Source organism: Urtica dioica, chromosome 9 (assembly GCF_054948205.1).
Source record: "Urtica dioica subsp. dioica isolate 48M chromosome 9, U.dioica_male_clone48M_v1_H2, whole genome shotgun sequence".
Lineage (NCBI taxonomy): Eukaryota > Viridiplantae > Streptophyta > Magnoliopsida > Rosales > Urticaceae > Urtica > Urtica dioica.
The window spans coordinates 23,163,055-23,233,621 of NC_142764.1; the positions used below are offsets into that span (position 1 = coordinate 23,163,055).

General features: G+C 37.2%; 7 protein-coding genes across 12 annotated transcripts in view; 5 read left to right on the forward strand and 2 right to left on the reverse strand.

The window, feature by feature from the left end:
- The first annotated feature begins 583 nt into the window (after window positions 1-583).
- Window positions 584-1,739, forward strand: ERF12 (ERF domain protein 12). Its single transcript, XM_089627226.1, has one exon. The coding sequence runs from the start codon at window positions 1,016-1,018 to the stop codon at window positions 1,475-1,477; it is 462 nt and encodes a 153-aa protein (XP_089483352.1). The 5' UTR covers window positions 584-1,015; the 3' UTR covers window positions 1,478-1,739.
- An 8,326-nt stretch (window positions 1,740-10,065) lies between these two features.
- Window positions 10,066-15,950, reverse strand: RLP4 (receptor like protein 4). The gene is made up of 9 exons (XM_089625865.1): window positions 15,687-15,950; window positions 14,241-15,281; window positions 13,935-14,082; window positions 13,697-13,768; window positions 13,402-13,473; window positions 11,445-11,516; window positions 11,272-11,349; window positions 10,627-10,808; window positions 10,066-10,540 (listed from the first exon to the last, which is right to left on the reverse strand). Exons 1-9 carry the CDS (start codon window positions 15,754-15,756, stop codon window positions 10,419-10,421), a joined length of 1,857 nt encoding a protein of 618 aa, XP_089481991.1. The 5' UTR covers window positions 15,757-15,950; the 3' UTR covers window positions 10,066-10,418.
- A 7,532-nt stretch (window positions 15,951-23,482) lies between these two features.
- Window positions 23,483-31,887, forward strand: FES1 (Zinc finger C-x8-C-x5-C-x3-H type family protein). Of its 5 annotated transcripts, none has more exons than XM_089625571.1 (6): window positions 23,483-23,890; window positions 23,967-24,139; window positions 24,221-25,170; window positions 25,282-25,417; window positions 25,525-25,597; window positions 31,437-31,887. In XM_089625571.1, exons 1-4 carry the CDS (start codon window positions 23,625-23,627, stop codon window positions 25,312-25,314), a joined length of 1,422 nt encoding a protein of 473 aa, XP_089481697.1. In that variant the 5' UTR covers window positions 23,483-23,624; the 3' UTR covers window positions 25,315-25,417; window positions 25,525-25,597; window positions 31,437-31,887. The 5 variants fall into 5 exon arrangements, with proteins under 5 accessions (XP_089481697.1, XP_089481698.1, XP_089481696.1 ...); XM_089625572.1 differs by having other exon boundaries at window positions 31,443-31,887; XM_089625570.1 differs by having other exon boundaries at window positions 25,282-25,597.
- Window positions 31,888-45,593: 13,706 nt separating this feature from the next.
- DYL1 (dormancy-associated protein-like 1) lies at window positions 45,594-46,652 on the forward strand. Of its 2 annotated transcripts, none has more exons than XM_089625594.1 (3): window positions 45,594-45,836; window positions 45,919-46,123; window positions 46,324-46,652. In XM_089625594.1, the coding sequence occupies exons 1-3, from the start codon at window positions 45,722-45,724 to the stop codon at window positions 46,358-46,360; spliced, it is 357 nt and encodes a 118-aa protein (XP_089481720.1). In that variant the 5' UTR covers window positions 45,594-45,721; the 3' UTR covers window positions 46,361-46,652. The 2 variants fall into 2 exon arrangements, with proteins under 2 accessions (XP_089481720.1, XP_089481721.1); XM_089625595.1 differs by having other exon boundaries at window positions 45,611-45,836; window positions 45,928-46,123.
- A 7,159-nt stretch (window positions 46,653-53,811) lies between these two features.
- Window positions 53,812-58,969, reverse strand: LOC149385924 (putative E3 ubiquitin-protein ligase RING1a). Its single transcript, XM_089627240.1, has 10 exons — window positions 58,670-58,969; window positions 58,473-58,527; window positions 57,264-57,322; window positions 56,173-56,254; window positions 55,951-56,071; window positions 55,805-55,846; window positions 55,176-55,691; window positions 54,639-54,746; window positions 54,345-54,551; window positions 53,812-54,262 (listed from the first exon to the last, which is right to left on the reverse strand). The coding sequence occupies exons 1-10, from the start codon at window positions 58,779-58,781 to the stop codon at window positions 54,212-54,214; spliced, it is 1,353 nt and encodes a 450-aa protein (XP_089483366.1). The 5' UTR covers window positions 58,782-58,969; the 3' UTR covers window positions 53,812-54,211.
- Window positions 58,970-63,993: 5,024 nt separating this feature from the next.
- On the forward strand, window positions 63,994-68,300 carry DEG15 (protease-like protein). The gene is made up of 14 exons (XM_089627172.1): window positions 63,994-64,164; window positions 64,243-64,289; window positions 64,388-64,562; window positions 64,640-64,693; window positions 64,776-64,838; window positions 65,071-65,208; window positions 65,296-65,382; window positions 65,525-65,628; window positions 65,969-66,054; window positions 66,149-66,243; window positions 66,343-66,877; window positions 67,138-67,336; window positions 67,634-67,725; window positions 67,879-68,300. Exons 1-14 carry the CDS (start codon window positions 64,099-64,101, stop codon window positions 68,127-68,129), a joined length of 1,992 nt encoding a protein of 663 aa, XP_089483298.1. The 5' UTR covers window positions 63,994-64,098; the 3' UTR covers window positions 68,130-68,300.
- Window positions 68,301-70,351: 2,051 nt separating this feature from the next.
- MBAC1 (Mitochondrial substrate carrier family protein) overlaps window positions 70,352-70,567 on the forward strand; it is a 2,270-nt gene continuing 2,054 nt past the window's right edge. Inside the window, exon 1 of the mRNA XM_089625979.1 lies at window positions 70,352-70,567. This exon is cut by the window's right edge and continues 79 nt beyond it. Coding sequence (XP_089482105.1) covers window positions 70,554-70,567 — 14 coding nt within the window. The 5' untranslated portion in view covers window positions 70,352-70,553.

Genomic DNA, 70,567 nt, shown 5'->3' on the forward strand with positions numbered 1-70,567 from the left:
TATTATACTGTTTTAGTTTTACCTTTCTGTTCAAAACAACTTTGGACCACTGTTTTTCCCTTCTTTCACCTCTCATAAATTATTTTAAAACTCAGCTGCCAAATTTCACTGCCCGATTTGAACAGTACATCTTATACACACCGATTTTTAAATAAAATACTCGGAAATGATGAATGGGCCAAATTGAGGAAGGCCCAAACAACGAGTCCCGAGAAAAATGAGGGCCCAGCCCAAGTATGGGTGTGTCTCCCGCATCTGAGACAGCAGCTTCGTACTATCCACGTGGGGGCTGCTCTGACAATCTCCTTTTCTCCCCACAATACACACACTCCCATCCAATCCACTCTTCCTTCGACACGTGTCCTTACCCACCCGCTTCCACTTTCTAACACCCTCACATAAACACGGATATTTTTATTCGCCGTATTTCTCTAGTCCACAGAAAAATATGTTAAACTGGCATTTAAATTGTTGAATACAACAAATTTATTACCTTAAAAATCAACCCAAAGAAAAAGCCTGTGCCTCGTTAATCAAGGCATTTCACTTCATCATTCACGTCATTAAATGCTTGTTTATTAGTAAAACAAATTTATTTTCTTCTTCCTAGAGAGTAGAGACACAACAAACCACCATTCATACATCACTGTAATAAAACTAATTATTACACGTAATCCACGTCATAAATCAGGAGAGCCAATAGGGCTGACGTCACCCAAACGGCGCGGAGAGTAGTCAAGTTTATTAATTTCCCTCTTTCCTTTTTATTTCGACTAAATTAATACCCAATATCTGAGCACACGTCTTATCAGGCGGCGGCTCTGTTTCCGCTGGAGTTTATCCCACGTGTACAACCCTCGTCCACCGTCCGATCAAGCCCGCCCAGATCCAACGCTCCTTATCTCTCCATGTTCATATAAAAAGAACCCCCACGCCCGTGCCGTCTAAGCCGACGATTACGGGTGACTCGGTGGGACCCTCTTTTTTCGTAGAGAGAGAAAGTGTTGAGAGAGAAATGGGTTCGGTGAGCAGAGAAGGACACTACCGGGGAGTGAGAAAGCGGCCGTGGGGTCGTTACGCGGCGGAGATCAGAGACCCCTGGAAGAAGACACGTGTCTGGCTCGGAACGTTCGACACTCCCGAAGAAGCCGCGCTGGCCTATGACGGCGCGGCGAGGTCCCTCCGCGGCGCCAAGGCCAAGACCAACTTCCCTCCTCCGATCTCCTCCTCCGCCGGACTCTCTCTCGATCTCAACCTTCCGATTTCCTCCTCCGCCGTCGCGCCGCTCCGGCACTGGAATTCTCCCTCCGGCCGCCTCGTCATCGGTGACTTCCTCCGCCTGAACGATCCTCCGCCGCAAGCCTCCTCCTCCTCCGCCGTCGGCCAGATGGAGTCCTCCGCCACGGCGACTTACCTCGGACTTGTCCGCCGTGGCTGTCCCATCGACCTCAACGAGCCGCCGCCATTATGGCTCTGAACTCTGAACTCGCCACCGCTGTCTGTTTCTCTCTCTTAGGGTTTTAGTTCATCCATTTTATTAGTCAACTTTTTCTTTTTCTTCTTTGCCAATGAATATGATCAGTATGTATGTATATCTGATTTTTAAGAAAGTAGAGAGGCTCTTGAGTCTGAGTGAGTGAGTGAGAGACGATGATGGAGAGGTTGGTGTTATTAGTTGTTACTTTGTTTGTGTAATGTATGTAAATCCTTTCATGTTATGATCTTCTTTTTGGCTGTTATCTTTGTTATTTTATGTTCTTTTATCCATCGCTGAAAGATCTTCGAACTTGCGAGTGCATATCGTCAAACGACGACCGCCAGGAAAACCGTTGTTTTGCGTCGGTGTTAACACGCGCCGGTGGTTCGAGAGTGGGCGATGTCGTGGACTGTGAAGCAAGCGTGTGGGTATACGTATATTACTATAATGGCATTTAGGGACAGCGAAAACCTGTCCCGGCTTTTAAAATAGCGGGTTTTCACTTTTTGTAGACCCATTCTCTCACTCCCGCGCGTGCCCTTCACGCAGAGCTGATTAATCAATTTGCATTTTTTTTAACGTAACACGTATAAGTTATAACTTATAACGAGAAAAAGAGAGAGAGAGAGAGATTTATTGAGAATATCCAGCAATCTTTCAATTCATATGATTTATTATTTTAATTATACGTGTCGAGGAATAATGAGGAGCCGAGTGGGTCTCATAGATAGAGATATGGTTGGAGATTATATGAGTATCGGATAAGCCGTGATTTGTTTGGGAGATGTCAACTTCGGTTTCTTGACTTGAGTGACCAAAGTACTATTCATGTGCCGGCTGTGGGTCGCTTTCAATTCTCCATTTTCTTTTAAATCACATTTACTATTAAAAAATGTTACAGTTAATTAGGTGGGAGCAAAATGATAAACATGCTTTGATTTTTGACGGCCTTTCGGAAGTGATAGAGAGAGTTTCATGGTTTCATAGTGGTAGGGCAAACCTATGTTCCCTCACATGAGAGAGATTTTGACCCGAAACTATTACAGGAAATGTAATTAGTAGTTTTCCATCATTTGACGTGATGATAAGGGTGTAATATGATTTTTTTTTTCACATTTCAAAAATAATTAATTTTTTTTTCACAAGATTAGCTAATAACAAGTTCCAGGTTAATTGACCAAACAGAAAAGTAATGATCGAATTCCAAGAGCACCCCCCCCCCCCCCCTCCCCCCCGAGTAAAGGCTTCCATAGCCGGTTGGCCAAAATGAGGATCCCAAATTGCATGAGCAATAAGCCTTACATGTAAAGGGTCATGTACCCACGTTTCAAAGTTTCCTTGCCAAGCTACATGAGATACATTTTCGGAAGTACACAAAAAAATTATTGCTAATTGCCCGAAATGAGAGGCAAAAATATTCTGATAAAGACTTTCTACAGTAATATCATCATGACTCAGAAATTCATGCGCGGTAGCAAATACCGAACCAAATACGACGAGTAGTGGAGTCCTGAGCTAAGCCGTGGCTAAACGATGGATTTTATTGGATCAATTTCTAATCTTCTGCGAATTTTGATAAGTCATAATATAATAGAATATCTGATACTTATATGCCATAAGAGTCGAAACTAAAAGCTAAATTAGTTCTATTCGCGCGGGAGAAAAATAATTAAAGTAACTCGGGTCTTTAACTCGCTCGAACAACTTCTTGTAGCTTTGACTTGAACAACTGTTATGATCACTTGTTTTTCCAAATAAGCTCATGCCACAAAAGATCTAACAATTTTAACGCTAAAAAACTACAAATTAAAAAATAAAAAGGAAAAAAGTGAGATAAGACTTAACTGAATAAGTAAATATTCACAGCTCATTTGGCTCTAGCTTGAATACCTAAAGCTACGTACGCATGGACAACCTTGAAATTGAAATTGCTAGATGACCCACCATTTTCGTCTTCCTTTTCCATACACACATTTTCCTTTTTCTTTCTTTTGGAGTTTATTGTTCTCTTTTCTAATGTTTTTTTTTTAAATGAGAAATTGCCTCATTTATCACCAATTTCATAACATTTTTCCATTTTCCACCAAAAGGCTAATTTGGCCCAAAATGCCACCCACCCATGTGTAAAAAGTCAAGTTTGTCCTTCACTATTATTGTCTTAACAATTGTATCTCCACTTTCTTGTTTGCCGATTTATGAGAGAAATAAAGAGATAAATAAATAAATACATAAGAATTCCTCAATTCCTAATTCATTTCCCTCTTTTTTCTCATCAATTTTTCCCTCTCTCTCACATCAAAATCGCTCTCAAAACCGTCGGACTTCTTTCTTTCTCTCTCTCTCTCTCTCTCTCTCTCTGTAATTGCATGTAACCACCGTGAAACCGTCGACTAAAACTCACCCATTTCGTCTCTACAACAGTACGAGCGGATGATGATTTACGTAAGTTCGTGTAAATGATTTGCATCAAACTAGCAAAGTTGACGTCGTACGGCACCACGATTCCGAAAGATCATTTCTCGTGATACCGACCAGGTTCAACCCAAGTTCCACTGTGCATGAATAATAAATAAATATCCGCCATCATTGCGTACAAAAAAGTCAACAGAGTTAATATTTGTTGACTTTAGATGTCAACATTGTTGACATAGATGTCAACAAATAATGAACGTCATTTTCAAAAATCACATAACATATCCATAACAAACCCAACATTTTACACAACCAAAATTTCATTATTTGAAGACACAGAGCTTTTATATACCCGGAAAATGAAAAAACAATGATCCTACGGCTTTATTTCGTGGATTGCAACTTCTATTTTTTTGGGTTGAGATTCGGAACGCTCCTCCTACGATAACTGAGCTCCCCCGACGACTTTTCTGTGCTGTGTTCACGAGTTTTCTGAGCTTAGACGAGATGATAGAGAGAGAGAGAGAGAGAGAGAGAGAGAGAGAGAGAGAGAGAGAGAGAGAGAGAGAGAGAGAGAGAGAGAAGATCTGGACAAGAGAGAGAGAGAGAGAGAGAGAAGATCTGGACAAGAGAGAGAGCAAGAGAGAGAGAGAGAGAGAGAGAGAATAGATGGACGATGGAGGAGAGAGAAAGTGACCGTAGAGAATCAGAAAGAGAAATGAGGTATGAGACCTAATATATGTTGTCTTAAAAGTTTGTTGTGGAATTGTTAAGAAAATAATAGTGAAGGGAAAACTTGACTTTTTACACATGTGATAGTGGCATTTTGGGTCTAATTAGCCTTTTGGTAGAAAGTGAGAAAATGTTATGAAATTGGTAGCAAATGAGATGCATCTTGTAAAGGAATCCATGTTGTTTCTTTGCAATGCAATTTCCTATTTAGTTTGACACTGCCGGTCTTTCTCCCCCCCCCCCCCCTTTTATAGAAATATATATACCAACTTTAGGGATGTTATTGTTGAAATGGCCATGAAAAGTGATCAAATAACCAAATTAATAAAAGATCATCGTGATCTCAAAATGGACCAGAAAAATAACCAAACAAAATGATAAAGGTAAAATGGAGGATTCTATTACTTGTTAATTTGTTATATGTAACTTATATTCACGACCTACTCTACAACTAAAAGTTAAGTTACCACGTATTTGAGTTATCGCTTATTGCTACCACCCCGCAACTTCAACCGTACTTACTGATAAATCACGTACTGCAGATACGTTTTGCCAGTATTCAAGAGAAAATTGTAACAGTACCGGTGATTAACTGTTACTACAATAAAAAACCGCAAAATGACCAAAAAGTATTCAAAGAAAAAAAAAGTTCATATGTTAATATATAGATATATATATATATATATATATATATATATTATATATCATAAGTAAGAATTACTATTAAGATACAATATATATCATAAGTATTACTATTAAGATACAATTATTACAGCTAATAATATCTAATATATATTTTAAATATGATCAATTAATGACATGATTTATTAGCAATAGAAACTTAAATATTTCAATAAATAAATAGACTTACACTTACAAATATTCCAAACACGTAAACAAAATATTTCGATTACATAGAACAACTCAATACTATATTTGATTGATTATCCCCTTTTATAGTCACAAGGGTGATGAATTAGGGTTACAAAGAACCAATGAAAAAAATACATAATAAACTTTACAAAATAATTAGTTGTTAATGAGCTGTCATTGTACTTGTGTAGTCCAGAAATTTGTCCTTGGTGAATTGCATAGCAAGTAATTAACGGTAACCAAATATTATGGGTTATATCCTTTTATGTGCTGGTCAATGCCACCTCACGATAGACTGGTGAGAAGAATTTGTGTTGTTTATCAACAGAGGACATCTTGAGGTAATGAAGTGTTCTTTGTTGATATCTTAACACTCCCTCTTGCTTCGAGATGTCCTCATGGCAACACACCAAACTTGTTTCGCAGATTGCTGAGGAAGTTGTGAGAGAGCGGCTTCATGAGTATATCGGCGATCTGATCTTGACTGGGAAGGTGCCTGACTTGAAGAGACTTCTCTAGAACCTTTTCTCATGTGAAAAAGAGATCTAATTCCATATGCGTTGTTCGAGCATTTTGAATGGATTAGCTGAGAGAAAGACTGTGCTAAGATTGCCGCACCAAATGATATGGGGCTTTGAGTAACCTCGATGCTCAGCTCTCGCAGAAGTGAATTAAACCACGAAATCTCCGCCATATAGTGGTAGCCAAGCTTCTATATATACTCTGCCTCCGGTGATGACCTGAAAACGGTAGGTTACTTCTTTGAAAATCAAGTGACTAAATTTTTCTGAAGATAAACACACATCCTTCTAGTCGCACTCCTATCATCAATATATGTGGCCCAATCGGAGTCAGAGAAGCCAATGAGCGTGAGCAATGGAGCTTTTTGAAGAAACAACCCATAGTGTAAGGTTCCTCTAAGGTATCTCAAGATTCTTTTTACAGCTTTTTGAAGAAACAACCCATACTTCTACACCCAAGAAATAGTTGAGATCCTAAATCTTTAAGCGTGAAGACATGATTCAGTAGCTAAATGAGAAGCTGGACTTCCTTGTCATTACTTTCGGTAATGATTATGTCTTCGACGTAGACTAAGAGTTATGTTGTTGAAGTCTTTGTGAACGTTGTTGTTGTTGTTTGCTTGGTAAGTTTAAGAGGGACGTGTAGAGGTGGAGCTTCTCTGAGGGGCGAAGTTCACACGTGGTAGTGAAGTATCTTGACTTGAGGATGAGTTCCTGTCCAACCTATCTTCAAAGATCAAGAGTAGAGCTCTGGTGTCGTTGGTGGTGAATGACTCAGATCTGGTGGTGATAGATACCACAACAGGGTCATACTCGCTGCCCAAGCCTGCCAGAATATGTAAGACCTGATCTTCCTCTTTTAGTTTATGACATGCAGAGGCCAAGAAATCCATGCATGACTTCATTTTTGTCAAATAATCACGCATACTCATGGAACCCTTTTTTCATGGTTTGAACTTTCAGCTCCAGCAAAAGCTTGCTCAAGAGCTGTCCAAACTTCATAGGAGGTGTTAAGGCCAACAGTGGTAACAGCCTCACTAACCGAAGCAATGAGCCAAAAAGACCAAAAGCTGGTCTTGGCGTTTCTAGAAATAAAAAGCTGAGTTTGGGAGATTGCTTAGTGTTTTCGAGGTGGTGTGGTGTTTGTTCCGGTCAAGAAGCTGGTGAGCCCATGTCCCCTGACAGCTGCAGTGACTTGCTGCCTCCAGGGTTGATTACTGATTGTAAATGGATAGCTATTTGTCGTAAATGGATGGCTATTTCTGGGTTTTGTAGGCCAAGGTTTAGAATCTCAAGGTCATTCTTGTTTTAATTGAGACGTGGCTTTGCTATTTCTGGAGTTGTTGCAGCTCTGATACCATAGAAGAAAAGGGGAAAAGTATGTAAAGCAGCTCAGTATTATATTTTATTGATCATCCCTTTTTATAGTCACAAGGGTGATGAATTAGGGTTACAAAGAACAAATGAAAAATATACATCGTAAACATTACAAAAGAATGAATTGTTCATGAACTGTCACAGTCTTTTAAATGCAAATAATGGTAACATGATATTATATGGTATATCCTTTTATGTGTTGGTCAGTGCCACCTCAAAATAGACCGGTGAGAAGCATTTGTATCACTTATCAACAGACGACATCCTGAGATAATGAAGTGTCGTTTGTTGATATCTTAACAACATCCTAGGATTCACGTTTACATTATGTATTTTAATACTACAAATTCAAAATAAAATTAATTATATATATAATGCAATATACGTCATATGCATCTTTGTAATTGTACATGGAGGGTTACTTTTATTTTTTGAAAAAAGAATTTTGATACAATGTAAAAAAGGAAACTTGCCTAACATACATATATATATATATATATATATATATATATATATATATATATATATAATCCAATAAAATTAGCTAATGCAGGAGCAAAAAACTATATGATGGGATGAAATTTGCATTTGATCTTACTAGCTAGCGCAGTTTTATTACTTGTTGGGCATAAAAGAGGAACATGATTTTTCGTCTACACGCTAAAAGTTACAACATTGATCTATGATACAGTAAGAGCTAACTTCGCAGAGAAACAACAAGGAAAATCATTCAAAGATGATGTTAAACTTAAAAGCAACACGCAGTGCAAAGGCTTAACACATAGTTTTCCGACACTGCTCACAGAAAAATCATCGGCTTGACAAACTCAAGCGCGTCCAAGCCTCCCATTAATATTAATATCATGATCTAATTATATTATTAAGTTCGGAAAAGAATCATATAACTACAAACTGTAATTTATTCTATTCAATTATCTAACTAGTCTTAAAAAAATACCGTAACACTTGCATGGATCTTCTTCTTGACGACGTCGTCTTCCTAAACTTATCGCTGCGATGTTTTTTTTTTAGAATCTGAAATCTAGAAAAAATCAAATACATATTTTATTAACCACATTATTTTTGTTTTATTATTATTCTTATCCTTAGAATAAAATAGAACGAATTATTATTTTTTATTTTTGTTATTTAAAAATTTAATAATTTTTTGGTCAAAACTCTTTTTACGATTTTGAAACGTGCTGCAAACTCAATGTGACTAGGCAATTATAATCACGGAGTATTCCAATCCATCTTTATAGAGTTTACTTGGAGACTATCGACATAACTCAAGCTTAGATAAAGATGAATCAGAGAGACACAATGTTCTCCTTTCTTTCAAATTATCAAAACATGTGGTTATTGCATTAATAACCAGAATTGATCTCTCGATATTATTAGAATCTTATTTACCCGTTTTCTAGAGTGTCCATTGATATAGCCTTACGCGCAGGCACGAATCCACATAGTGCTCAAATGGTTCTATAGCCTCTCTCTCCCCTCCCAAAAAAAAAATTGCACTTTTTTCACAGTTTTAATTTTTTTTTAATTTACCCCAAATATTTACAAATTAGCTCTCCCTCACCTTTTTTTTTTCTTTCGCATATTAGCCCCCCCTAACTCGAATTCCTAGCTTCGTCCCTGCTTACGCGGTCATTGATTTGTTAGGTTTCCTCGTGACATGAAGGGTGTACATTACCGTTATACCATTTGAGTTACATATCAGCCCCGAGTTTCAAATTATCAATGTGGTTATTACGAAAGTGTCAACAATCAAACAATTATGGCTTCAACTATTAAGTTACTATCTTTTAGGAAAGTGTGATTTCAAATATGTGGATCTCATTCTCCACCGATCAAATTTGTAACTACCAAAACATAAGTACTTAAACATATGTTTGGCTATGAACAAATGAATAGAAGAACCAGAAGATATGACATTGAAGTTTAGGATCACTTCAGTTTTTAGATCACTTTCGACTATGGCCATCGTCGTGACTTCGATACCTGCCTCATAACAATTCCTTAAATTACACGTCCAATTAAATTTTGTCTACATTGTGAACATACTATTTGTGCAGAATGTTCCACCAAAAAGAACTTGGACTCGTGGTTCACATATGTAATTTCGAGTCTAAAGATACCTATGAATAGATACCGACCAAATTCTCTCTCTCTCTCTCTCTCTCTCTCTCATACATTTTACATATCACGTCTTCTCATGGGCTTCCACCATCTTAATTTCAAGTCCAACATTCTCTCACGTCACGCACATGGGAGAAACACTCGCCCCTACAATACATTTTTCTATTTTGCTCGTTACGTATGACCGAATACCCGCTTCCAGCGAAAAGGATGACTAGCTCAGAAAACCAATAACTTTTTCGTAAAAGTGGTGCCTAGAGTTTAGTACAAACTCGCCACATGAAATCGAAAAGAACAACATTGTGTGGAAAAAGGAAGTTCATGAGTCTCAAGACTTTCTGTTGAATGTTGCACTATCTCTATTTCTCATGCTTTGTATATTTCCTAGATTGCCTTTATTATTTCCGTGTAAAGATATACCTGTTTATTCAATCTCCTCTTGTATAAAAAGAAGCTCTAACCTCTCATGAAATACAATAAGAAGAAAATCATTCTCTCTCTAAATTTCTATACATCGAAACACAAAAAAAAAAAACTTTTCCAAAGCTGAACTTGAGTAATATAGATGAAGGTCGCGAGACCTCTTTTCTTTTTCTCATCTGTTACAAGCTCTTTTCTTTTGGTACCACAAAAATTAATAAATGAACTAGAGAAATGTACATGGTGTATATATATAGGGTTGGGGACCGACACTAAAGAAGCCTGCTAATTTTGACTGAGCTAACTATTGATCGTTTAACATATCAATGTAAAGGAATGTGTTCCACCAGAACTCTGCTCCTAATTCCTGAAATAAATATCTGAGACCTGGGAACCCAACCACCACCAAGGGGATGATAGGGCTTTTTTTGCAAATCTTTCTTATATTTTTTTTCGCTGGATCACGATAGCAAGATAGGACCATTTTCAGCAGCGGTTCGGGAACTCCCGTGATTATGATGTCTGGCCATTTGGATGTCACGCGATAAATTAGTTCTCGCCTTTGCATACGGAGCATCTCTTGCTGCAAAATAAAAACAAATAAATAAGGTATGATCACTCATTCTTCCGAGGAGTTTCGCATTATTCTGATACGGCCCGTTGGCTTACCGGCAATTTGTTGGGCCCGGAGGATATTCTGTCGTCTTTTATAGCAACATACCGAGAAAACGATGATGAGAAGGAACAGCAAAAGCGTACCCAACCCAACGCCAACCTTAGCACCGGCTGTGAGGTGGGGTCCGCATGAAGGAAGCCCCGGTATTCCACAAAGACCATGGTTGTCCGTGAAACTGCACAAATGTATTGAATTAGTTAATAGGAAAAAAGGATATACATATCCCCTAGTTTTGAGTTTTGACCTCTTAATGTCACAAACCTCCCCTCGATTTTACACCTTATTACAAACCTGCTATCAGTTACCGATTTATTACTAAAAAAACCTTGTTTTCATATTTGTGTCAAATTCTTTGCCTGGCGATTTTTTCATCACTTATTTTTATTGATTTTCTTATAACAAATGGAAAAAAATACAAAAATTAATTTGGGTTTATTTCCATTTGTTTGATAAAAAATCAACAAAAACAACTTATGAAAAGATCATATATATGAAGTGGTTTGTGGTGTGGCCTAATGAGCAAATTATATATGGGATATATAAGCAATTTTCCCTTACTTATGAGAGAGAGATAGCATATTATATATGGAGCTACTAGTACCGGTTTTGAATTGAAATTACAATCGTTAAATACGTACTTGAAGCTAGCACGGTGTAGAAGCCTTCCACCAAGTCCAGCTGGGACTTTCCCGGAGAGAGAATTACTGTTTAGATTACTGCATAATGAGCAAGGCAAGTTTAGCACAAGAGGATTTCTTTTTAGCACTGATTTCAGCGTTTAATATAACACGCTGTATATTGATCATCTTACAATCTCTTTAGTGCTGTCAACTGTCCGAGGCTTTCGGGAATTGATCCATTAAATGAGTTGTAGGAGAGGTCTCTGCAAATTAAACATTCATTATAAATATCACTAACTTTTAAGGAAGGAAAAAATAACGTGGAAAGTTTCGGACAGTGGATTAAGACATCTTTTACACTTACTGATCTATGTGATAATGACAGAAGAAAAAATAAGTAGGTACCAAAACAGTTCACTCACAAACTCACATTATTTATTCATTGCAATAGAAGACATTTTTCTTTTTAGTAGTGACAAGCTTCTATCCACAATAAGATCACATTAATTTGTATAATAAGTCTGGATATTGATAACTCTGCCGTAAAATAAGTTCATCAGCTACATAGTAAATGCATGGACGATTACGAGAAATTATTCGATCTAGGCCACAATTAAGAAATAGCCAAGGCTTCATTTTATTTAAATGACTAGCCATTCTCACTATTTTAGGCATTTTTTTTCTTTTCAATTTACTATTCTATCCTTTATTAATTATTTGTTTTTGTATTTGAAAACTAATTAATCATCTGTTTTTTCCGGAAAATTTAATAGAGCTGACAATTTATTTTGTCGTTAATTTTTAATAAGGCTAACAACTTCCAAATTTAAAGCTGCTAATTCAAATTAACGTGAGGTTATTTTCTTAGATTGGTCAGTTTTTTTTTTTTTTTTTTTAAGTTTTATTACTAATTAATTTATTTCCTTATTTTAGCTACTAGTTATCCCACGCTATCTTTTTCAACTAAGACTTCCTAATTTAATACTGATTCAAAATATGTGATGTTATTTTCTTAAACTTCAGACGCTTTTTTTCGTAGTTTTTTTTATATTTTTTTTTATGTACAAGTATTATTAGCTTGTAAAATAAATGCGATTCTGATGTTATTTTTTTTGTTTGTAAATGGTCTGTATGTTTTGTTGGTTATAAACAATTTGTAAAATCGTTTGGTCATTTATTCTTTTTATGAACAGACATCGTTTTTTATGATTTAACTATGGATTATGAAGTTATATTTTTTTTATAAATCGACTTCATTTTTTTACAAACACAGTATAAAACAGACTTCAGTTTATAAAATACTGTTTTTTTTTTTATAAACAGAATTCTGTATTTAACAAACGTTTCTGTTAATTATATTTATGACGTGTACTCTCTCACTTCATGTACAAATAGATTAAAAAAAAAAAAAAAAGTCGTGTAAAAAACTCTTAGCTTATTATTTGAAATTTTTCAATTTTTTTTAGAGTAAAAGTTGTAGGCAGGATCTGGGTTTCCAATACTGTGCTTGATTCTTTTTCCTATTTTGTTAGTCAATCAATATTTATTATTTATTCCACAAATCTCTTAACTGGTGAGTAATAAATTATGCTATCTTTTGAATCATAATTTTGAATTTAAATACGTTTTTTTTTCTTCAGAAATAAAAGGGTTTATTAGTCATCTCCCTTCCTCTATTAATGAATCATGGCTATTATTCTCGAACTTTATAAACTACGGCTATTTAGCAAATCACCAAACATAAGACGGCTAATATTAAAGCAATAAACAATCAACTATAACAAGCAGGGACAAAGCTAGAAAATTTCTTTAGGGGGATAAATATAAATTTAAAATGTTGTATATTTGATAAATATTTTACTGACATGATCGTTAAAGACTCGACTTAAAATATATAAATAAGATGAAAAATTAAGGGAAAAAAAAATTCACATTATATCCTAGACAATACACCTTTGAGATTATGTTTATACCTAGTGGCTTAAGAATCCATTTATTTAAAGATTTTCAAAGGTTGTGTTTCTATTGTGAAAATTATAGTGTGATTTTAATGTCTAAAAAAAAAAAAAAAATAGGGGCTAAAGCACAACGTAGCTTCGTGCTTGATAGCAAAAAAAAAAAAAAGCCTTTATTTGCTAAGTGTCTTACAAGATTTCCAAGCTTGTTACTTCTCCAAGGGATGACGGAATGACTCCACGAATGCTGTTTCCACTCAAGTTACTGTAAAATCACAAATCCGGGGTAAACATAGAATAAGAACGAGCAGAGTAGAGAAGGCCTGCGTTAATGAAATCAGAAATTTTCAAAAAGCCCTGCTCTCGATAGGTTATATTCGGGATTCAATCCGTGCCATTCATTTATGAGTCGTTACTCAGAAATCCTAGAGCGCATGGGGTTTCATATTGTGCCTTGTAATATCAGAAAGATGAAGAATTGAACTTACATGCTTTGAAGGTGACGAAGCTTGGATATTTCACTCGGAAGCAAACCTTTAAGACCTTGGTTATCAAGTCCGCTGGGCCAGGGAAAAACAGATTTAATTATTCAAAAACATTGACATGGAAATGGGAAAAATGTATTGGCTAACATGATAGAACCAAAATTAATGATTCAACCAAAGCTTTAAGCTAAGTACGTAAAATGTTATCATTGAGAGGTGACTAGAATGTCAAGAAAATTACAGTCCATCAATGACCCATTTCTTGGTAGTTTTGTCATATTGACAATCTGCTCCGCTCCATGGATGTTCTGGTGGAACACACGGATCCCCGTTCCACCCCAGTCGATCTGGGAGCCCCAGTGATCTCTTCAGTGCCTGTAAAGCCCTAACTGATGAACAAAAAGATACCGAGCGTTATGATCATCGCTTCTAACTCTCTCTCATGCTACTTTCTCTCTCGGAGAAGAAGCCGAAAAGCAAATTAAAACGCAAAACCGAATGGTGACATAGTTATGGATGCTTAGCCAGAACTGGCGTAGAAGCGTACCTTCCTCTACAAGCGTTTTAGACTCGGACATGATAACCTCAAACACCTCAATTGCATTGATAATGGGATGACCCTTTTTGGGCCGGAGATTTATCGTCAAAATTCTCCCATTAACCTCGACGGTCGTGTTGAGTACAAGAGCAGTGTAACGATCTCCGGTCGCTCTGACAATATCAACATCTCCGAACTTGGTGTCGCCGTTTATCAATACGTCGAACACCCTTTGCCCTATACCAGTGATCGAAGTCTCGAGCTCCGCGAAATGCAACCAAACCGAGTAGTTTCTATTAGGCTCGACGTCCATGGTGTACTCCAACTCGGGCTGAGTATCGGTACCCACAAGCGCCGACTTATAAATAGCCTGGGGATAGAAATTCGGCGGCTTCAAGGCTTGCTTGATCCCGGTTTCGACGGACCGAGGGCGATCCGAGCCCTGCCCGAAACTCTGAAGCTTGTTCCAAAACCGATCCCCGCCCCATTTCTCGCCATGGAAGTCCACGTCGAGCTTCGACTTCCCTTCCCCGCAATTCTTCCTCGTGACGGTCCTCAAGATCGCTCCCTCGCCCCATCCGTAGGCCTTGTCGTCGACCTGGAGAATCTCGAGCGAGAGCACCGCGGGGTCGCCGTGCCCGGTGCTGTGGAAGCAGATCGTGGCCGTCCCGTCCGTCAGAAACACGAGAGCCTCCGCGAATACCTGCTCGTCGTCGTTGCTCCAACCGGACTTCAGCGACGCGATTTGGGTGCCCTCGACGGAGATGTCGAAGAGAGGCTCGCTGTCGGAGCTCCGCTGGGCCACGAGCCCGAAGAATATCCTCACCCAGTACCGGCCCCGCGGGACCCTCACGATGTTGTAGCAGTTCTCCGGGCCCGACGAGAGAGGGAAATAGCGGAGCGTCTTCAGCGGAGGCGTTATGTAGCTCGGCGGGGTGGCGTTGTAGGGGATTCCTCCCGTGTACGCGAAGTCCTTGTACCACAGCGTGTTTGTCGGCTCGGTTCGCACGTTTTGCCGGGCTCCACAGCTCATACGCAGTACGTAAGGGGCTGAATAAACATACACAGCACAAAGGTTTCAACTTTCAGACAAAGACAAAAGAACCCAGAAAATGAAAAAAATAAAAAAATAAATAAAAAAATCATCAATTCATGAGATGCTAATGCCAGTGAAATCTAAATAGTGTCCATTAAGCCTCATTCCAATTCAAAGGAGATTCTAAGTGCGTCATAGGAATCAACCTGTTCCATTTGTTTCTTCCTCAAAATAGTTACCCTCAAGAGAAAAATGAATTCAAGTCCCAAATTCTGCTATTCCAGAAACTGTGGATCACAAATTAAGGCGAAAATGCATTGTGCTTTTTCAGGTTCATTTGTGTTTCCCGATTTCGAAAGCCAAAAGCCAAGGCTTTCACGAATCAAAGCTCAAAATTGTTGGAAAGTAAAAGAGCTTACCACTTCGAGCTGAGACTGAAGTGAAACCCAAGCAGAGAACCAAGAGCCATGGAAGAAGAAACCTCGCCATTGTCTGTACCAGCTTAAACCTTTCTCTGCGCGCTTCTATATCCTTTATGCCTCGGCGAAAAGCCTCGTCCTATAAGTCTCTCTCTCTCTCTCTCTCTCTCTCTCTCAGTTTGCTTTCTAGAGAGAGAGAGCGTGTGAAACAGCATCTGTGCTGGGACGTGTTTGCAATTAGTGTAATTCATACAGTTGGATACAAAGTCGTCGGTTTAGTTGACCATCAAAGACGTATTATTTATTAATTTACTGCGAGATTTATGAATGGTGAGCATTTGAGAATGGACGGTTCTACTCGATAATTAAATTTTAAAATATTTTTTTTACCATCAATTATGTTTTCGGGACCTATACTCTTTGCATTTATCTTGACGTGCTTATGGATTATGTATTTAATGGCTTTCTGAATTATTTCCAAAATATGTAGAATGTTTGTTTTTCTCTTAATAAGAAAAAAAAGCTTTAGGAAGATATAACACATACGAAAATAAACATAAAAATAATCTTTGAACAAAGACGGATAAGACCTCAGTACAAAAATAATACATTGTGTGTAAATTTATGGCAAATTGAAGAAAATAAACACACTACTTTGGGTAAATATTAGGGTTGCAATTCTTATACCAGAAGAGTATACATCACATGATTTTATCTAACAATCAATATTCAGATTTGAGTGTAATTTGAATCCTTTAATATAAAATGTAATGTATAGTTTATGATTTGAAATGTATAGTTTATGATTTGAAATCCTTTTTTAATTCGTAGAGGACAAAGACCACGTGAGTGAGAGAAAGTTCTTATGAAGGAATCAAAGATATAAAGTGATGAGAGTGTGACGACTATTTATAATTAGATGCATTGGATTGGCTTTCTCTCCCTCCCACTGAATCAATTAAATTACCACAAATGACCATCTACTTTGGGTTTATGACTTTATTCTTGAAACTTTGAAATGATCGTACGGCTGAGAATATTGAAGATTATTGTTTTATCCATTGACTTTACTTTTTGTGTGTGCCTGAATTAGTGCGCAATCTTAGGAGGTATAGTTTGTGTACCACAAGACGCGGATGGGTGTTGTGTTTACCTTTTTTTTTTTTTTTTTCCCTTTTTTCTTTTTTCTTTTTTGTGTTATTACGCAATTTCACTACTTAGAAGAAGCAAGAAATAAATTAAAGTTAAAGTCTTTTACCGGTTTCATTTGGAACGAAACAACTCAGCATGGCTAACTTTGCCAAGACAATACAGTACAATGTTAAGTATGATCACATTCTATAGAGAAGCAATTTAAAACCTTGCAAATCTTATCCCTTCTACTATACTGTTTTAAATGTGAGATTTTTAAGATGTTTATTTAGGATAACAATTCTTTGCTCACTCATTTTGAATAGGTGACCATTTTAAGTTTTGTTACTTTGGATTTGAGCTTTAAATTTGACCTAATTAGAAAATGATTATAATCACAAAGAATAAAATAATATATAGATTTATACATTTTCAACGCGAAAGCCACATTTTTTTCACTAAAAATTTCACTATTAATCCAGCTCATGTATTGTCAACTCGAACTGTTACAATTAATTTTTTTAGTTTTAAAACTCAAACCAATCCGATTGAAAGGTAAAATCAAGCCAAACAAAAAAAATCGAGTTGGTTTGAGCTGGTTTTTCCGAATTATTTTTCTTGACACATGACTTTATTACTCGAATGAAATCATGTATGTATATTATATCTAACACTCTATGTCAAATCAAATCAAAATTTTGCTAATCTTAAGAACTATTACATATTGAAATAAAATTACCAATACTTTTGATTACCAAATCTTCATGTATTTGCAATTAATAAAATATAATAATGAGTATTGTTTAATTTAATTGTAATATTATTAATGATATTTTTTTAATAATGGTTCATATAAAATATTTGCAATTTAAAAAAATTAAAGAATTAACGTCATCAGGTTGGTTTGATTCAACTCAATCTCATGACTATAAAAAACCAAACCAACCCGAAACACTTGCGGCTTGGATTGGTTAAAACCCGAACTTCTTCGAGTTTTAATGGTACGGTTTAATAAATAGTACGGTTCAATTTGTATCTTCAGGTTGTTTGGTTTGACGGGTCACATGAACACTTCTACAAAGAACATCAGCGCTCAAAGTATATATGGAGAAAAACCAGTGTAACAAACCCAAGGCTGAAATTCTCAAAATTTCATCGAGTAAACGTTCTTACAATACCCTCTCCCCTAGGTCGACCAGTCTTGTTGGTGAACTAGGCTCTACAACTCAACATGTCGGCCACTCCACTCTTGTGTACTGAAAGCCGCCGCCGGTGGCTTGACCCGCGAGGAGAGCCTCGAAGTTTCCTTTTGATTCCTTCATATGTCCTCAAACTTTATCGTCTCTCTCCATAATCTCTACTTTTTTATACGTGCTCCGCTGCGATGGCGGTCTCCGTCAACGTTCCTCCTCGACTGTGGGTGAGATTCTTACTTATTTTTGTGTATTCATTATTGATAAAGAAAACATGACATCCTATATGTGCTTACTAGTGCGTACTTTTGTCGTGGAATCTATGTGGCTCTGGTTGGTAGTTCCGGGTTAAAACAAAAGAAGCCTCAATTCTTATACCGGTTTCGTCGATCTCGACTTCGTGAAAGGGACAATCTTGCGGTTACAAGTTCGTGAAAGATTTGGGACAAGTTAGGTTACCCAAGTTTATTATAATTTTTTTGCGGGTACAAGTCCGTGAAAAGTTGGAGATATTATAGTTTACTCTCAAGTGTAATTTTCCATAAAAGTTTTTATGGAGATATTAGGCGTGTAGTACTCAAAGAGAAGATTTTGTATTGTTTGTTGGCCTCAAGATTTCCAACTATCGCTCACAAACTCTCGCTTAATATGCCTATGCCGGGTTTGAGGAGGTGCTCGTCTCCTCTTATTGGAGAATTGGTAGTCATTCTATGGTTTGTGGTTGTTCAAGCGATTATTTATGTCAGAGCTTATCTACTTGAGAGATAGTGATATGACTCGATCTTTTTAATATGTTTAATCATGCGATTAGGTTTTGATGGTTCTTCGACGTTATTATATTTTGTCGATCGGTTTAGTGATGTTTTAGTGTTACGTGGAGCAGTTTTTCGGTACCGTTAGTAGCTTTTGGGGTTAATGGAATTAATATTGATTAAAAAAAAGTCCCTCTAAGAAGTCTTAACCAACTGTGCCTAAAATAAAATCTTAACAAAAAAAAAAGACCAATTTATGGCGGTATGGATGCTTTTTTTTATTTATTAATTATTTTTTATCAGAAGGTATGGATGCTTTTGGTAATGAAGAAAGACCGTTGCCGAAATTATGAGGTTCAATTAATTGTTCTCACTAACCCCACAACGGAAAAATCTTCCATGACCCAACTAACCTGATTACTCGATTTCATTGCGTTTAATAGCATTTTTATTGTAATTCAATGCGAATGGTTGACTATGTTTGTTGTTTCACGACCAAAGTATTGGAAATCACACGTTCAAAATTCAACTGAAGTTGAGGAAAATATATGTGTATATATATAATTTGTGATAAGATCTACATCATTTTTAAGACATATAATTGCATTTTTATATGCAGGTGTCAGTCGTATTTGTTAAGTGAGTTGTGATTCCATGTGAATTTTTTCACCTCTTAGCCTGTACAATAAAAAAAAAAGGTTTATATTAATAAGTCGCATGTCAAACGCATTGAACTTGTATTACTGGCAGTATGCTCTAGAGTCTAGAAGCTAGACTTGAATTTGTTTTATTATATTTTTAAGGTAACAAAACCAAACTTAAATATAAAAGAAGACAAGCAAAATCTGGTAGATTTGTGGTTTAAGTTTCACAAATGCTTACTTGCCTAGTACCGAATTTTAGACAAAAAAAAAAAAAATGTGTTCACTCAAATGTAGTAATTGTGGTGAGGAAGTGCATGTTTCCATATTAGGCATTGTCAATCCCCACAGGCTTTCCTGAATCCCAAAGCCTATGGGCAACTATTTTTTATTTTTATTTTTAAAAGGGACAACTTAATATCTAGTAAAATCTTACATAGAAATTCATACTTTTCTTCTAACGTTATTGGAACATTTATTTCATACGTGAAATAAACATACACTAAGTTTATCTGTTGATGAATCGATCATCGAGCTCAACCATGATAAACAAAGAACAATGAACTCCGCAGCTAAAGGCAGTGTTAAATGACTAGTGTATGTGAGAACGTATCATTTATAGTAGGTATAGCATAGAGAGATAGACATTATAGCGGTTCTAAGCCAAAAAGAATCTAGTGTGGGTGAGTTTCCTACAGTTGATACTTTCATACATATATTATATACAGGGACGGAACCATGAATGTAAATTAAAAGAGGGTTAAAGTGTAAGAAAGAATTTAGGAGGGATTAAGTTGCAAATTTTTAAAATAAAATTAAAAAATTAAAAAATTAAAAAATGAGCAAAAAATATAAAAAAAATATATATATTTGAGGAAGGGCTTCAAGCCCCATAAGCTCAAACCGGCTACGTCCATGATTATATATGTATCAAATAAGTCCATAATTGTATATCTATCAAGTAAGTACTATGGACCACTTTCGCATTGTGGTATCATCTCGCTATATATGATATAATGAGATGATACCACAGTGCGTGATACAAGCACGTGGCCCATAGCAATATTGCAAGAGGCCTTAAGTCATGCAACAAACTCGCAACTCACTACTGCACAAATGTCTTTGACGATACTTTTGTTCACAAAAAAAAGTGTCAGTTAAATTCGAATAAACTACCTTATTACTCTCGCAGACTTATTTCTACTAGCTAGCATTGTAGATATTTATTCATGACGCTTCTATCCAAGCGTTGGTCCAACCACAAAATGTCATGTCTGAATGGCAATTTGAAGTTTGAACAACTTTCAAATGTGCAAAACACTTTCAACATCACTTTTTATATAAGCAAAGTTATAACCTTCTGCACAAACCGCAACACGCCATGTGGCGTGCTGCGGATTCAACGGTACTTCTATAAGAAGCAATGTTTAAGGTTACTTAAATACCCTCACTTGCATACCTTGTCTATTATTCTTTTTATTATTCTTCTCTTGTGTATCAGTAGTTGTTTCGTTGATTATAGTTAACTAGCCACTAGTTGTATTAACAATAACTAATAATTTTGTCCAAATAACTTTCGCATTAATTGTCAATGGCGGGACTTAATTGGATAAAATTGTCAATTAATTATTGTTGATAAAAATAGTGACCAATTAACTATAATAAACTAAATTTTGGCTATTTTGCAAACTTAAGATTTTTATATGACTATAACTATAAAACCCTAAATTTATTAGCACGGTTAAAATAATTATTAACACCTAATATTTTCACATTTCTTCTAAAATTTGATTCTGCCATTAAAATTAGATTTTTTTTTTTTAAGTATTTTACAAAGGCGTGAGTGCTATACTGTGCAAGATACATGTACATATTTGACTATATCCTTATAATTTGAATAGTTGGGTTACAATTTTAACTAAAGATAATCATTCGCGTGATATAGTTTATTAATTTATAAATTAAGTATTTAATTAGAATAGACTAAAAATCATAATTAATAACATAATAAAAAAGAAACTATGTATCGAATAGTCTTATACTTATCTCCAACTCACTCGATAATATAATTGGATTTACAAAATAGAGTTGAATTGTCTCCAATCAAACTCTATTTCCTACTCTATTATAGCGTTTGTAAATAAAGGAACTATATATCTGGAGTTCTATTATTCACCCACTCTATAATAGAGTGAAATTATACTAGTATTAAAGTGAAATTTGTTGTAACTAGCCAAGTTTGTCATTCTTATTGGGGGAATAGTCAAAGTTTCATTTATTAAGCAAATAACCCATATTTTCGGCTCAGACCATAACGCCCTTGGTTAATTCGCGAATAGGTTAATTTAATTAACATACTGGAGTGAGTTATGTTAATTAATTAACTTATTGGTTGAATATTAGTTTCTGATTTTTTTGTGAGTAAAGTTAATTTACTAAATGGTTGAATTCGGAATTAGGTTAATTAATTGAATGTTTTGAATATCAATTGACTTAAGTTATGATTTTTGTAAATTTTTTGTGAATTTCAAATCCTTCACGAATCAGTTAATTAATTAACCTAATTCACTCCAGTACGTTAATTAAATTAACCGATTCGCGAATTTACAAAGTGCCTCTCCTCAATCCCCTCCATCGCCGCCGATTTCCTCTCCGCCGCCGATTCCTCTCCCCCCGATGATTTTCGAGTCAATCTGAGCCGTCGATTCTCCGAGCATCGCCGCCGCCGGAGCTCGACGGAATCGACGCCGTCTATGGCGGATCTTGACGGCGTCTATGACGGATCTCGCCGGCGACGTTAGGGATCAGGAACGAGGATGAACGACGATTGGCGACGACACGGCGACGTGAAATGGATCGGAGGCGATCGGCGGCGTGAAGTGGATCGGTGGCGTGAAATTGACGAAGATGAGAACGAGTTTAGGTTTAGGTTTTGGGAAAATTGAGTTTTGCTCTGATATATGATGGTAATTTAGGTAGTGAAATATTAATTGGGTTATTCACTTAATTTATTCAAACGTGAGCTATTCTCCTAATATTGATGGGTTGATTGGGCTAGTATGCTCACTAAATTACTTTTATTAACATCAAAACAACTTTAAATTATTATAATTTATACATTTGATCTATAATTATATTATTTTATATAAAAAAAAATATCGAACTCTTTAAATTATTTTATATCATTCTTATCAAAATTTGTGGCCTAAAAATTAATTTTAACATGTTAAATAATAGAAAAATAAAAGAAAATAATTTTTTTTTATTACAAACAAACTTAAAAATTACATGACATAAATATATATATAAAAAATCATGAAAAAAATAAACTGCCAAGAATCTCAAGGATAAAACAATACATAATTAAAATTAAAAAAAATATAATGTAATCTTAGAACAAGTTTATGCAATATGGTTTTTTTTATATGTAATGTGATTTAAATTTTTTTTATAATTCATGTAGAATACATTAGGAAAAAAAATGATTGGATACAAAAGATACGAGTTAAGTATAGTATATGTGGGCTAAAATATCTTATATAAAAATTGTTAAAATTGTTTAAATACTAAGATGGATAAGAAATATGTTTTTGTGTGTTAAAAACAAAGTTTTGGGTTGGAGATAAAACAACGTTTCATTTGATATAAAGTTATAAACTGCATGATAGAGTGAGAAAAATTGTATTATAGAATTTTGGGTTGAAGATGCCTTAATTTCAATTAAATATGTAATTTAATTATTCAAATATTAAGAAAATAGTCTAACACATATTTATTTATCACGTTTTATCTTAATTTGAACTATTTTTTTTACAGTAGACTATAATTATAAGGATAATTAGGTCAATAGCCCACTTTTGGTTTTAAAAAATAGTCCACTCAGTTAACTTAATTTATTTTGATTTAGTGAATTATTTTTTAAATAAAATGAAACTTTGGTTAAAATCTTAAAAAAATCAATGAATTCGACGGATTGCAACAAATTATTTATAATTAATAAATTATAACGTAAATGACTATAATCTCCTTATTGAAATATGCTCGCAAATAAAAAACAATAAATCGTACGAGCTTGGTTCGGCTCAAGATGGGCATAAAGGCTTGAGCCGGTCTTGTTCATAGTTCATAGTACCACTGACCTAGGTCTGTCTCGGTCACACAATTTTCTTACCCTTATTACTGCTTTATGCATTTTTCGTTCATGTAAATGTTAGAGCAGACATGAAATCCGAGAGCCCAGGCGCGAGTTTGGGATCTGGGACGGCCATCGGAGGGAAAGTCGGCGACGACGCGGCGTTTCCCAGCGGAATCGCGATCGATCAGAAAATCGGCGAAACCGTTTCAGATACAAGCTCGACTGGAAAATCAATCGGAGGAAGCAATCACGGATTCTCTGGTAACGAGGCGCTTAAAAATGCCAAAACCTCCGACGTATCGAGCGACGATGGGAAAGCGCGTGACGTTCACGACCCGCAATCACTGTCAAGGTTTAGCCTTCATCTCTCGTTCTCCGAATTATCAGTAATTTCAGTTCTATCCTGATTATAAATTAGAATAGTTCAGATTGAGTGCCTCAGAGACGGAGGTTAGGGGAGTCGCCGAGATTCAAGGTCCGGCGATTAAGCGCGCGGCTCTGATCTGCGACTTCTATGCGAAAGGCTGGTGCATAAAAGGAACCAAGTGTCGCTTTCTTCACGTGAAAGATCATAAGAAGATTGATCTTCCACAGCTTGAAGGTATACGTGTTTATACAATGGGTATTCTCAAAAGCCTTTATAGGAAGAAAGCCTTGTATTAAAACCTTCATTATGTGTCAGGTTCAAGAGAAGGTAGTCAGGGATCGGGGTCGCCTAGGACTCGTAATCCGTTAACGGCCTCGCTTAGAAATAAAAGCTCTGATAATTTCCCCGAAGCAACAGCGCCCACGTTTGTTCCGAGAGAAGAAAATGGATCGTTTCCTCTCTTGAGAAGCGTCGAAGAACTGCCCCGGCCCCAACAGAGCCGGCCCTTCAGTTATGCGAACCCGATACTGAGCGATTCGCCCGGTTCGAGCTCAAGTGTTTCTCTCTCGGCGATTGGCGTTCTCTCGTCGAACGGTATCTCAACATGGAAAGGATCTTCGCTGCCATTCAGTTCTTCGTTGCTCCACGGGCCTTCTCAAATTTCGGGGCTGAAACCTGATAAGCCACCTCCGATGAAGCGAAAGGTTTCTTCGGATGATTGGGAACCCTCTGTCCCGTTCCGACCGTCGCTCTTGATTCGTTCAATCATCTCGATCCCGGAAAGTCAGTATGACCCTCTTCAGGACAGTATCGAGTTGCCCAATGTCGGAAAGGCTTTCTGTAGTCAAGGCTCGTCGGTCGTGAACACGATGAACCGTCAGAACAACGACGAAACAATGTCTGTGTCTTCTCACAACGCACACCAAGTGGAGGTCGTGGGTACAACCAGCAATCGCAAGCGCCAAAAACATGGGCTCAGGGACAGTTTACGTGTGAAAATGGAGAACGATGTCGTGGAACAGAGTGTGAACAAAGAATCGAAAGCAGTGAGGCAATTCCGTGTGGCTCTCATAGAGTTTGTGAAAGAGTTGCTGAAACCCAAATGGCGTGAGGGTCAGATAAGCAAGGAGACACATAACAAGATTGTTAGAAAGGCTGTCGAGAAGGTACTTAGCACCCTGCCAGAGGAACAGGTACCAACTACCGCTGAAATGGCTAAGCAATATCTTGCTTTGTCGCGTGGGAAAATAGATAAGCTTATTGAGGTGAGTCATTGATTCTTGAGAGATTTACAGATAAATTGGAAACTCATTGATTTTTGGGGTTTTGGGTGTTGACTTTCTTTAAGAATTTTATAATTTATGTTTTATTTACAGGGCTATGCTGAAATATATGGCAAAGGTTCTTAAGCCAAGTGTGATGTCTTTTGTAAAGCCAACAAAAAACGGTTGTTGGACTTCAAGAACGGTTTTGTTTGGGGCTCCTTTCACAATGTTTTGATGCTGAACTTTGGTACTCTCTTTTTTCCCCATGATAAATTATGAAGTAAATATCAAACCGCTATCTAAATGTCTTTGATACTTCCCAAAAGTTCCCTAAAAGGTTGTTTCATATGTTAGTTGGGCTTATATAGAGCAGCGCATCCGGCGACAAAACTTCAATAAAAGTGCCGTTCAGCCTCTCTTGGTCTTGGTACCTCTTTACTACCTTTAGTAAATCACTTAGACGCTCATCATTTCTTTTTCCATCACTGTTTTCTTATCTCTCACATTCTTGGTCTTGCAACTTTCGATACCATAAAATATAATACGTACCTATTGTGTTTTAAATAAATGTTGCGCGTATACCTTTTATTTGAAAATCGATCATACTCCTCTAATGTGTTTGTTGAATATTATAAATTAAACATTTTTTTTTTGAAAAATATTTTAATTTTAACTGTTTAATTAATAATACAACACAATTGAGGATTATGATCGATTGTCAAACAAATGGTACAAATGCAATATTTCATTAAAACACAGTGATACATATGATTGTTCCCTAGATATTATTAGGGAACTCAATTCACGTTAACCATAATTTGGTTTGTTATTAGATGATGAAATTCCTAATTTGCCCCTACTTAGGGTCTTATCATTTTCTCCCTCGCAATAAGACAAATTGTATTCCCGGTACAACCATGGCCATGATTAAGGCTTTGTTTGCACCTTCACCGTTGATTATGTTCATTAAAAAAGAAGACAACAACATACCAAACAAAGCCTTAAGTTCTCCATTACATTTCAGCCAAAATTGCACCAACTAAGTACCAAATTGCTTGACCATGCCCAAAGTTCCATGTCCGCCTTTGGTCCCTAACGTCGTCGCAACTACGACCCCATTCAACGCTTCCCATGCGAAGTTGGTTAGAATAAGGAATTGGTTAGATATGTGGGGTCGTCCCCATAGTGACGCCAAACCATAGTGCAGTAAAAAAACTGCCATTACTTTTTGACATAGTGCACTTTCACAGTCTCACGTTCCTTAACGAGATTGGCCGCACCTAATATGGGCTCGTGGGCAGCTCCACAACATATGCTCACTACGCACGCTCTTGCGGTGCCAGTTGCTGGGGATATTGTCGGCTTTTGGACCCCAATTTGCTCTTCACTTCAATGATAGCATTTGAATGCCCATCTTTGTCTCAATAGAGTTTTTTTTGCATGCTTCTATCTACTCCACACCTGTACAGATGTTCCCTTTTACCCATGATGCTTAATATTTATTCCAACCTTTGTTCCAATGTTTACAAAGGCATTTTTGAGGCACGCCTCAGAACACGACATTTCATGGGCGAGTTGAGGCTTAATACTTGTTGAGGCACGCCTTAGAACTAAGCGGTTAATGGGTGAGTTGAGGGTTAAGACTCCCCGAGTTTTTCACCTTTCATATTTTGTCAGTGAGGCGTACGCTCTAGAACTCACTCCTCAAGAAGTTCGCCTCGGAACTAGCCTTATTGGACGCAGTTATGTTTTTGGGCCTTTTAGAAATCCTTGAGAGAACTTTTTTAATTGCTTCTCCTCTTTGGTGTGGCGTCTTCCTCTTCTGCGCGGCTTCCTACGCCTTCTCTTATGTGGCATGTAAACTTCTTCCTTTAGTGGCTTGCGAGTTTCTTCTCTAGACAAGAAGTATTCCCTCGACCACTTTATGAGCCTAAGACTTACTTTTTTCCTTTGGTGGATTTAAAACTTGTGAAGAAACTTATGAAAATGGAAAAAGAAACATATACATGATATATAGTTTGTTATTTTTAAGGCTTATGCCTCAATGCACCTCAAGGCTTACACCTTGCCTCAGAAAAATCAGCTCGATTCCCGTTTACGTCTTTTTAAACTTGGTTTGACGGTTGCTCGTGCTTGAAATTCATTACATTTCGCTTTGTTTCCCAATTTAGTCTTTCGCAACAATTTAGGTTTTCTTCTTTTGTTAGATCTCGAGTGACCCTCAGAAGTGACTCCACACTCACCGAGCTCTTAGCCAACGCAATATCCTTGTCTGTTTCCTCTGCTACATCATCAACCCGCAGCTCAATATTTGGTTAGCCGTGGCGATGATCCTAGTTTATCGATTGATTGTCATGGGGCCTTCGTAAGTGTTGGCTTTATGTGCAGCTCCTTCAACTGTATGAGCATCAAGTCACTCGCTTACATTTTGCACGACTACAAGCTAATAAGTAGGAAGGGGCACTTTAACATGTTCTTCCATTTTGCATGAATTCGGGCTAGTAGTACGAGGGAGCACTATATTCTTCTATCATGGATATGGTTCCTTTTAATGCTCCTAATCCGGCATCATGCTCTTCAAGTGATGTGTCCATTTTGGAGCCATTGTCAAAGAAAGTGTCATGCTACCAATTTTAGAGTATCCAAATCATTGATGGATTTCGTTCATTATTCGGGAGGTGAACCAATCCCCCGATCCCTTTATTTTACTATGAGAGTAAACAAATTAACTTGACAAAATCTTTTCGTAAGTTCTTATGGCTTATTGATGACTTGTGAACATTGATAACATTATTAATGTACAATGTTCATGATTCAAGATGTGAACCAATCTCTCAATCACACTATTCCGCAAAAAATATACACTTAACTTCTGATCAAAGTTGATAATGATTATACGTTAATTCGAATTGCTTAGACCCATCAAGAGACCAATTGCCTAGCTCTATAAGCCAAATCACTTGGAGGCTCAAACCTCTAGAGGACGAAATTCTTAGCTTAGTTCCTCGGGGACACAGTCCCCGAAGAGAGTTAGTGGGCTCAAGGTTTGAGTCCTTGAATACTTGACCCCCTAAAGAGTTAGGTTAAGTTTTAAAGAACAACGTGTATGGTCGAGGCTAACCCAAAAGCTCGATTGTAGAGAACAAATTCTCCGCTCGAGCTAGCTCGACGGTAGAGAACAAATTCTCCACTCGAGCTAGCTTGACCTATTAAAGACTGGCTTACCCAAAAGCTCGACTGTAGAGAACAAATTATCCACTCGAGCTAGCTAAACTAAACCTATGAAAGGCCCCCTAGACTTAAGTGATTCAAACCCTAAAAATCTCCTTGGAAGCCTCCACCCCTTGAGTCTCTTTGATTTTCTTTTATTAATGCTCTTAACTGCAAAAATGTTCGTAGACCACAAACAAAGCATTATCTATAAACACTTTTTGTAGTGACACCGAAGCTCAAGTCCTCATTGATGTTGCACGGTGGCCAGTTTCTTCACTTACCCATAAAACAATAATAACTATGTTCACAATTGAGAGATGAACCAATCTCCCAATCACTCAACTATACTACCAAGAGAAAATTAAACTAATTAAGTTGACAAATCCTCTTATAAAGTTCTTATGACGCCCACCCTAATGATTTAGTAATGAGATCGATAGCACTATTAATGAACTTTGTCCATATTTCAATCATACGTCAAACTGGTGTGGGTGGACCAGCGCTTTCTACCCTACTTGGTCACCTCCGAAGTTTACTATTTTACTACCAAGAAAAAGAAAACTAGTTAACTATGACATATGATTTGTTTATTGAGGTGTGTTCTTGTTCCATGTTTCTCGGATTTTCCTTACTCTAGGTGTTAGAAGTGTTGGTCAAACTTACACGAAAGCTAGCTCAAGAATGGAGGACATCCTTGCCCATAATTGGACAACTAGAGTGTGGAGTTTATATGAATGAACTCTACAAGTGGCCCAACATAAAAAAATCAGGTCCGACTTGCTTATATATCGAGCCGATGTCAGCCAAGTTGAATTTTAATGGCGTTTGCTAATTTTTGTAAGTTGTAGAGCATTGATACGATAGCTAGTATTGGATTAAACTAATATTTGATGAGTGCTTGTTTGTTGATTTTCCTCTTCTTGAGATGCTGCTTGACTTGAGTCCATCCACTAAATTAGCGAAATCAACTACATTGTTTCCCATCGAAAACTCATGCATGGACTACTCTTTAGTATGCCAATTATAGTTCTAGTTACAACAATCTTCATGAGCCAAATAAAATGATCATTTTATGAACTATTCCCAATTTTTTTTTTCCGTATCATAATACACCTTTTTTAATTTAATAAATTCACTGCGAAGAAGTTAATATGATAACAAAAGCAGATTTTAAAAGCCTCAATACAAAGATAGATTTAGTTTCAAGACAAGTTAGACTCATTGATAAAATCAAATAAAAGCATTCATGTGGTCCAAATGCGTGTCAGATTTAGCAATTACCTAGTTTGGTCTAGTGGTAATTCTACGCCACCTCCAAAGTGGAGGACGTGGGTTCAACACTCAAAGATCAGGAGACCTCGACAGAGGAGCTTAAATATGTATAAGCCTAGATCTAACGGGAACTTCATAAAGGAACTCTTCAAGACGACTAGTATATCTTCAAAGACATAAACAAAACAATAAAAAAAACAAAACAAAGGACGAGAATAGAATGAAAATAGGAAGTCCTACTTCGACCAGTGAAAGAGCCAAGAGCCACCAAAGTGTTAGGAGAGTCGAGATGAGGAGCAAGGTCTAGAATTACGTTCAGGCGACCTGCACGTATCGTCGACAACTTCCTTGAGCTCCATCACACCCTTGTTTGGAAGTGCAAGCACTAGCAAAAGCGTCCACGCTCCTTTGACCCACTACGGGCCACCCGCCATCGACTTCCCAGATGCTACATTCCGCCATTGAGAATTGAACCACCAAGGTGTCGTCAAAATCCCCAGCGGAGGGATATACACGCAAAGGAATGGAGTTCTTATAGAACTCTGACGAATGTTGATAAGACCCATTTCATGAAGAATAATTAGCTTGAATTAAACAACTTTCTCGATATGGCCAACCTGCAAGATAGAATTATTAATTAGATTTCCTTCCGAGTTGTGGGGCCCGGCCCTTGTATCCAAGCCTGTTCAAATCATGTTTGCTGCATTGTGGTCTTCCTTTGAAGAGTCCAACCTTGTTTCTCCTTCCCTGTGGCCGAAAGATAATCAAGAGGGTGGCCGGAGCCACCGGAAAACTTAGCCCCAAGGGAGCGAATGAGAACTCAGAAAAACATGTGGCCGATGTTCTTCAATGAAAATCCTAGTATAGTTGCGTTCTCTATAGCTGTAGAACATCTTCATATAAGTGCTAAAAGGCTGTGATAAATTCTGGCTACTACGCTGTTTTCCGTTGAGGATATGAGATGTGAAGAAATGGGGTGATTGGTTAGAGAGGTGTGACGACTTGTTGTATAGAATATAGATTAGAGACAATGCCATTTCTCACATGCAAAACCTCGCCAACGCAAAACCATAAACCAGTATATGAGGTCTTCAACAACATTGATCCATGTAGTAACTCTGAGATTGGCTTTGAAAAAGAGTGCAAGAGCTTCCGAAAAAGAGTGCAAGAGGTCTTCAACAGAACGATACTATTTTCCTGGCTCAACCACTATCGGTTCTTCTCTCTAGTATGAGAAAATGTAAAAGTCTTGAAATTGTTGAGCCCGGTGGTCCAGTTGGCGGGCTTCCCGGGCTACGGGCTTGACTGCATACAAGGTCCGAAAGGGAGAGGGACGAGAAGTTCTTTGCCAAGTCGACATGGGAATAGGCATCCTTTTGCAGGCCGATCTCCATTGGAGGTTGTCTCATGAAAACTTTGGTTTATTGATATCAAATATCAAGTTTCTATTTTTTTTTTTTTTTTAATTTTCTGTATCTACAGTCATGGTTGTTACTTGTGCCTGTAAAGTCCATGTAAGGAAATCAGAAGAGAATAGATTCATGTGATAAAAAAAAAAAAAAAATTTATGTGATTGCTCGTGTCATTTGTAATGTAGGCAAGTAAGTTGATATGATCCTAATGACCTTGTAGACTTATACGTGCCTATCACTAAAACGTTACATTGTAAGAGATCTTTATTAGGGTATATAAATTAATATTAAAAATAAAAGAGGGGGTACAGATTATAACATGCCTTGGATTCTAGACTCTGACTGAATTGAATTTTTTTTTATTTCTAGCTGCAGGTAGAAGTTTCAGCTAGTAGGCAGATGGACATTTAAGTTTTTTAATAATCAGTTTAAGCATATATTATTTATTTATGATCTTTCTATACTAGATCTTGCTTAAATTAGACACGGGCAAAGCTTTGTAGTAGTTTGTAAATCTTAATGTAGTTTTGTTTTAGATATCAATATAATATGGAGGTATTTAAGCCCCATTTATCAATTTAAGCTTCCCTTTATTTATTTAAGATCTTTTGGTACTAGATCTACCTTGTAAATTAGACACTGGGATTGGGAGAGCTTTGTAGCATCTATAATTTGTAAAACTAAATGTAATGGTGTTTTATTTATAAAAAAAATGTATAGTTTTCTATATCTGTAAATTTAGATGATATTCAGCAAGAAGCTATGAGCTTATTCTCACTAAAAAAAAGTGAAAAAATGAGCTTGTTTATTTAATTATTTATTTGCAGTTTTGAGATTCCAATCATACATCAGGCATATTCTACGTGAGTTACAATCCAGCGTGTTGACAGCACAATGGGTAAATAATCTCAGCATCTGGACACCATTAATGACATAGAATTTTTTAAATGAATGTCGCAAATTCGATACATCGATGCTTTAGTCTAGTTCATATAGCATCTGGACACCATAGTAACCATAATTCTCATTGTTAAGCTCATATAATATCTCATTGCCTTGGGAGCGATTATGGCTGGCTTTCGTTTAAGTCATTTACATATCATAGTAGTATTTACAATCCGCTATTCATAGTTCAATAAAGAATGTGTGTCAAAGGTCATTTCAAAGTTTCTTGGTCAGACGAGAAAACCTCAGAGTGTTTAAGTGTGGGAACATTGTACGAGTTTATAAGAAACTTTTTTCGACCTCAAATTGAAATGAGAGGGAGGTATTAATTTATAGAGCGGAAAAATATATACCACCAAGGAATCAAATTTTCTTTTATAGAGTTAAATACACGTGACCGACAAGGGTGGTCTAAAAACCAACACATAAAAACAAGGGTTCATTCGGAAAATAAACAACTACAACGTTTGACATTGCTAAATAGTCAACATTTGGTAAATTTTAGGTAAATAGTCACTTTTAGACGTAAATTTTAGATAAATAGCCACTTTCATATACCAAACTTAGTTATTTACTTAAGATTTACGTCTGAAAGTGGTTATTTATCTAAGATTTATCAAACGTTAACTATTTAGCAGTGTCAAACATTTAAATTGATTATTTTTCTAATTTTTGTAAAAACAAAGCTCAAAACAAATATGGTTTGCCTAAAAAATGAAAAAGAAAAAACAAACTCATTACAAACAAAGCCTTTTATAAGATGCCAAAGTGATGGAGAATATTTCTTTTGTGGAAAATATGGCATATCTGTTTCAGGCTCTTAGCACATATCTGAGTTTCTATTAACTAATTTCGATAAAAAAAAAAAGTTTCTATTACCTAAAAATTTATACTTATTATACCAAGCAAAGAGAGATGCACAAAATCTTCTCTAGTCTTAAATGTAGTATTTTTCTCTTTTCCAATTTCTATGCTTATTTTGATTACATTCCATATTTTTTCTTTTTCATAATGATAAATTATTATTCCTACGTAGACACCTAAAAATATGGTTACTACAATTGAATATATTAGGCGTCTCATTCCACTCAAACACGATCATAGCAAACATCTTACTCTGCTTCATTCTTCGATCTCCATTCTAATAATTTTCTCTCATTCTCAATGAAAGAAGAAGAAAGAAGATATATCTTTTGTCGGCGAAAGCTTCATGCAATAGTCACACGAAAGACTCATTGTACTTCCCGGGATGCGGAGAGTGCGAGACGAGGCTCAAAGCCTTAAGGACAGAGAATCATCTCTCCTTCAATACGGAATCGAATGGTTTGTGACCAATACACCTTTGACATGTATCTCTCTCCCTTAGCCTCGTCAAACGCGTCAGAACATAACGATAATGCATATTACCAAGTCGGCTCTTTCTAACGCGTTTGACGAGGCAGAGCGGAGAGGGATACGTGTCAAAGGTGCGCGTAATGTTTGAAAACCCTTTTCAATTTCTCGAGACCTTTGCGAGGAGACTTAGATATTAATAAACCCAGGGGTCTTTGGATTTCTGGCAAGCCAAGATTCGAGGATGTCAAATGAGAGAGTTGATTCTCGGCGCGACGCATCTAGATTATGCTCTTAGGATTTTGAGTCACCGAAGGGGTTCTTCTCATATTCTTCCCATCCCAAGAACTACAACTAGTCTTTCCCATGGCTATTGTACGAGACGTATTGCACGATTATAACCATATATATTACGTAGGAATAATATCTACGTCTACTATAGTCTAGCTTGGTCCACTTGTAAATAGTGGCACAAGTGATGAGAAGAGTACATAGTACGTAGATAATAGTGGAATAGAAAATAAGAGAATTGAGAAGATGGAGTGATGCATGGTCTCGTGTAAAAGTCGTACTGATAACCAAAACAGTATGTGTTGGATCACACATGATTGTGTGTTGGTCTTTTATGAAATTTTGATAAAAAAAAAATAGGGCACTTTAGCAAACTAGCCAAATTGAAACGTTAAAATTTCAATTTAGCCACTGTTTTATAAGTTATAGTCAAATAACACCATTTCCTGACGTAGAAAAATTTTAGTATGTTAAAACTCGATTTTGACCCTACCTAAAAAAAGCGTCCATTTCAATTTATAAATTGTCATAAATTTAAAAAAAAAAAGAATCCTAAAAAGTATATAACTGTCTCCCTACATTTAACTTTTAATTTCTAAAAAAAAATTATTGAAAAGCAAAAACGATGAACACAAAAAAAAAAAAACTTCTCCGACTACATAATAATTAACTATTATAAACAAAAAATTACAATAATATACTATATAAGATTCATAAGTAAAAGCTGGAGAAACATGGAACAAAACATTAATTAACGTTAATTAACAAAAAAAATTACATACGATTCCGACATGGTGCTCTTCTCCTCCTCGATCAATGAATGGTGCTTCCGCACCTCCGCTGGTCGACGAAGAGCTCTGCCGCCCTCTGAGGCTAGATCAGACCGCGGACGCTCGATGGAGACAGCCACTCTCGGAGCCCGAATCCAACTGAATTTCGTGGTAGTAGAGAAAATTTTCAGAAACACATTGGGATATTCCTTAATCTCTCTTCGCCATGAATCCATAGGACTTGAAATCACTCAATTTCGAGTTCGCATGAGAAATATATGGATTTTTGAAAAAAAAAATGAAGAGAGATAGATAGAGAGATGGAGCTGATGATAATGAGATAAACATAAAATAAGACCGTGGTTAAAGAAAATGAAAGAGAGAGAGATGCGAGAGAGAATGAGAGATCCTACTGATTAGGGATTCAAATTGCATTAACTAATTAAATAAGGGTAAGAAGGGATATAAAAACATGACACGTCAGCCGTTTGGTTATTTATTTAACTTTTTATAAACTATGGCTAGATTGAATTCTCATGTTTAAAGTGGTCTAATGGGTGATAAAATTATATATGAGTGAGTTTTGACTTGTTTTGTTTCTTTTACCCTCTACATAAAGTCCCACAAAGAAATGATACATGATTATGATATAAGAGTCCTTATAAAGACTAATTTTTCACAAGAGTTTTAGGGTCGGACCCAATTTTATAGATATGTTAGGGTACACTGAAGCTTATAAGTCGTCGCCGCCGGCCGATTGCTTGGACGGGCGGTCTTGATTTCCTATTCGTATAATTATTATATTGAATTAATTATTTTTTAAAACGTAAAACAATTTAAAGTGACGTAATCGAATCATTTGCGCCAACAATTTTAAGATGATTTAGTCCATCGTGAAATCATCGAAGAGGTCTGTCGGCCTCCACAAGTTTTCCATTTTAAGGGAATGCCCTTCTAGCATTGGAAAAAGAAGATTATATTGTTTTTTCTTACCAACATGAATATCACCTATGTGTGCGCCAAGGCCTAATTCAACCATGCCCAGGAAATAACAAAACGCCACCAACAACTTTCTGAACGGTATCAAGTATTGTGTTGAAGATGAGTAGAATTGCATCATCAACGGCTTGTGTGACGATCTGTATGACTACGAGAAGCATGACAAGCTAAACTCAACAAAAGTTTTATGTAATTTTAAGAAATTATTTTTGGGTTAGAAGGGTTTAAGAAAAAGATACCAACTTATGCGTTTCTACCTTTTTTTAACCACTTAAATTTGGACAAAGTGAATACATGTCTAACATAAAGCTTAAGGTTTATGTTGAATCCAATATGGTGCGTACTTTGTTAACCATGTAAGAACTTAAGTGGATTTTTTTGGATTCAATCCTATAATTAAATGTCTTTTAGAAGATTTACTTTGGAGAAGGACAAATACTATCACCAATCTCGTATAATTATTTTGTGAATAGATTGAGTCGATACCAAATTTATCGATATGGTGATCCAAATAATGAATTTTGGAATTTTTTATTTGGTGAAAAAAAATCACAAAATAAATAAGAGATATCGCAAAATAAGCTGAAAAGAAAATACAAAAAATAATAATTAATCGATTTTTTTTTTAAAACAGAAATCTTTCCATTACCGATTACCAGCCAAAACGGTTGAAACAAGAGTTTGGATACAAGGAGGGCATTTTGAAAGCCATACTGAATTATAAATGAAAGTACAAGCAAAAGCAGCGAGTGAGCTGCAAAGTTTGTTTCTCTAGGAACAAAATTGCACCGTACGTCTCCGTCAAGGATCATATCACCAATCCCCATTCTGCCACAAGCGGAACGTACACAATCTCTTTCACCTTGCAGAAAGCACCCAGGACAGAACCCTCCGAGTTCCGGATCATATCACCAATCCCCGTTCTGGAGGACTTGAGATGCCCAGTTTTGGGGGCTCCCATATCTAATTGGTCCTCTGTTTAGGGGCCGCAAAGTGTTCTCGTTGACACCTCGTCGACTGAAATTTGTGAAGCAATCAGCTAGCTTTTGCAAGTATTTCAGGTAAGAGGTGTGAGAAGACTTATGAACGACTCCATTGCGACCATGCCCTATATGCCAGTTGTAGTAGCTGAATAAATCTCGTTCTTCATGATACAGCTTTGGCCATAACTCCCTCACGAAAACCTTCGACGATGAATCTTTTAAGCGTGAAATGGCATACAAAAAAAATGTTGTGGATTTCCACAGCTTTTTTTGTCTGTGCGCAACCAATGAGGGCGTGGGTCACCACTTCGTGAAAACCACATATCAGACAGTGACTGCGGGACTTTAAACCCCGACCGTGAAGTGTACTATAAGTGGGTAGGCAGTTACTCGCGCGTCACCACATGAATGTCCAGACCTTAGGCGCCATTTTCAGATTCCACAATGACCACCAGAAGCCATCATCCCTTGCTGTCGAGTCACCGTCACACTTTGATCCCACCACCGAAACATAGCCCAACTTGACCGTATACCGTCCATTTTTATCAAAATGCCATATCATTTCGTCTTGTCTCGTCTCAAGGCTGAGAGGGATACTTGCAGTCGCCTGTACGTCTACATGCCAACATAACTCTTGGATTTTACTAATATCCCATTGATGTGTTTCGTTGGAAATCAAATCTACCACTATCGCTTGACGTTGTCCTATTGTCGGCTTCATGATCGGTTTGACGAAATGATGAGACGGGATCCATTTGTCCTCGAAGACCCTCACAGAGCAGCCATAATCGATCTTCCAATGACACCAAGCTTCTAAAACGTTGCAAGCCCACATGATCGACTGCCATAGGGACGAACAGGCCTCCGGAATCGGTGTTGCCATAAAGAAGTGCTTCGGGAACTATTTTGCACGGCGAATGCGAGCAGCAAGCGACGATGGATTCTGAATTAATCTACAGCCTTACTTTGCGAGTAAATATTGGTTAAAGCTCCGAAGATCTTTGAATCTCATACCCCCGACCTGCATTCGGCTTACATAACTTAGCCCATGACCTTCGATTCATCTTTTGAGTATTCACACCCCCGCCGCACCAAAACCTTGCCATAATTTGTTCCACTTCTTGGCAAAGAAGAGCAGGTAGCTGAAATACACTCATCGTAGGTGGAAAGTGCTAACGTCACCGCCTTAATTAGTGTTTCTTGTCCTGCTTGAGAGAAAAGTCGTTCCTTCCATTTCGCCAATTTATTTCATACTTTGTCTCTGATCCCCTTAAAATTTTGGTGCTTGCATTGACCGACAAACTGTGGCAATCCCATATATTTGTCAAAAGACATATTCAGCGAGATAACCAAGATGGCGGCTAGGACCACCCACACTGGTACGGATCGATATTGGGGCTGCAGAAGATGCCTGACTTCTAAAAATTTATTCGTTGCCCCGAGGTTGTGGTATAGGTGTCAAGTGTCCTTCTCACGGTCATCAAATCTCTCATCGTGGCCCGATAGAAAAGGAGAAAATCGTCAACAAAAAGAGATGATTTACTTGGGGTGCGCCTCGGTTACAAGCAAAGCCAATCATGTCTCCGTCGCGAGCCGCCTTAGAAAGCAATGCCGAAATTCCTTGGGCGCAATGAAGAAATGGGTATGGTGACAACAAGCACCCTTGGCGGAGTCCACGTTGCGTCATGACTCGTCCCCGCTCGACATTGTTTATTTAGAACGAGTATACCGGCGTCGAGATGCACTTCATAATCAACCCCCTTCAATGATCGTTGAGCCCTAGTTGCTTCATCATTGTGTCGAGAAAGCCACACTCGACTCAATCATAAGCTTTACTCATATCTAGCTTGAGGTTCGTCCATTCGGTTACGACGCTCTTCTTCAGTTTCATTGAGTGCAAGAGCTAAAAAACAATGATAAAATTGTCGGTGATAAGCAGGTCAGGGACAAAAGCACTTTACGAGGGAGAGATTAGTTGATCCAAGAAGTCTTTAACTTGACTATAGTCTTAGTGATAATATTGTAAACAACATTACACAGACTAATGAGGCGATAACCCATTACCTTTCTGGGATCTTTAATTGTTGGAATTAGGACTATCACCGTCTCATTAAGAGCTTCCATAGGGGCACCGTCACATTTCCTCCCACCGAGTCCTATTCTTGTTGGTAAAAGGCATAGTGGAAGCCATTTGGCCCCGGGGACTTGGTCGACCCCATATCGAACCGCTTGTTTGACCTTTTCCTCAGTGAAAGGCAACTCAGTGATACACCTTTGATCCCTCGTGAAGGAGCGAAATTAGGCTCCGATGGACAAGAGGAAGTGAAGATTTTCGTGAAGTACCGCTCAATCACACCCATAATGTCCGACTCAGATGTCATCCATCGACCAAGTTCACCTTCAATGCCTTTAATTTGATTTGTCTTCTGTCGACTTGCCTTTTTAGCGTGAAAATACTCTGTATTGGCATCACCCTCACGAAGCCAATCCACTCGAGCCCGTTGTTTCTAGTAGTACTCCTCAACAAGAAATAGCCTTGAGAAGAATTTCTCCACCTCCCGTGTTCTGATCACGTTGTCCTCCAAGTAGTCCTCTTGGTGTTAGGACGTCACAAGTTGATAATCTTGCTCAATCTTCCGAGAAAAATGAGTGAACTTCATTGAGCTCCAAGATTTAAGGGCTAAGTCGTAGTGTCTGAGCTTCACCACTAGATTTGGAGCAGAGGAGGACGAAGAGCGGGAGCCCCGTTCGTCCTTAATGATCTGCAGACACTTGTCCTCTTTCAGCCACCAGGGCTCCAGCCTGAACCACCGAGGACTCGGGTGATGAATGGTCGAGGGCGCTTCAAGTATGAGTTGTACGGCCTGATGGTCAGAGCCCCAATAATCTTGGTGACGAACCTCAAAAGACGAGAATAGATCCATCCAAGATAAGTCAGCCAAAACTCTGTCAATACGCTCTCTGATGTTATCAATTCAACTTTTGCTCGTTCTTCCACGTAAATTTGTCCCCCACAAAAGGTAGATCTCTCAACTCACAATCGTCGATGCAATAACGAAAGTCGAACATAGTTTGGCGATGCTGTTTAGAACCTCATACCTTCTCTTCATATGAAAAGATTTCATTAAAACCCCCCATACAGCACCACGGAAGATTAGACAGCTCTTTGAGATGCTGAAAGAGATCCCAACTATGCTTATGTTGCGCAGTGCGTGTGTTGTCGTAAAGACCTGTAAAACATCAACATCTGCCCCCCCGGGTCTGTCACCACTGCGTCCATATGTTGCTGAGAGAAACTGTGGACATTCACCCCCCTCCCCCGGTCAGACTTCCATAAAAGAATTTAGCCACCGCTTCTTCCGTGACAATCTATCACCAAGAAAATCGAAAAAAAGACTTGTTGTCCAAGGTAACGAGCCGCACTACCATATAACCGGGTCTCACAACAACAAAAAAAAAAAGACAAAGCCCGAGGAGATTTTTTGGAGAAGCATACGAAGCTTCAAGAACGCGTCGGGGTTCCCTAGTCCCCGCGCATTCATTGGCAAATTTGATAAAAAAAATTCAATAATTTGCTCACCAACTAGTTTAAATTTGATAATTCTTTCTAGGTTATGTGTAATAGTCGACCAATTTGGTTTAATTTTGTCCAAAAGTTAGATTATTAAAAAAAAATCTTTTTTTTACAGCAAATATATAATTTAAATGCATATTTAACGTAAATAAGAAATAATAAGATAATTAAAAACACGTGGACACCCAGCGAAGTTTGACTGCTTATTTATTTTTTTTTTTATCAGAAAGAAAGTTTGACTGCTTATTTCTCTTCTTTTATCCGTTTTGGTGTCTAGAAAGTGGCGCCTGCGTGTCACGTTCATAAAGCACGATATCCTTGCCTGTGGACCCCACTATTACTGCGAGAGATTGGATATAAAACTTTCACTCCCAAATTTCATCCAATATAATCTAGTCAAGCGGGTCCCACTGTTTAAAGTCCAGGTCTTCATCCTTATCTTATAAGATTTACTTTGTCTTATTATCCTTGTTACTACTGAAAATTACTCGATCAATAACTCTCTGCCACTAACACCACCAAATAATATTATAATTTTTAATAACTATGTAACGGACATGTGTAATAATACTCTAGGATTAATCTTTTCTTCTATTGAATTATTGTCGAAACTTACGATTTTAGTTCTCATTAATTTCTTATTATCTCTATATTTTCCTCTTCTGACCTCCAATGATAATATTTAATGGTTTTTGAACTCGTCTCTATTTGGTTAGTTGACAAGTTTCGATGCGAATTAAGGTAGAATTAAATTACAATCTATTAAGATACTAAAATTTATACACTTAGTTCAATTCTTCGATAATTGTATTAAGATCAATTAAAGTATAATTGAAAATTAGCTTTGCCGTGATCACCTCAACCTGTCCCCGTCTCAATTTTACATCATTTCAAATTGGGGTAGCGTATTTCCAAGGTATTATATCTGATAGAACCCAAGTTTCTCCGTTGTAATTGTGATATTGAGAATTAAGGACATACCTTTTTAATTCAATTTGTATAAAAGAGAATAATTTATAGAAACACCCTTGAGTTGTAACGAAGTTTAGGTTAAAAATATTAAAGAAATAAAACTCGGGTATAAAAGTAATGATATTACAAGACCAATCTCCGTATTACGGCACGTTTTTGTCTTGACGAGGTTTATTGCCATTTCAAAATTAGATTCTATATAAAGTCTCGTAAGATCTCGATTCAAAGCTTCGTTCATCTACAAAATAGACAAGTGTTATATCATTATCAGTTGCCGGCTTTTACTATAGGCGAGCAAGGTCTGTGCCTAGGGTCTCCTGCTCGATCGGGCCCCAAAATTATCCAATCTAGCAAAATATAGCTCAAAGATCAGATTTTTTTTTTATTAATATAAAAAAATTCTAAATTTTCATTTGAAAAAATTTGGTAAAAAAATCAAAATTTATGAATATCGAAGAGCTCCAAAATATTAATTCGTGTGTGGGTCGCAAAGGCTATGATCATTACTCCCAATTCATTGGCGAATAAAATGGAGGTCTTAAATCTTCTATGACCTTGCCTTCTTAAATGTCTATGTTGTCTTTGAAAAACTAAGCAATAGTACAAACCATAATGATAAAGTTCAACACAATCCACCAAATACCATAATTCAACAAATTCAACATAAAAGGAATATAAATGACTACTCATAGCGACCGTATGCAGCGGTCATACAGTTATCATACCAACTCATGTAATGAGCACATGCACGAAAGTACCTGTCCAAGTGATAATCGTACTCATATTGAGATGCAGCAACAGACATGGACTGGAGGGGATAACCTGGAACTGGTCGCACCGTCTCGGGAGCTTGACTTGATGAATAGTAGTCCTGGTTGTAACTTGAAGACCTGTCATCATACGAGGACTCCGTGCCTTGAGGACCAATTGATACCGATCCGAAGTTGTGGGACAAGGCTAACATATTCACAAACTCTAATATATTCCCGGATCTAAACTAACATATTCCCGGATCTAAATGAAAATTTAAAATAATTCATAACAAAGTCTAAAATTGAAAAAAAGTCATAAGAATTTCGGAATAAATCAATAAACAATTTCAACATAACCATAATCATCACTAACTAATAAAAAAATTACAAAAAAAGAAACATGAACAAAAAGTCTAAAATTGAAAATGGCAAACTGGCAACGTAGCCATTATGAAACATGGTTTTTGCTTTCTAGCCCACGTTTGGTTAATTTTGCAATCTAGCCATTTACCATAATAAACGAACATAAAATACCTGATTTACCCCTATTATTTTAAAGACGTTTATAATACACTAACCCAGTTTGACTATTTAAATTAAGTAATTTTATTTCAGAATTGTTAAATAGGTGATTGTAAATATAAAAGGAATGAGATTGAATTAGTTAACGTAACTAATTGAAGGAACAAATATTCGGTATTGATTTTTAAAAGGAAAAAAATTGTTTCCAAAATAATATTAAAAGTTGTTGAGTAATTAATGGGTACGTGTGCCATTAAATGCATACGTAATAGTCTCTCTCTTCTTTATTCGAATTTCATTTGAATTGGTTTATTTCTATAAATTATCTCAGTTGCGGTTTATTTATGTTAATTTACAGATTAGTTCAAAATAAACAAAAATTAACGAGTAATTTATTTATGTTAATTTGCAGATTAGTTCAAAATAAACAAATTGATATCTTGATTAAATGAGCGATATATTTCAAAATTAACATTAAAACATAATAAAATATAATCCCTAAAAACTGGGAATTCGAATTTCATCCCGTAGATAGGGATGGCAATTTGACCCGTTATCCGCGTTCCAGCCTGTTACCCGATTTATTCGGGTCGGGTAATACCCGTTCTTTTTGGGTAAACGGGTAAACGGGTAATACCCGTTAAGGTTTTAACGGGTCCGGGTACGGGTAACGGAATAGCCATCCCGTACCCGGTTACCCGGGACCCGACCCGTTAACTTTTAAATATTTAAAAATATAATAAATCATATGTTTACCTAATTAGATGATATATTTTAAACATTGTTTTTATACGTAAGAAAAAAGAAAAGTTGGTTCTTTCATATATGTTACAACCAATTTTTTTAGGAAACAACTTATTCCAGTGTGATAGCATTGCAATGAAGATAGCCAAATTTACAATGAAGATGATCCAATTTACAACGAAGACTTCTTTTGTATTTTTTATTTTGAATTTTAATGTCATTTATATTGTAATAGCACTTTAATATTTTTCACCTAAATTTTATTATTCTTAAGCTTTATATTGTTGAGGGATTTTTATTTTATAAACGGGTAAGCGGGTCTACCCGACCCGCTACCCTTTTTTTAAACCGGGTAAACGGGTAACGGGTCTAACATTTTTAACCCGCTTACCCGGCGGGTATCCCCGTTACCCGGCCCGTCTCAAAATCCGGGTAAACGGGTCCGGGTAACAGATAAAAAATTATAGCGGGTACGGGTAACGGAATAGGTGTACCCGGCCTTACCCGTACCCGTTGTCATCCCTACCCATAGAGCCTAAAAAAAATCACGAGCAATAATGTTTTCTTTCCCATTAAACTAGCCCGCAAAATAGGAAAGTCAACTAACTAAATTTAAATATGTGCATTAATTAAATAAAAAAGCTACAAATTAAAATTTCCTGAAATCAATTAAAATTTCCGAAATAACGTGACAAAAAAAAAAAAATATGCCGATATTTTTTCAAAACGTGGGCTAACATTTTTTAACAAAATAAAGTCAAGGTTATATTGGTAACTACCATTTCCTATAATTTTGACACGTCATCTTTTTGGGCTAGATTTGAAAGTAGTGCGAAACGTGGGCTAGATCACAATTCTAACGTTTGAAGTGGCTTAGTTCGACTAATTTTTGAATTGAAAACAAGTCATAAAAATTTCGTCATAAATCAATAAACAAGTTCAACATAACCATAATCATCACTAACTAATAAAAAAATTAAAAAATAATTCGGATTAATTAAAAAAAATAAGAAACATGAACACAAAGTCTAAAATTGAAAACAAGTCATAAGAATTTTGTCATAAATCAATAAACAAGTTCAACATAACCATAATCATCACTAACTGATCAAAAAATTACAAAATAATTCGGATTAATTAAAAAAATAGAAAACATGAACACTAACTCTAAATAAACACTACAATTCATGTTCACAACTACCAATTTATATTTAATCTTCAAGAATTATCAAGAAATTTCAAAAATTAAACTCAAAATCATAAAAAAACATGAAGACGTCGGGAAGCTCACCAGAAACTGTGTAAACCGGCGAGATCTGGTGAACTTTGGCCTTCGTCGCGTCGGGAAGCTGGCGGCACGGCGGGATCCGGGCGGGATTGTTGGAAAATTGATCTGGCTCGCGGCGGAATTCACAAGTCCTAATCTCGTCTCCTTTTTAATTTTTTTGACGGTTTCCCGGGTTTTATACCTGGTTTTTTTTTTTTTTTTTTTTTTTTTTTTTTTTTACATTGAACCGGACCGGGAAGTGGGAACCGAGTTCCTGTCCGGTTCCCCTGGAATCACCGAAAAATTCCGGTTTTGCACCTTCCGGTTTCGGGGATTTCAAAAAAGGGGGAACCAGTCCGGTTCCCCCGGGATTTAAAACCATGGTAAATATGTGACAAGTTGAAGTCCATTATACTTGTTATAGAAACTTAGAATGGCTATTTCTTCATGGATTTTGGATATTACAATAAATGGCGCTGTAAATTTATAGTAAAAAATAAATTACAAAATTTGAATGTAGTCAACGTTTACAAAAATTTACGAGAATACTCGATGACAATTATATTTGACTTAAATATCCTCATAATAAACGTGCTATAATTAACAAAAAAATAATTTAAAAAATTCGACAATTAATGACAAATGTTATGAACTTCGAATTTATAGAAAAATTTCTACCTACTTACTTAACTAAAAATAAAATTTTCACAAATTTCGTTTTTGAGCTTTTTTCTGTAAACTAAAAAACCCAGACTTAAAAAATTTGAGCGAAGAAGATGAAAAGCTACACAATATTTAAGAAATAGCTTCATCAAATTTTTTTTTTTCATTCATTTCAATAAATTTTCATTTATTTTCAGAAAATTTCTAGATATTTCTAGATTTTTTTTTTTTTTTTTTTACAGAATTTCCAGTTTTACATAGACAGAGCTTGGAGTATCTGAGCCGCGCAACACTTAGAAGAAAAGACGACGATAATGACGACTCTGAAGTTTTATAGATCAACGGTGAAGACCACTTCTCATCGATGATAAAAAATGTATTAATGGTAGATTCCGACGGAATTCTATAGTAGTAGATAAGAGTTTTTATCCAACATAATAAGTCTATTTTTGAAGCTTTTATCGTTATGAATCCGTATGGTTTATAATCACTCAATTTTGAGTTAACAAGATCAAGATATAGATTTTTAAAGTAAATAAAAACAAAAAACTGAATGAGAGTGAAACATGTAGCACAAAAAAAGGAAAAATAAATCTTAGGGACAGAGTCATTAAATGAACGTGATATTCACGCAAATAAAAAAAGTCAGACAATATAGTTAAAAAAATAAAAATAATAATGCATATCTCCTTACAAAGAGTAATATAATATTTAAGTTGTAGATATTTTAGGTAGTAGTAGATCTGCTGTCTATCTATAAATATCTATGCTATGAATAAAAGAAGGTTACAGAGGAGAGAGTAATAATAATAAAAAAAAGCTTTATCATAGTAACTAAAAATGGTTCTGCTAGACAAACTGTGGGACGACGTGGTCGCCGGCCCATCTCCTGATACCGGCCTTGGCATGCTCAGGAAGATCTCCTCCTCCAAGCCCATACCCATCATCGTCAAAGGTATATATACATATATATATATTATATTCATACAGTCTTGTTATGTTAATGAGTACTATATATGTGATATGTGATCATGTAGGCGATGCAGATAATAAGGTGTTTCAGAAGTCGTCGTCGATGCCGGCGAGTCCGGTGACTCCGGTGACTCCGACGACGCCGACGCGTAAGCCAGACAACGTGTGGAGGAGCGTGTTCCATCCGGGAAGCAACCTCGCCACCAAAGGCCTCGGCGCTGCTCTCTTCGATAAGCCTCAATCCCCCTCCTCCCCCACCGTCTACGACTGGTACCTCACTCTCTCTATCTCTACGGTGGCGGCGCGTGTTTCCCACGCGACCCCCTTATACTCTAGTCGTACATGGGACAAACATCTTTTGTCTTTCTCGTCATGTACATAGATACAGATAAACTTCATCCTATATATTTTTTTGTGCTGAACTAATATTATTTATTAACTTTTTGTTTGATTGTTGTATTTAATTGTAGGCTATACAGTGGAGAAACTAGGAGCAAACACCAGTGAATCAAAAGAACTGCCATGTCGTGTAAATATCAAGCCGTACGTCCCTTTTATTCGTCTTGTTTCGGTTATTTTCTGTGTGTTGTGCTGTGTCCGGTTCCAGAGACAATCGGTTGTTGTGTATTATACGTGTCACCTTCTTAACTAGAGGTACGTTCGCACGTGCGAGTATTATATGCTTATGGACGGTTCTGTTAGTAGTGACGACGATGTTGTAGAAGAGCTTGGATTTTAAATAAACGAAAACTGCCGTATTGTATTTGTAATCCGTAATGTAATGTATATATTCCGTCTATCCTTTTCTCTTTGTTCTTTTGTTTATAATTTCATTGCGCTGGGGAATCAATCAAAGAGATATTAAAGAAAGTGAGAGTGGAGGAACACGTGCGAGTCACGTGACTGAAAGGATAAGGAAGAAAGAGCGCAGCCGAGGGACCCACTTGGTGATGATCAAATATCGGATAAGGATGAAGAAGAGAAGGGACAACGACGGGTTTCACTGATTGAGAGGGTGGTCCCAATTTTTGTGCATTTAGTGATTAGGGTCACTTTAGTCTTTAGACTCTAATTAAGCTAAAGGCTAAATTAAACGATGGCCAGTTGGTAAGTAGGTGGATGGTTGCTTGGGAGGAAGAGGATCAATGATTGCTGTCACGTGACTCGCGTCCAAGGGGAATTTTACATAATAGCCTCATTTATGTAAAATAATACTCTTAATATTGATTTATTAATTATGCATATTGCCCTTCATGTGCGTAAAAAATAAAGTTTATATGTGAAAATAATACTCTTATTTTAAAATTTCAGTATTGATTACACTAATTTAACTATTCTTACTAACCGACAATCAATGAATGAAAACATAAAATCTGAACATTATTTTCAATCAGTAGAAAATATAATATCTAAACATTAATATTATTGACGAATTCTTTAATGTTGCATCATTAATTTACAACATTGTCAACGCTGAAGCTAGATCAAACAGTGTATCAGATACAACTTCCTTTTTAACATCTTATTAGTTGTAGAATGTTAATAGCTCAGTTTTATATAAAACATGGGTATCCGGTTGGGATGAAAATTTAACCATAGTGATAGTAGGGGTAGTAACAATCTTTTAACATGTAGTTATCGCAAATGTTTTTCTTTTACTGATTTTGCATGTGAAATTGCGACACAATGTAATGTGCCCGTAATGAAATGTTTTTTTTTTTTTTTTTAAATTATTATTATTAAATTTGTGGGCGCTCTCATAGTAACCAATCACTTTTCTAAACGATATCTTAATCGGTTAGTATTTATGGAAGAAATTGATGTGGTAATTGTTAATGCCCGAAAATGGATCAACACGAAAACCGGTCCGCGGTTCGGTCTAGGGCTGGACCATATGACCGCGCGGTGGTCGAACGGAGAAGTTGTCCCAACACATGTATCTCTGCCGTGCCGGAAAAGGGATTTCCGACGACTCGTCACCTGAGAAAAGAGAAGAGAGTGAGCTAAAGGACCGCGGAAGGGGTTTCCTCCGGCGGGCACTCCGACGCTCAACATTAGTCTAGGTGTCGTGCTTCGAGTTCTAGAGAGAGAAGCTCTGATGAGAGAGAAGCAGAGGTTTTGTAAGTGTGAGCAAACTTACCTCCAAATGGGAAAAATGAAGGTATTTATAGAGATGTGATGATGGGTTGGGGTAAAACCGTCATTTAACCGGGCTCCCCCTTCAGACATGAGGTGGAGGTCGAGCCTGGCTGGAGGCCGAGCCTGGCTGGAGGCCGAGCCTGGCCTGGAGGTCGAGCGTGGCGGGAGGTCGTGCCTGGCCTGGAGGTCGACCCTGCCTGGAGGTCGTCGTTACGAGGGAGGCCGTCATTATGAGGGTGGAGGCCGTCATTATGAGGGGGATGCCGTCGTTATGAGGGAGGCCGTCATTATGAGGGAGACCGTCGTTATGAGGGAGGCCGTCATTATGAGGGGGAGGCCGTTGTTATGAGGGCTGAGACTTTTCCTTCCTGGCCCTTGGCAGGGCTGAGACTTTTCCTTCCTGGCCCTTGGCAGGGCTGGGACTTTTCTTTCCTGGCCCTTGGCAGGGCTGGGATTGCCTTCACAATTCTTGGGTTGGACTTCCTCCTGGAGGTCAAGCCTGCCTGGAGGTCGAGCTCGCCTGGGGGTCGAGATCGTCTGGAGGTCGATCTCGCCTGGAATTCGAGCCTGCCTGGAGGTCGAGCTCGCCTAGGGGTCGAGATCGCCTGGAGGTCGAGCTCGCCTGGAGGTCGACCCTGCCTGGAGGTCGAGCTCGCCGCCTGGAGGTCGAGCTCGCCTGGAGGTTGAGCCTGCCTGGAGGTCGAGCTCGCCTGGGGGGTCGAGCTCGCCTGTAGGTCGAGCCTGGCCTGGAGGTCGACCCTGGCTGGAGGTCGACCCTGCCTGGGGTCGAGCTCGGGTCGAGCCTGGCCTGGAAGTCGAGCCTAGCTGGAGGTCGACCCTGCTTGGAAGTCGAGCTCGCCTGGAGGTCGAGCCTGCTTGGAGGTCGAGCCTGGACGCCAGGATGGGAGGTCCCTTCAGGGGTGAGCTCGACTTGTCTTAATCCCGGGCTCTACTCTTTGGGCCGGGGTCGCCATGCATCCTTGGTTGAGTTGAGCCTTGATGTTTTTTGGATGGGGAAAAATCCCACACAACATTAAAACCCCAGTTTTTTGGAGGACTTAGTCGTTCAAGAAACTTCGTGTCTTCGGGGTGGATCGTTGCCTGTTTGGACGTTATCCCGACCGTCTTTGGCTTGAGTATGTTGATGGTGAGCGCTCTGGGTTTCAAAACCAAATTGTAGATCCGAGAAATTGGCATTCCTCCCCTTCATTTCTTCTTCCTCGTCTGAGCTACTCGTGGCTACGCGTCGGGGGTCTTCACCTGGGCCACGACGAGGAGCAGCACTTTCAGATCTCGGTCGCACATGGCGAGATCTCTGACGCGCGCGGCGGGCGCTTGAAGATCGCACTCGACCAAGAGTTCCCTTCATCGGCTTCGGCGGGGCGCTCTATCTTCGGGCCGACGTCAGGCGCGCGGGCCTCTCCAGCCCGGCGTGAGCACGCGGACTGAGCACGCGGACTTCTCTAGCTCGGCGCAGGCGTGGGCTTCTCGCTCCGTCTTCGGGCCTCTGTCGGGCGCGCATGCGTCTCCAGCTCGGCGCGAGTGCGCATGCTTCTCTAGCTCGACGCGAGTGCACGGGTCTCTCCAGCTCGGCATAGGCGCGAGCTTCTCGCTCCGTCTCCGGGCCGGCATCGGTGCGCAGGCCTGTCCAGATCGGCACAGCCGTGCGAGTTTCTCCAGCTCGGCGCAGGCGCGGGCTTCTCGCTCCGTCTTCGGGCCGGCGTCAGTGCGCAGACATCTCCAGCTCAACGCGAGTGCGCATACGTCGGGTGCGCGAGTTTCTCCAGCTCGGCGCGGGCTTCTCGCTCCGTCTCCAGGCCGGTGTCGGACGCGCATCCCTATCCAGCTCGGCGCAAGCGCGAGCTTCTTGCTCCGTCTCTAGCCGGCGTCAAATGTGCATGCATCTCCAGCTCAGCGCGGGCGGTGGGTGCACGGATGGGATTTTTAGAAGAGCGCTCGGGTCCTCTACCCGTGTGGCTGTGGTTCTCCATGTCTAGATTTGCAGGTCGTGCGTGGCTGGTCATCTCTTCTTCCTCGACGATGAACTTGAGTTTGGGTTCGGTGTTGAGCTCGACGGCGCTCCTTCCCGAGCTCTCACTTCCTGGCCTGATCTCTATCCCGGTATAGGGGTGTTCAAACCTCGTTCATGTGGGATGATGTGCCTTTGAGCTCAGACCCACCTGCGCGTGGAGATGGGGCCTCACCCTTGGGCATCGGGATGCAAGCCGATCAAGGCGCGCACGTCGCCCGGGCTTCATTAGCAACTTCGCGTGCTCTAAGCCCGACGTTGGCCCCGTCTTCCCCGCACGATTTGTGCATGAGCCAGATCCGGCCGCCGTCTGATCTCTTCTATCTCTATTGTGGACGCACGGGTCTCCCCGGTCCGTCGTGGTCGCCTTTCCCAATTCTGTGCGTCGGAGGTCGCTACCTCTCGGGTATAGCGTCTCCCCACTCAGGAGTTTGTCACGAGGGGTTTCCTCCAAGTTTTGTGGCGCCCGAGTCGGTGTCGCGGTCTCGGCGAGCGCAGTTGCAGATTACGGGGGTAAGTCCTTCGACTTGGGATTTCGTGTAAGATTCGCGTACTCGCAGGTCGGAGCACGACGAGGCCGCCCGTATTCCCCCGTTAGGTTTGTTCTAGGAAGTCGGGGGTCGGATCGACCCACTTCCAAACCGCGAACGGACTCTTAGCGCGCTCCGGCGATTACGTTGGCCCCCCGTGCCGATCCCGACTACCGTCTTTCCTTTGTGAATAGAATGGAGAAGAAGCATCTAGAGTCGCACATGAGGCGAAGGCAGAGATCGGGTGCCGCCTGTAGACGGGGCCACCATTCGCCTTAAAAAGAAGAAGTCGCGGTGGAGGTTGGGGCCGCCTGTAGAAAGCCTGCCCCCGCATCGTTCCAAACTTGGTGAAACCATGCGGTTTTTTCAGTCTTGACGCGCATCAAGAGGTTTTTTCAGCAAGATCAAGAGGTTTCAGGACGAGTTTGACGCCCTGTTCGACGTGGAGTTTCACGTGCCGCTAGAGACGGAGGTCCTGAGCTGCCCGAGGGCTTCCAACCTAATCTCAACATATTTTTTTGTCGTCCGTATGGCGTTCCAACCTAGTTTCTCGGTCTTCCTCTTCGAAAATTTCTTTGTAAAGGTGTTTTTTAGACGTCTACTTTGCTGTCGGGCTGGGCAACTTTGATGTCTCGAGTCCCTGTTCGCGTGAGTGCCTCGTTGACGCCTCGCCGCCTTCCTTGTGAATAACACCGTATTAAATGCGTATTAAAGGAAAAGAAAGAAATATCAATTGATAACACCATCGACAACTTCAAACTGGTGGGCATTGATCGGCTCTACATGCACATATGTAAATTTACCATAATTAACAGAAATTAACAAAGCAGCGGAGATTAACATAAATTTACACTGTATTTGCTTACACGGCTATAATGTTCATTAAAGAAATAAATGCTCAATAACCAACTTTGCCAAATATATAATTTTTTTTAATTCGAAATATATACACGTTTATTAACTTCGAAATTTTTTGAATGATCAAACGTGGACTACAAGTTTTTTAAGCCAAATTCTAGTAGAGGATATTATAGTAATTAACATCTTACATAATTAAGACACGTCATCATTTTTCGCTAGAGTGAAAATTTGGACGAAACGTTGGCTAGATTACAATTTCAAAGTTTCAAGTGGCTTAGTTCGACTAATTTTTCTTGTTTCATTGTAATTGCATTGTAAATACAAGCATATTTACAGTATATACGTGTAAATAAACTGGAAAAAAAATTGGGATTATTTTGGAGGTTCTAAAATTCTGTGATTGAGAAATATGACGAGAATAAATAACAGATTTCCAATAAATGGAAAATATTATCTGATTGTTATTTACTGCTAATTTCCGAAATTAGAAAACAAATCAACTAGAAACAAGCAACTGGAAAGATTCAAATTCTGCTAGAAAATTCAAATTCTCAAGTTAAAAAATTTCCTAATCGGTTGAAGCTGAAAATAAATAACAGATTTTCAATAAATGGAAAATATTATCTGATTGTTATTTACTGCTAATTTCTGAAATTAGAAAACAAATCAACTAGAAACAAGCGGCTGGAAAGATTCAAATTCTGCTGGAAAATTCAAATTCTCAAGTTAAAAAACTTCATAATCTGTTTAAAAACTTTGATTCAATTTTCTTTTAAATCTACCTTATTTAAACACATGGCCGAAATCAACAAAGGGCAAACATGTAAAAAAAAATAAGCAGTTAATAGGATGCCACGTATGCAAGTTGGCTATTTACAAAGAATTTACAAAAGGTTGGCTAATTTACAATTCCTACAGTTTAGGTGGCTTACGTAGCTTTTTTTTAGTAATAAAAATTGTGAAATTTGTTTAACTAACTAAGTTTGTTATTCTTATTGAGAGAATAGCATAAGTTTCATTTTATTAAGCAAATAGCCCATATTTTTTGCTCAGACCATAATGCCATCGCTTTCTTCACGAATCAGTTAATTAATTAACGTACTGGAGTGAGTAAGGTTAATTAATTAATTGATTCGTGAAGGATTTAAAATTCACAAAAAATTTACAAAAATAAGAACTTAAATCAATTGATATTTAAAGCATTCAATTAATTAACCTAATTCCTAATTCAATCATCTAGTAAATTAACTTTACTCACAAAAAAATCAGAACCTAAGCTAATATTCAATCAATAAGTTAATTAATTAACCTAACTAAACAGTCAGTTAATTAAATTAACTGATTCGCGAATTTACAGATAATCAACAAAATCGGTGAATCCTCTTCTTCTTCTCCACCACCAGTGAACCCTGACCACAATTTAAAACAGAAAACGCTAGAAAACCTCTAATCATCGCCGGACACTCTATCGGAGGCTCGATCGCTGCGTGAAACGCGAGGCGGTGGAGGCGAAAAATCTACCGGCATCGTCGTTTGAGTCGATGGAGGCCACGAGTCGACCGTCACCGTCGTTTGAGCGGCGGAGGCAACGAAATCTTCTGAGTCGCGTTCGACGTGGCCGGCGCCTCCGGCGCATCATCCGGAGGCTGCGGAGACGTGTCGTTCGCCGACGGAGAGATAGGCGGAGAAGTAGACAACATCGTGAGAGAGAGAGAGAGAGAGTAAAGTTGGATTGGGTGAGTGACATTTCAAGGGTAATTTATGCACTTAAAGCACAAGAGTAAAGTATTTATAGCTTACATATAGAAGTTGTTATAGAGTAAAGTATTTATAGCTTAACTTAAAGCACTATAGAGTATTCTCTTAATATTAGTAGGTTGATTGGGCTAGTTAGCAAAATAACCCATAAAAATTTGTGACTTGTCGCATCGGGACAAAATGTGTAATTATTGCTCTAATAATTCCTTGCCTTTTTAAATGGTTATCTGGTTCTTTCATTTCGTTTCCATAATAAGTCGCTCTTTGTTTAGTAGGTATTTATTTTTCATTAATAAATATCATTTGAGCTTCTTCTTATAACGCTCTGCGCATAAACGATTTCTATGAATTTGTAGTTTTTTCAGCTCTAGATTTCAAGTTCAACACTTAGAAGTCTAACGTTGAGGGACTTCTTTCTTTTAAGATATCGGAGATATTAATAACCGCAAATATGCCATTACAAACGAGCTTTGTACGCTCTTTTTGGTTCACGCGTCGTTGCTCTTTTTTTTTCGTTGCTCTTACGACACTCTTGTATGGTCTAATTGATGCAACACTAATTTATTCCACCAAATCCTTCAATCATTCGAAAGAAAAACTTGAAGAACAAGGGATGTCAGATACGAAAGTAAAATGAAAACTATAAAGGAAGCGCTATGCTTTGTCATACTCATATATTATATATATCAGTTGAAGGTTGACTTGGTCAACTAGTTATAATATGAGCTGGCAATAACTAGTCTTCAAACAGTCATTCACAATAATCACAGCACTGAAACCATTTTTTCTACGCCTAAAAGACTCGTCTATTAAAAAGCTCCTACAACTTCTAGTAAATCGAAATACTTTATAGTGCTTTAAGTTAAGCTATAAATACTCTCCTAACTGATATAGCCCACAGCGAGTATATCACATAGATATAAATTTAATATGTAGATATATTTACCATTAGTTAAATAAATAAATAAGATACCAAGAGAAAAACAAGGGACGAGACTGGTTGTTTGTGATGAATCATGATCACGAGACACGGCTAGCAAACTAGGTCAAAGTCTGCCACTCCGAGCTCTGCTTTTTCTGATACGATAGAAGCTGCAAAACAATTGAAAATAAGTAAAATTAACGTAAAAACCATGCAACATCAATAATGGTACATCTTGGTATAAGTGGTTACCAGATATCCACTAGTAAAAGAGTGCGTTCTAAGTTCCGCCAGAGTTTGTTGCTCTCTCAAAGTTAAAACTTCGCCTTTGCTTTCCGACACAAAATCAGCAAGAACCGCAACATTTGCAAAAGGGGCCGGATTATTATTGTCGACAGATTGTTTGACCAGGTGTATTTCAACTTCATCAGGTTCCAACGAAGTTTGACGAGCAACATGCTGCGGAAACATAGAGACAATTTAACGCAGCAATCGAAAAAAAAACAAAAAAACAAAAACAAAGCATGGCCAAAGAACGCGAATCACCTCGGATAAGTGTTTAATTGACAAAGTAGGCCTGCAACAAAGGTATGGCTGCTTCAAGGTCGGAACGGCTTCTTGATCAACGGAAACAAGCACGAGGTTGATGTCGAACTGAAAAAAAAAAAAAAAAAAAAAAAACAAGATGATTTATTTGAGAAATTGTTTTCTTATTAGACTAAAATAAACATGTATGTATGTGCACATTGAGCGTCATAAGCTATGTACCTCCCAGAATTCAGAATTCGGAATTCGATCATTACAAAAGAGCCCTTAAAAGGCCTGATTTACTCCTAGTATTTAAGGAATATAGGATTATAATAATTAGTAGATACTGAGGGGTTGAACATAAAATAGTTTAAAAAAGTGTTTAACTGTCTAAATACTGGAGATTATGGCAGGCTGATTATAATATATTTATGGAGAGGGGAATAAATTAAATGTTTGGCCGAGAGAAGACTTCTGGAGAGTCCAGCTACTATCTTTGTATTGCGTTATCTTATATTTTAATGATAAAAATGAGTGAAAATTCTTAACATTTACCTTATCGGGATTTTCCTCAGAGTTGCGGAGATGATCAACGAGTCTCGAGATCCGTGTGTTCCTGACATTCTTTCCATTAGCAGCGCTTCCACCACCGTGCCGATTTTGGCTGCGCATACCTCCTTTTCCCCAGGAAAGCCTCTCCGAGCTTCCCACGAGAGCCAAAGACGCGGCTATGGTGTCTCTGAGAGCCTCAGCCTCGTTATCATCCCCGCCTCCGTCAGCCAATGAAGACTGAGGGTACCGGGACCCGCTAGACCTCTTTGTCCTTTTCGGTCTTTGCTCCGTTCGTTCATCTCCCGAGGACGAATCGTTGTTGACGTTGCCGTTCCCGTTTATGTCCTCGTTGTCTTCGGATTCTTCGTTGTCAAGGTTTCGCGAGTTTCTTCTCCCCCTCAAGCTTCGAGCAGTTCCTTGGGATCTCCTCGCAAATGCAGCTGCGGTGCTTTTGGCGCTTTTCTTTCTGCCTAGAGCTTCTGATTGGCGCCGTAAGGTCATTGCAATGTGAGCTTGTATCTGTACACGCAAAGCAGAGGTGAAGGAACATATATGTCTCTAAATATTGCCATTTCGCAAGAAAAGAATGTGATGTAGTTTAGCAGAGAGTCCCATTTCATCAACTAACTCACCTGCTTATTGCGGGCCTTCTCGTCGTCGTGAAGAGCTAATTCCTGTCGCAGAGACATAACGCTTAAGAAGCTTGTCAATTAAATAGCATTAATCTGATATGGAAAATTGGTTTTACCAAAGACAAAAGATCGTCCTTTTGTTATACCTCTTCCTCGTACTTATCAATGTCGGGATAGAGAGCTGCGATTAGGGCATCGTAATTTGGATCGTCTCTCAATGATCGACGACTAGCGCAGTGCGTGCGGCAAGCAGGGCACTCATTGTTCCTATGGTTCATAGTCAGTATTCAATTATTTTTCAGGCTACAGACCAATTAAGGAATTTTGTAATTATTAAAAAAGAAATGTATGATAGTCTCATTAAGTACCCCATGCGCATAGATTTGTCTATGCATTCTCTGCAAAAGCGATGCAAGCATTCCATCACTGTTCTTGTTTTCCTGATTATCCCTGCACATGAAAAGTAGATAGTTCGTTTCCTTTAGTTTTAGAAAAGTGCAAACAGTTCTTGCAGAGTGTCGCTTCCTAAATATAAGGCAAACATCCATCGAATTACAACACAAAGACATCTAGGCTAATTCTGCACATAAGTTAATAGGTACCCTATGAGTACTTGGCTACTTGCTTTAATGATTCTCTACGCTATAGCCTTCTTAGAAAACCATTCTCTGCATCGTGGCAGTATGATCTTCAGTAGGTACACTCCTAAAACACTAATTCACCAACGTGACGATTTTGTTTTACCGGATATCTTTGAATACAAGAAAAGGAATATAGAGTCTGAGCTTGTTTCAGTTTTTCATCGATTCTGAAGCACCAAATACAGATGCCCTTTACATAAGAACAGACACATTGCAATATTCTGGACTTTTTAGTCAAGTCGATGGATAATGATTTATGTCGTATCAGGCTACTATATTTGTTTTCAAGAAGAAAAACGAGTTTGCTTCATGAAAAAGCCTAAGGCGCCGATCCAATGCACTGTAGGACTTTGAATTTTCGAGCCTGAATAATCAGTCTACAAACAAGCCTGGTATCTTAATTCTTAAAGTCAAACCAGTCTATCTACATTAGATAAATGACAAATCAACGTAATGCAATAAGTTTTGATCTAGTTAGCTACAAACATGTGTTCGTGCTCTCAGTATATACCATTTATGGATCAACCATCCAGATATACCCTTCAATAATAGTTCGAAGTGAGGGTGACCGAGTTCTAAATCTAATAGTCGCTTTCCACTGAGATACTGTGTTTTTATATTGTTCTAAGTTTGAACATACCACAATACCTAGAAGTCAGCACCATCAAGTAACTGTAGCTAATATAATCAGCATAAAACAGAACTTCGGAAATTCTATCATGTGCATTAATTAATGCTACTGTGGAAATGGATTTCTGAAATAACAGATCAAAGTGAGCTAATTTATGTTCAGAACAGTTTTGTATGTTGAGATATACCTAGGCAGATTGGACACTGCACTTCCTTGCGCACTTCTGCTAATCTTATAGTGATATAGCTGCATATAAACAAGCGCAACATTCATTAAAAATGCAATCATAAAAGACACTATACATTGCATAGCATTGTGACCACATTTTCAGTACAAAAACATATCTGCAATAATAGGTTTTTAACCATTAGTTTGAGATATCTGATGTAAAACGTTGGTTTTTTTATTAAAAAAAAAAAAAAAAAAAAGGCTGTTACTTTTTTTTTTTTTTTTTACCAAATTCATGTTAAATCAGTCGTTCAATTTTCTGGCATCGTACATTTTCTTGCCAGTTTCTTACGTACATACCAATCAGTACACTAAGCTTATAAACATCGACGATTGAGAGTCAACCAAGTAGAGGATTAACTGACTCAAAAGTTCATACCATTCTTCTTGTCATGTGGCGACTCAAAGTCTATTCTAAAGACAGAAAAACCATACCAAATGAACAAAGAGCATTCATTCTCCGTTGAATCAATCAGAACAGAATTCTCACAGCAGAGTGTTAGAATGTCATCTTCATTTTAAATACACCAAGCAGAGAAGAGTGAGTGTGACCCAGATTTCAAACTCTAGAGAATCAAGAAACATTATGATTTTTGAATCGCTATTTTTGCATAAGAATGTATTGTATATGTGCTTGGGTTCAGGCGGACTCATTCTCTGCTTATTCAAGCTTCTACGTTTAAACGAAAGATTTATAGTATCAATAAAAGAATATATATTCGTAGAACTGTGAAGAAAATAACCAATGACGACGATCTTCAACCAGAAACTCAATACTTATTCTGTAAAAGAAAACTTGATGACGTTGGATTAAGAACTGGTCGCACGATAAGAAGATCGCGTGAAACGTTCATGCATATTTAAACGCGACAATCGAGCTTTCCGAATTAAGAACCAAACTCATTGAGCCGAGAATCCGAGAGAGAACGAACCCATATTGACAAAATATATATATAATAACACAAGATCTTCTCGTTATATTAATATATATTAAATAAAATAAAATAAAAAACGTTTGTTCTTGTTGCACGAAAGGTAAGATAAACATCGAAGATCGAAAATCAAAGTTGAGAACAACAGAGCCAACCACACACATTCATCAGAAGCAAACGACGCTCACGATAAGCAAAAGAAGAAGATGAAGAGGAAAGAGAAAGAGAAAGCTTACTCGTCTTTGATATTTCCATTGCTCTCCGACTCCGAGGAAGGGCTTCGATCGAACTCTGCGAAGCGAAGCGGTAAAGAGTCAACGAACCAAACGCGAATCAGCGGAGCCAAAATCCACAGAGAAACACCGAACGATAATCAGAAGAAAAGGAAGGAAAATAAAGACAGTCTCTCGGCGCGGAAAGAAAACGAGCGAACCTCGGTCTCCGTCGTCTTCGGCAACGGGTTTTGGATCTTCGCTTAGGTCTCCGGCGTTGTCTTCGACGGGATCATCGTCGGAGGCGTCGTGAGAGCGCTTCTGAGCCGGCATTCTGCCCCGGCCGAGAGGATCGGAGGCCGTGGCTTTCGAGCTAGACGACGCCGTGCAACGGTCTCTGGCCGGAGACTCTGCGGCAAAAGAGAGTCGAAATCGGCGGCGGTGCGGTTGCGAGAGAGCGAGAGAGAGAGATGTCTGTGAGTTTTGTTTTAGAGAGAGCCTCGTGCTCTTCAGTCCTCTTCTCTCCCGTATTCTCTTTCTATTTATTTAATTTATTTTGGGTCAATTATACTTTTAGTTTTATTTTACCCACTAAATATTGGTAAAATTGTGTATTTCGACTAAAGAAGAATGTCACAAATTTGGTTTCTCATCTATGAAGTAAAAACAAAATTAGGCGAATTCCCATAAATATGTATATATATATATATATATATATATATTTATTTAGATTTGTGAGAATGTAGTATCTGAAACTACCCGGTTATAAATCTCAATTTCGGATCAACTCCTAATGAAAACTAGTCAAACGAATAGATCTCAAACTACCCACAAGAGGCTTGAAATTTATAATCTAATCAAAGAAAGGCTAATTGATGATCTCGTGTTTTTCATCCTTAATCCTTAAGTGCCTCCGTATTATATTTAATTTACTTTGTTTAAAAACGGATACAGTTCATATGGATTTTGTAGAAGTTTCTCTGTTTAAAAAATATGAAGTAATATTCCTCAAAAAAAAAAAATGAAGTAATAGTCTAAACTCTAAAGGCAAATACAAATTAGCTCTAATACAAAATTATGAAGTGGCCCTATATATTTTAGTATTATTTTCTGGGTGTTTTTTTTTTTTTTGGAAGAACCGAAGAACAGAGAGGAGAGTTAGAACTATAGGTCAACCACCGCCACGTGTAAATTTGAGGGGTTCTTCTACAATTTTGATGGTTGGGAAATTGCAGTTAGGTCTCCTAATATAAAATACCTGAATTTTGAACATGTTGGTCCAAACTCTAAACATTGCACTTTTAGTTTCAGGGCTGAAATTCTCTTTTTTTTCAAGCTAACATAGATTGACTACCATTATGGACAAGTATAATCTTTTGACCAAAACAAAGGGAAATAAAAGAGTATATTTTTAGGCCTTTTATTCATGTATTTTTTTTTATATATATAATTTGTGTTCTGCTTGGACAGTAACTATATTGAAGTTATTTGCAGTTTTTTAACAAAGAATTGTTTTTAGTCTGTAGACACTATTATTATTATTATTATTATTATTATTATTATTATGCTTTTTCTATATAAAATAAAATATTAATCTGGACATTCGTATTCAAGTTCAACCGTAGAGCCTCAGCTCTAATGATATCCAGGATAAGGTCTGATATTTCCCCAAACGCACAGAAGTCAGATTCGTCGACGGTCTTGGAAGCTCATTGAGCAACCTTCGTTCTCCAAACAAATGAACAAAATTTAGACTCACCAGTACACGCAGCGTTACAAATAGTGTCAGAGTGGAATAAGAATTTATTAAAAATAAATAAATAAATAAAAGATGGGAATAAGAACCCAATTCGGACATTCCTTTCTTGGTTCAAATTTGTCCATAATTGTCTTACTATATGTGTTACAAAACCTACAAGTATGGAAAATGACTGCATGATTTTGATGGATTTTTTTGGCAGCATCATAAAATCTATAGCAATACATGGGAAAAAATTGAGTGGATTAAACATTCCCAAAAACAATTAGTTACCTTAAAAAATTTAATATAATGCACGGTCTTTGTTTCGACAATTTTCGGGTTCGATCCTTGGACGTCGTTGTTGTATATGTTTGATTTAGTAAGACTGCATTTTTTAGGAAAAAAAACGTTGGTATCGAACCTTTCTACGTCGAAGTAGTACACATACTTTATTTTGTTATATGGACTCATCAATACTTCGCTACAAATATAAATTAAAAAATGATGTTACAATAAACATTTTTGGTGTGGTACCTAGGATAGCCTAGTGGTAATTCCACATCACTCCTATGTGGAGGTCGTGGGTTCAATCCCCACTGCTGCCTTAAAAAAAAAAACATTTTTGGTACATTCATTCTTTTCTTTATAATTGAGCTAATAAACTTATATTCCATTATTAAAAATGCATTATTTTTTATCATTGTACTTTTTAATATTAAATATAAAATCTTATCTCTATCCTAATTTTATATATGTGTTAACATGCATTTTTTTTACTAGTTTGTAAGAGAATAATTTAGCTATCCACATTTTAATAAGATCTCACGAATGTTGTCATTCATTTAGTTATGTGTTTCCCATTGTTAACATATATTTTATCTGTAGTTGGAAATGGTATATATAAATTAATTTAATAAACATAGAGTTTTATACTCAATATTGAAAACACAAATTATTTTAAACCAACACAAATAAGCTTTTAACTTGGCATGTGATGTGGATAAAAAATTTGAATAAAAATTCTCATTCGACGTTCCATGCACACATGCACATTGACATGTAACATTATAGATCAATCCGTTGTTACGCGCACTTTTATAATTGGTTGCTTGGGTAAGAGACTATTTAATGTCGTCCAACTCATTATCTTCTTCCGATATATATATATAAAACCCTCATTATCTCTTTCATATAACGTCCATATAAGGAATAAAATTCATGAAAAATGATATCAGATAGAAATATGATATCTATTATCCAACACAACCAAAATTAGATAGAGCTTCCATATATATACACATTCATCATTATAATAATGCCCCGAGTTATTATAATACAACAAGCTGGTATTGCCCTCAGATCGTTTACCTAAGCTATTGTAGTTGACCGTGTTATTAAATTAAAGACTTTCAGGTTAAGGTACTATTTAGTGACAGTTTAACCAATTTTTAAAGTGAATATTCACATTTTTTAAATCCATTTAAAAAATGGGTACTTTAGTCTAATAAAATAGTCACATTGACACATAAATTTTACAAAATAGTCAATATTTTGTTTGACGTATATTGCAAAATAGATGTTAACCAAAATTAACAAATTTTCGGTATTATTTATCAATTAAAATTAAACAAGAAAAAGAAAAACACAAAAACAAACTGTTGATTTGACTTCAAAATTTCAAAATCCAATAAAATAGATGAAAACTACTCCTACACTCAAACAAACAAAATTAACTAACAAAAAAAATAATTAACTCATTTAAAACTTCAAAGGCAGATTCAAAAGTTAATATTGGTTAATGTATGTTAATAATAAATTATAAATTTATATATACTGATTAGTATCAATTGTAAAAACAAAATGATAGTGTCAAAATACAATTTTTGAATCAATTACCACAAAATCAAAATTGACTAATTATATTAAATTTATTGAAACGCTGATTATTATATAATTACATCAAGTGACCTAGTCTTGTAACGATTTTAAAAGAATTAGGTGTTTTGAGTTTATACCTGAAATGACAAGATGATATAACTCAATAGTACCTATATTCTAAACGAGGAGATGAGTTCATCCATTTTTTTTTTCTTTTCATAATTCACCTAATATCAATGCTCATGACAAAGAATGTTACAAGGACTGTTAAAGTGAAAACTCATTTATACTCAACTAAAAAACGATGCAATGAAGATCTAGCCATGATTTGTATCATACAAATATATCCTCAAGAAAAAAAAAATCGTATGTGTCAAGGATGTTTGATGATGGGTGAATAAATATGATGAATGTTATATTCGTGAGCAAGTCGCGTTCTTTCTCTTAGACTTTTCTGTTTATATATCCTATATTATATTTTTCTTTTCTGGGATTGGTCAGGCCTACTATTTATTAGTTATTAACTAGTAACCGCCAATTTTTTGTGACTCCGTGTGATCCGAGGATTAAATACCGACATCAATACCAAAGTTCTAATTTTATTGATATATCAACTATTGACGGATATGTCGATGCGTATCCAATAACAATTTCAATGCCGATTACTAATAATACCGATGATATATCGATTACCGATCAATATATCGACAAAAATCCTATAACAAAATGTAATTAAAAAAAATCAAAATATATATCTCCAAATCTAAAATATAATTTATTATTATTATTATTATTATTATTATTATGATAAAATAGTTCACAAATGCTACTTATTCAAGACAACAAATAAACTCAAAATACAAACTACAAATTATAAAATACTATTCAGATGGTACCAATTTTTAATATAAACTCATATATTATTTATTATTATTTACATAAATGAATTAATGATATATTTTTTAAAATTATTAATAAATTAAACTATGATAATTATTATATGTATATATGCATATATATATAGGAATATATATATATATATATATATATATATATATATTCAAAAGCTTGATTTTTCTTTTACATACAAAAATTTAAAATTATGATAATTATGTATATATATACATATATATAAGAATATGTATATATATATATATATATATATATTCAAAAGCTTGATTTTTTTATTTTACATATAAATATATATAGGTATTATCATATATATTTATATGTATTATAAAATATAAATAAGGAAATATTGATAATATTAATAAATATTCAAATTCGAACGATATTTTTTTATCGATATTAACTACTAAAAAATATCGATATTTTATTGATATATCGTCGATTTTTTAACGAGATTTATAAAATGATAACGATTATAATTGATATTTTATCGATACCTCAAGAATATATCACAATATTTTGATCAAAATATTTAAGTAATAAATAATGTCTGGTCTAAACGGTTGTTTTGGATTTTGTAGCTAGTAGCTGCATTTTGATATATGTTTGACTAGTACAATTGTTAGTTTCTATGATATTCTAAGTTCTCTTCAATATTTTTTTTTCTTACCTTATGAAATTAGTGTGTTTTTTCTATTTAATAGCTATTGACCCATTACCTCGAGCTTTCTTATCAACAATTTTTCGAGTTTAAATCTTTCCGAGTCAGGTCAGATATTTTATCATTGTAGTATATATTTCGGAGTTGAAATTGTCAATAATCCATCTATTACATAAATAATAAGTACCGATTTTGGACTTGTGGCTAAGTGTCCAAAGAGGAAAAGGTTTAATAATAAAAAAAAAATAAAAAAAAAAAAAGGAAAAGGTTAAGATGCGAATAAAACGACGTCGTCCTCCAGAACTACCGATTTTACCTTACCTCAAGTATCGTTTGCAGAGCCGCTTCCCTTATTTTTATCATCCGAAACAAAATTAAAATACAAAGAAAAGCCCCTGCCCTGCCCTGAGGCGACTTGAGGAACACTCCGTAGGGAAGCAATTGAGTCAAACTCCTCCGTCATGGGCTCACTGGGAACCGCCGATTCTGCTCGGAATTTATCGGCCATGGTCAGAGTCCAAGGACCTGTAAGTCTCTATTTCTCGCTCTCCGTTGATTTCTTGTTCGATTGAGTTCGAAACCATCGTCTTTTTTTGCGTGTTTAGGATCCGAAGGGACTCAAAATGCGAAACCACGCTTTTCATCAGTATCAGTAAGTCGCAAGTCTTTCATTTCATTAAACCAAAATTAACAACGGATTTTATTTAATTATTTCTCAGTATGTTTTTGTCTGTGTGTGTGTTTATACAGCTCTGGACGAACAACTCTTTCGGCGTCTGGTGTGCTATTGCCAGAAAGCCTCTACGACTCCGCTGCCGCAGAGAAACTTTCCGCCGGAGGAGATCGATCTCCGACGCTGGTTCTGACCGTCGCATCGGTCGTTGAACCGTTTCTCTCTTCGCAACACAGAGATGATCTTTCGCTGGTAAAGAATTCATGCTGTCAGCTGTGAATTGTGAATCGGTGTTCAGTTATTAACACGTTTTGGTTGCTTATGCGCAGCCTGAGGTCATTCCTGAGTTCATTCCTGGCGCTCGGATTGATATAATGATTGAGGTAGATTGAAATTTGTGTTTGTTTTTTTCAATGGTTTGGCTTCAAGATTGGTTTGTGATTATGTCAATTATGTCATTTTAAGGATGATGGAGATTCTGATAAAGGAGGAGCTTCTCATTGGCACACCGCTCAGTGTCTGAAACTGGTACGCATCATTTGGCTGTCGAACTAGCAATGGAAAACCTCTCAAATCGTGTCATTTTTTTTAAAAACGATACTGGAACATGCATTTAAGCTAAACTAGTTCCAGACGACTGATTATGTATATGTTGACTTTCTCTACTGCTTGCGTATGAATGTTAACAACTTAACATGCGTCGATGTTTCAAGATGGTTCATATTTATTGCACTTTATAGTTCTCGATTACATAAAACAGATTGATATTCCAATGACTGCGAGGGCACTCCAATCAGTTGTTGAAGCTTCATTAGGCTCCTTAGAGCATGGATGGGAGGTTGGTTGGTCTTTAGCCTCACTCAATAGAGTTCCACAGTCGCTTGTTACCCAAGCACAGGTTAGTATTGTATCATTTACGCCTTTTTTTCCCGAAAGGAAACAATTTTTAAGTCATTAACTGAGTGCTGTCACAATCTGGAACCAGGTGCATCCTGCAGAATCGAGCAATGTAAATCAGTTAGGCAGGTTGACTACTCGAGTAGCCATACTAGGAGTCTCGTCGCTGTCTAAGGTGAACCTTTTGCTCGTACTTTAACCTTTTTTAAGTTCAACTCTCAAGTATAAGTGAGACATAAGTGGCACTGACAGCAATATTTTTTCATATGTTACACATATAATCACGTGTAAACGGTGTTGTTTTCTTTACTATATAGGATGTTCCAGATATCAAAATATCACCTTCAAATAGAAAGGGAGATTTCATTATGGCAGTGGGATCCCCTTTCGGAGCCCTTTCACCTTTGCACTTCTTTAATAGGTAGCGTGTTTTCTTTTGTTACATTGCATATTTTTGCTGTCAAGCTATTAAGAAAAGTAATTTTATTATTACTTTGGTCCATGAATCCCTTGTAACATTTTCAATAACTGAACGTTACCGATCTGAGAAATAGCAGTTACAATAATTATGGCTTGGTCGGGCACGTTAGTTTGACATATATGTATGTGCAAGGATGCTAGAACTAAACGGGTGTGCAATTCATGAATGTTTCTGTGGCTATTTAACATGGATGAACACGTTAATTAGTTTACATTCCTCTTCGTATCCTTTCATATTTTGGGGTTTAAATGATTTATAATGTTGATGTTAAATTTGGCAGCATATCAGTTGGATCAATTTCCAACACCTATCCTCCACGTTCATCTCCCAGATCATTACTGATGGCTGACATACGATGCCTTCCTGGTGTGAGCAATAGTTTTCTGAAAAGAAAAGAATAATAATTTGGATCCCTTTTGGTGCATTTTTCTAATTTTCATTCACAATTTGAATCTATTAGGGACAGAAGGTGGTCCAGTCTTCGACGCGCAGGCACAACTTATCGGTATCTTGATGAGACCATTGATGCAGAAGATTAGTGGTGCTGAAATTCAGGTGAGCATAGGAGCACTTCTATCCCTATTCACATTATTCAAAGTTCATTATAGTTAACAGTTAACACATCATCCAAAACTTCTAGTGATTGGATAACAGCTGGTCATTCCGTGGGAAGCGATTGCGACATCTTGCAGCAGCTTGCTTCGGGTAGTGCCTCAAAATTCAGGAAAAGGGAGTTCTGAAGATCGAAGCTCATTATGTCCCTCTTCTTTACCGGTTGAAAAGGCTGTGGCTTCCGTTTGCCTCATCGCGGTTGACAATGGAGTATGGGCATCCGGTGTCTTGCTCAATGATCAAGGCCTGGTACTCACAAATGCTCATCTGTTGGAACCGTGGAGATTCGGGAAAAGAACCTCGGATACTTCTTTTTTAGGTGTTAAGCCCGGGGGATTTGCATGGAGTTCGGACTCCATGGGCAGCAGAAAAATACGTGTCCGCTTGAATCACACGGATCCCTGGACTTGGCGTGATGCTATAGCGATCTATATCTGCAAAGGCTCTTTGGATGTTGCTCTGTTGCAGCTCGAGTCTGTTCCCGAGCAGCTTTTCCCGATGGTGACTGATTTTTCGAGGCCTTCCATTGGATCCAAGGCTTATGTCATTGGGCACGGGTTATTTGGACCGCGATGTGGTATAACTCCTGTCATTCCTCTCCTCTTGTTGTCTTAATATTGTGAATACACTTGTGCTATTGATATCACACGCCATCATCGAATGGAAAGAATCATCTTTTCTCATTTTTTAATTCCTGTCACTTTCTCTTGGCGAAGGGGACAAAACTAATTCAGCTCCTGCGATCCTTACCCAATGTTTTCTTCAATTTTTGAAAGTCAATTTGCATGGAAATCCATTAATTTGTCGTTTTGGTTCTGAGTTTGGATTTTTCTCTAGGCTTGACCCCATCTGTGTGCTCTGGAGTAGTTTCCAAACTAGTCCAAGCAAGATTTCCCTCCTCTCATCAACTTGGTTCTTCTGAAAATGGTCATGGGAATTTCCCAGTGATGCTTGAAACAACAGCTGCGGTTCATCCTGGTAGCAGCGGCGGAGCAGTTGTAAATTCGAATGGCCATATGATTGGAGTTGTGACAAGGTATGAAAAAAAAAGTATATTATGAGTAAATCCAGAAGTTCTTGGTTATAGGCACTCTAAATTTGTTATATGAACAGCATTCTTGCTCACGTCGAGCTATATATTGATAAAGACTGCTATTTAAGCATTTAGTCCAACCAATGAGTATCGAAGCTTTTAAAGTTTGAGAAAACTATTCGCATATAGAAAACACTATTCGCATGTTGCCATCAAATAAAGTCTTTCGTATAAGTGGTTTCCTATGCGTATGGTCTCAAATATCTAATTGGACTTTTTTTTTTTTTTTTTTCAACACAGCAATGCAAGGCATGGCGGTGGAACTGTCATTCCTCATTTAAACTTTAGCATTCCATGTTCGGCTCTATTGCCCATCTTTATGTTCGCAAAAGGTTGGCCATTGATGTATATACATTTCTCATTTTAAGAATGGAACTATCTGTTTTTTTTTCTTTGTTTCCTTCTTTTTATTGTGTCTGCAAGTTTAATTTAATTTATCAACATATTGCTGCTAGTAACGGTTTATGACTGGTTGCAATAAACAGAGATGAGGGATTTTTCATTGCTAGAGAGCCTGGACGAACCAAACGAGCAGCTTTCTTCGGTTTGGGCATTGGTGCCCCCAATATCTCCGAAGCCCCCGCCATTGCCTAGCCTGGAAGACAGTGACAATAAAGAAGTCAAAGGTTCTCGTTTTGCCAAATTCATGGCTGAAAGACAAGAGCTTCTGCGAAAGCCGACTCAAATCGACGACTCAGAAACAAAGCCAACTGCAAAAGTCCCTAGCAAGTTATGAGCTTTCTCAACTATAGAGCATGGCTAGAGATCTTGCATCAAGTTCTTTTGCACCTCTTTTGTGATCTTGACTCAAATACGTTGAATTGTGAATCGTCCATTGATATTTTTGACGCCAATACCAAGAAGTGCTGATTTTCTTGGTGGAATGTGTTCGTAAATCTTTTTTTTTTTTAAAATAAAAAATAAAAATGTTTGGTTCATCTCCGTAAACCTATCTAGTGAAATCGATACAAATGTAAAGAACAAGAAATGAAAATAAAAAGCTATACAATACCGTGAGAATAATTGAATATATTTACTATGTGTTGACGACATGCTAGTTTCATACCGTGAGAATAAATTATGACTTTTGCAAAATAGCCATACTTTCATTAGGTATATCAAAATAGTCAATTGAGAGTACATGTTTTCATTAAATTTAATTTTGCCTCGATTAATTTTAATTCAATTTTCATAAAGCTTGTATTCTGTCTTTATAGTTCGTTGAGATTAAATTTAATCCAACCTAGATTAATTTTACTTGGGCTAGTTTGCTTATAGTTAGCAAACTATGACTATTTTGCAAAAGCTTAAGTTCTATTGGGCTATATAACCGTTGGACCCTAATTTCATATGGCTATTTTGTTACAATCCCAGTACTTTATCTGCTAGCTTCATGTTCATTATGAGCACCACTGTTTTTGGGGTTATTCTCTTGTAGATCACTAGTTTCGATCTATTATAGCATGAAAGTGGTGGTAAGGTGGATTTATGTGATGAGAGGTGTTATGGGGTCGTTTGCTCACTTGGGAAAACGCAACTCAATCCAAAAGATGAGGCGAGAAGCCGATTGAATCCGTCCTAAAACCTCAAGAAAGCACTAAGCCTGCGGACTCAAAAGCTCTAAACTGAGAAGACATAGATTCTAATTATTTATCCGAATTCAGGAATTAGCAAGAGGAAAGGAAGAATTTTAATCTAGAGATCCTTAAAAACCTTCCCATTCATATAGTTTGGTCGAGAGCTTCAGGTAATGTGAGCACAATTACACGCGTCACACAATCGGCTCAACGCATGCTCATCTATAGAATATTTTTTGACGGAAATTTGTTTAACATAATTTTTTAAGCAAATATCACTTGTTTAATGGAAGCGACCAACGTTGTTCTTTTTTTATTATTATTTTATTTAAGGGAAAGATCATGCGATTCTTGAGATTACATCCACAACGTAATGGTCTCAACTTCAAAAAGCTTTACCGGTCCGACTTCTTTGATCATTTTGAGAATCGTTTGATCACAATTAAATGCTTTAGCCGAAACCTGTCGCCGTACGATTCAGGGTTCGATAGACCCTGGAGAGTCTCTGCGCCGCCGCGGACGAATTGTGATTGTCGATAAATGAGAACAATGTCGTTCTCGTTGGAGTCATGGAGTTGGTGCATTGACCGACTTTTGAAACCTTCTATGTCGATCGAAACAGATGACAGAAAGGCGATCGGAACAGATGACCGGCGACGGTGTAGAAGAACGAGCGGCGGTTTCATAACTGATTTGGAAAAGAGCATTATTGGAACTCTAATTATGTTCGGTTATTTCGATAGATAAATTAAAAATTTGACTACTATTTTAATCTCATTCCTATCAAATGACTACATATAAATTTATCATAGACCTATATAGTATTAATATAAAATTTATATTTCAATTTGTTATTGACATATGACATATAAAACTTAACGAAATATATATATACATAATATTAAATACTAATATATATATACATATACATATACATATATCATATATTATAACGTACATATATCATATATTATAACGTACGTGTGTGTGTATATATATATATATATATATATATATATATATATATATATATTATATACCGCTTTTAAAACAAAACCACATGTTCGTAACAAAAAAAAATATCATATAAAAATCTGAAAATCACAATGGTATTAGTGGTATTAGGATTACCTTATTTTAAAATAATCTCATTGCCTAGATAATCATATTATCAGGAATGTTTTTTTAACATTAAGTCACACCAAACAACGTAATCTTAAAATACCCGAAATGTGATTAACATTATCTCCAACCAAACACTCAAGCTAAAGCTAAGGATAAGGATGATTCAATTCAAATTAATCACAAATACAGAATTCAATTGAGTTTACTGGTACTACATGTCATTTATCCTTTAAACGGCGGAATATTGAAGAAACGACTGAACGAATAATTACCACTTTCATTTCATTCCCATTTCCATATGTGGAATTTCTTCCCATATGGCGTCTTCGTTTTTGGTTCCAACTTCGAAGAAGTGCTTCGCATAGCATTCCCCAATGGAACAGCGACATAAACAATGATTAGAGGAGCGAAGAGCTAAATCGTTAATCGGAGACAAGACCGCTTGAAAGATTGCGTCAATGGCAGACACTCG

What these genes read in the sequence shown, in the direction of transcription:
- RLP4 (XM_089625865.1), bottom strand. Translation starts at nt 15,756, where the DNA reads ATGGCGAGGTTTCTTCTTCCATGGCTCTTGGTTCTCTGCTTGGGTTTC. An exon ending in TTCAGTCTCAGCTCGAAGTG is followed by an intron (nt 15,282 to 15,686) that starts GTAAGCTCTTTT and finishes ATGTTTATTCAG; the next exon opens with CCCCTTACGTACTGCGTATG. An exon ending in CTTCGTCACCTTCAAAGCAT is followed by an intron (nt 13,474 to 13,696) that starts GTAAGTTCAATT and finishes GTGATTTTACAG; the next exon opens with TAACTTGAGTGGAAACAGCA.
- FES1 (XM_089625570.1), top strand. Translation starts at nt 23,625, where the DNA reads ATGAAATCCGAGAGCCCAGGCGCGAGTTTGGGATCTGGGACGGCCATC. An exon ending in TGATCTTCCACAGCTTGAAG is followed by an intron (nt 24,140 to 24,220) that starts GTATACGTGTTT and finishes ATTATGTGTCAG; the next exon opens with GTTCAAGAGAAGGTAGTCAG. An exon ending in AAATAGATAAGCTTATTGAG is followed by an intron (nt 25,171 to 25,281) that starts GTGAGTCATTGA and finishes TTTTATTTACAG; the next exon opens with GGCTATGCTGAAATATATGG.
- LOC149385924 (XM_089627240.1), bottom strand. Translation starts at nt 58,781, where the DNA reads ATGCCGGCTCAGAAGCGCTCTCACGACGCCTCCGACGATGATCCCGTC. An exon ending in CGAAGACGACGGAGACCGAG is followed by an intron (nt 58,528 to 58,669) that starts GTTCGCTCGTTT and finishes TTCGCTTCGCAG; the next exon opens with AGTTCGATCGAAGCCCTTCC. An exon ending in CTTTTACTAGTGGATATCTG is followed by an intron (nt 54,263 to 54,344) that starts GTAACCACTTAT and finishes ATTGTTTTGCAG; the next exon opens with CTTCTATCGTATCAGAAAAA.
- DYL1 (XM_089625594.1), top strand. Translation starts at nt 45,722, where the DNA reads ATGGTTCTGCTAGACAAACTGTGGGACGACGTGGTCGCCGGCCCATCT. An exon ending in CATACCCATCATCGTCAAAG is followed by an intron (nt 45,837 to 45,918) that starts GTATATATACAT and finishes GTGATCATGTAG; the next exon opens with GCGATGCAGATAATAAGGTG. An exon ending in TCCCCCACCGTCTACGACTG is followed by an intron (nt 46,124 to 46,323) that starts GTACCTCACTCT and finishes ATTTAATTGTAG; the next exon opens with GCTATACAGTGGAGAAACTA.
- DEG15 (XM_089627172.1), top strand. Translation starts at nt 64,099, where the DNA reads ATGGGCTCACTGGGAACCGCCGATTCTGCTCGGAATTTATCGGCCATG. An exon ending in CACGCTTTTCATCAGTATCA is followed by an intron (nt 64,290 to 64,387) that starts GTAAGTCGCAAG and finishes GTGTTTATACAG; the next exon opens with CTCTGGACGAACAACTCTTT. An exon ending in TTAGTGGTGCTGAAATTCAG is followed by an intron (nt 66,244 to 66,342) that starts GTGAGCATAGGA and finishes ATTGGATAACAG; the next exon opens with CTGGTCATTCCGTGGGAAGC.
- ERF12 (XM_089627226.1), top strand. Translation starts at nt 1,016, where the DNA reads ATGGGTTCGGTGAGCAGAGAAGGACACTACCGGGGAGTGAGAAAGCGG.